Raw genomic sequence first — 60,948 nt, 5'->3', positions numbered from 1 at the left:
TAATGCAAATGAAAACGGCAAACAGTATTATTAGGAAACTGGCTTTCCCTTGCACACACTGAATGGCTCCCAGGGACCTCCAGGGGCCCCCAGAACAAACATCGGGAAACACTGCTCTGGAAGGATCACCCCAACCCTTCTTTATGACTCATACTTGCGGATTTTTCCTTCATTTTTATTAGGAAGGTGTAAATGTTTGCCCCTCCGATGGGTCTTGCACCCAGGAAAAACCAGGGAACGCCTCAGGCTCAACACCCCTCTTGCCTGACTCCCATTCTGGGGGCTCTTCTAAATACCTTCCCCTTGCACCTCCCTCTGGACCCTCCCTGCAACAGGCCCTACACTCAGCCAGTCCACTCCCCCAGTCTACTCCCCGTCCCAAAGCTTCTTCCTCCCTCAGGAGAGGGCTTTCTCTGCAGGGCAGAGGCTAATCTTGCTCTACTTTCTCCTTTTCTCCCTCCCCCTCGCGCGGCCACCCTCTCTCAGGGGCTGGGGTAGGACATCGCCTTTCTGGGCAGGCTCCTTTAGAGGACACGCTTCCCCTCCCCCGCACCCCGACACCCTGGAATAGATGGAGTCCGGGTTCGAAAGTGTCCCCTGGAGCCGGGTAGCAGTGGCCGGCGGCAGGGCCCCGCGGCCCATGGGGTGGGGGTGCGAGTCAGGACTCTGGTGCCACACCCCTTCGCCCGGGGTGCCCTACCCCTGCAATCCCCAACCTGATTCTTCATTCCCAACCCCAGTTCCCTAGCTAGCTGCAGCCGCAGGCCTCCACCACCATGTCCGGCAGGTCTGTCTTGACCACGTTGCCGTCGCGGTCGAGGTAGAGGAGAGACAGAGGCCTCCGGGCGGTGGGGACGCAGCAGGAGGCGCCCAGGGGCCAAGGCGTGTTGGCCTTGAGGAGGCTGAAGACGGCGGCGTGGAGCGAGGCGGCGATGCCGGGGCTGCCCGCCAGGTGCGGGGGGCACTGCCCGCTGCAGTAGTTCAGCCGGTACCCCTCGGGCTGCAGGATCCAGTCCCGCCAGCCCAGCTCCTGGAAGTCCACGTAATGGTCCCGCCGGCAGCAGAGGGGAGTCTCGGGGTCACAGGTGGGGGTCCTCCTCCTGGCCCGGCCCGCCCCAGGCTCGGGGGGCCGGACCTTCAGCTCCAGGAAGGGGCGCCGGTCGCGGGCGTCCAGGGGGCGCGGGGGCGGCGCGCGGCGGTGGCGGGCCGGGGGGCCGCAGTCCAGCCGCAGCCTCAGGACGCCGGCCGCGTCGCCCGCCAGGCCGCGGGAGGGCAGCGGCAGGGCGTGCCAGCCGGCGGCGGTCACTCGGAGCTCCGCCAGGAGGCCTCGCGCTCCCGGGCGCCCCCCGGCCCCCCCCCTCCGGGAGACCCGCAGGCGCCGGGCGCCGGGCACGTGCAGCCAGAGGCGGGCGCGGCGCAGGCGGCGGGCGCGGGGCGCGGGCAGGCGGAAGGCGAGGTCGGCGCCGCAGGCCGGCGCGGGGGGCTCTGCGGGAGAGACCGGGAAGGGGCGGTGAGCGACCTCCCGCCCGCGAGCCCCGTCCGCCCGCCCCCGCCCCGGGAGCAGCCGGTCACCCCGAGTCCTCCGCCCGCCCCGCCGGTCTCCTCCTCCCGCGGCCTCCGGGCTCCGCCGGCCCTGCCCCGCCCTCGCCCACCTGAGACGGCGAAGCTGACGACCTCCTCCCCGCGGGCCGCAGCCTCGCCCCCCAGCTGCAGGCGCCCCAGGGCTCTGGTCAGCGCTGCCCGGGGTGGGGGGTGCGTGACTCTGGGACGACTGGTCAGGCGCAGCCCCTCCAGGATTTGCTGCTTGGCGAGCTCCAGGACCAGAGCTCGTTCTGCTTGGGGTGCCAGGGCGGGGCCCCCGCAGGAGGGACACGCAGAGCCCATCCCCTGTGTCCACGCCAAGGCCCAGAGCAGCACCAGCTGCAGCTGTGCGGCAGGGCGGGCCCCGCTCCGGGGGGACACTTGCATGGCAGCTGCTCTTTCTGTTGCGTGATCCCTGGGCACTGCCAGGGCGGCGGCAGGCCCCAGTGGCACACCTGCCCTGCCCGGCGCAGCCACCTGTGTTCTCTCGCCTGGGCTCAGGAGGGCAGGACAAGGACCACCCAGGGTCCCGTGCGTAGCAGCCCTACTAGCTTGGCCCTCACAGCTCACGTCTGCCTCTGACCCGGGGCCTCTTTAGAGCTGGCAGCCTGGGGTCCCTCACCTAGTGGTCAGCCAGCAGGCCCACCCTCTGAGTCTGGGATTGGCCAGCTGTGTTGCCCATCAGGACTCTGCAGGGGGTGGAGGTTCCCCCTTGGGGCTCAGGTTTCACCCTCTGGCCCTGGTCACTCACTGGGCTTGAGGTAGGGGTATGGGGGGGCAACGAGGACATGCATGATGCAAGAAAGAGGATGATTTCACATGCTAGGTCTCCAAGGTCTGGGCTCTGGGGAGGGACTCCACATGCACAAGGTGGGGCCAGGTGGCTTCCCTGCACAGCTCCGGGCTCCTGGCTTGCCCTGCACCACTGCCTCGGCTCTTCCGGCGGGGTGGCTGGTACCTGCAGCGATTATTTCCCTGGGAGTCTCTGGGCCAGAAGAACTCTGGTCTCTTTATTTGCAGCGATGGGGTTGGGACAGGGGTGAGGGGTTGGGATGGGCGGGAGGAACGGAGTCCTCCTGTCCAGGCCAAGGTGGCAGTGCCACAGAGCGCAGGAGTCACCCCCTGACCCTGCCTGTGCTGGCGGCCCAGAGTCCAGTTGGACTAGAGCACAACGTGGAGGAGGCTGGAACATGGGGCGGGGGGGGATGTAACTGTGATGTCTGGGGAGACCCAGAAAGGTGAGGGGCAGTGGTGATGCAATCTCACAGCGGGACAGAGTCCATCCAGCTGGCAGAGGGCATGGCAGCTGCCAGGGGACTGTGAGAGTTGCCCAGACTCGGGGCATCCTGGAAGCAGAGCCAGGCCTCTCCATGACAGTGGGAAACGGAAGGTTTATGGACTTTTAAGAGCAAAGCAATGAGAATGCAGTAACCTTAGTTCTAGTTCCAGCCCTAACTTGCCACACTTTCTCAGTAACTTTTCTTTTAAAGATTGACTTTCATTTATTTGTGCATACAAGAACTGGGGTGCAGGCCAGAGGTACAGGGGGGTGAGAGGATTCACTAGAGACAGAGCAGGGAGCAGAACAGGTGGATCCACTGAAATCCACTGCCGAGGGGAGCAGGGGGAGACAGGAGTGGTCCGCAGCGCCATGTGGGTAGCCCCTGCCGGGGATTGTACTCGCGCTGCAGCTGCGCACGGCCTCATAGTGCTGAGACTTACCCCCTGCAGCACCTGGGAGGCCCCTCAGTAACTTAAAATGGGATGGAGGGGATCCCCCTTGAACTCATGAGGGTAGGCCCATACCAGCTGCTTCTTATGCCCCATTTTCTTCAGGATGCTGGAGGAGGTGAGTGGGCTTCGGAACCGGCGCCTGTTGAGCTCCCGCGTCACCCGCGGGCGGCCCCCCCCCCCCCCCCGGCGCGGCGGGCGGGCTGCAGTACCGCCGGTGTCCACCGCGGGGCAGTGCCGCGTCGCTGCTCGGCCGCCGGCTCCGCGCCACCCGCTTCCCGGGCAGGGGCTGCCGAGGGGCGCGCGGGCCTGCGAGCGCCCCCCGAGTCCCCCCTCTGGGGACCCTGCCCTCCCGCGGGGCCGAGAAGCTGGTCTCTGCGCGCTCCCCGGGCGCCGCCAGAGCGGGGGCTGTCCTCGGGGCCCGCAGCTCCGCTGCCACGTGGCAAGGGCTGGGGAGGGGTGCCGGCTCCTCCCAGAGACTCGGGCGCCGGCAGAAGGAGGCTGAGACTTTGGGACTCACCTGTGCACCTTGCACTTCTCCCCATACCCCAGCCCCGCTGGCCCGCGCTCTGCCCGGCTCCCGGCTCCCTCTCCGCGGGCCGGGGCTGGCGAGCGACAGCGACGACGGCTCCCTGGCCCTGCTGTCTGGGCCCTCGACCTGAGACGGGCCCCCAGGGAAGCATCAGAGGGTTTACCTGGACGCCCCAGGCGGCAGAGTCAGGGGAAGCAGCAAGAGACGGCTGCAGGAGGCACTGACCCTTTCCCTGTCTCCCCTGTCAGGTGCCCCCAATTTTCAGCTCTTCCTACCCTCTTGCTGCTGTGCCTGGCCCGGCCCTACCTCCCCACTGACACTTACGTCAGAACCCAGCTATAAATATGCTCTTAGCATCTTAGTCACTTTTCCCAAGAAGTGCTCGGGGGTTATAAATACCCCAGCCATCTGCCTCACAGGCCCGCCCTACCACCAACCTGGCTGGGGGCTGGGGGCAGCTCCCGCGGGGGGTGGGTAAGGAAGAGGAGGAGGTCTGAGTGATTCTCTTGCCCAGAGGAGAAAGCCCCAGAGTACAGAGGCAGGGACCTGGGGGCTCTGGGAGAACAGATGTGGACGGGGATAGAACTACTTTCTCCCCCTTCCTTTTTTCTTAAATCAAAGCGCCAAAAAGAAAGGGAATAACACTGAGCCTGTCTTTATTTTCAAGTTTGCGGCTTTATTCATCATAGATTTGGGGGCATTTGTTTTGATGTTTTAAAATATCACGTGAAGACAGCGTTTATTTTGATGGATCACTGCTCTGGGCATCCCTTAGCATGTTGCCCCCAAGGCGGCTTCCTCACCTCACCTTAGCTTGCTCAGGGCCCTGAGGCTGCAGTTAGGAAGGAGGTCAGGTTGAGGTTGAGCGAGGTGAGGTGGGATGAGCTGACACGCTGCCAAGGGGGGAGAAAGAGACTCCCCTGGGTCCCCTCTTCGCAGAGCTCCAGTCGGAGTAGGTGGGTGAGCTACGGCAGGCCGCTCAGACTTGCGTCCCTCCAGGAGGGTCGTCTTCAGACCTTTCCTCCGGGCTTCCTCCCCTGGGGTTCCCAGACTCTGTTGGGGGCGGTTATAAGCTGAGCAAACACAGACATCACGTTACCCAGAGGAGCGGACACGTGGGCTCTGTGCAAACTCGGCCTTGGGCTGCAGACAGTATCGACCCCACGGTTCAGGGCTGTCCACCAGAGGGAGGAGTGGGTGAGTGAAGGGGGTAAAGGTCTGAGAGGCCCATTGCAGAGCAAACGCCTCCCTTTCCTCATCCCAGGCCTTGTCTTTGTCTCACTCGAGTGCCCCCAGGGCCATTCTAGTTTCCCGGCAAGGCTCCTGGGTGCAGCCTTGGGCTGGTGAAGGGAGGCAGCCAGCTCTGAGCCACTCTCTGCTGCTGCACCAGTGTGCCCACAGGCTGCTGGCCTGCTTGCTGATAGAGCAGGGCCTGTCTCTTGTCTTGGGTAAAATACAGAAGAGGAGCAGCAGAATTCAGGTCTTTTTTTTAGCCACGAAGCTGGCAGAGATGTTTCTGGGAAGGTGGAGGGAGTCTAAGGAAGAAGAGGAGGCTGTCTGGAGAGGCAAGAGGCCTGACGTGTGGGGTGGAGGCAGTAACTCTGCCCTGAGGAACCTGGGTGAGGAGAAGCAGGAGTGAGCAGGGCAGGCAGGCTTGTCGCCTGGTGAATGTCCGCCAGGGTCTTGACAGGAGAGGAAAGACCCACTCACTCAGCGGTCTTCTCCCAATAAGAAGACTTGACGAAGGGCTTATTCACAGAAGGGCGGGCAGGGCGAGGGGATGCTAAGGCCTCCGGGGACGCTCAGAAAGTCACTGCCAGCTCCCAGCGTGGAAGCGGTGATCGGACGCAGGGAGACAGGAACCATGGGATGAGGGTCAGACAGGATGCGCAGGGATGTGGCCCGGGAAAGTCACACAAATGAGGCACCAGGACGAGAAACGCCCTGACCTCTGTGTCCTCTCCTTTGCTCTCTGGCTTGTGGCGCCCCTTAGTCAGGCTCAGCAGGAAGCCAGGGGCCAAAGGGGTTCAAGTAGTGCCAGCCAGGGCCAGGACCTGGGGGCACAGGGCAGGACAGGGCAGGACAGAGAATGGATGCAGGTGCCCCTCGCAGACCCTGACAGCCCCCCCCCCCCCGGGGCAACTTGGAGGTAAAGGGGCTTGAGAGACAGGAGTTTGCCTCACTTTGGGGAGCAGTGATCTGATCATTGGGGAGTTCAGTAAGGGGCTCTCTGAGGCCACAGCACATCAGGGGAAGGAGCCGGTCAGCTCAGCCCAAAGCAGGTGCCGTCAGTGGAGAGGATGGGCCGGCACGGTGGATCAGGGGTGGCCAGGGCGGGCTGTAGGCGTCTGCCTGGAAGCTGGATGACACTGCTCACAGTTGGAGGTGGGTCAGGCGCCCTTGGGTGGTAGCCGAGCATGTGGAGCTTGATGGGTGCACTCTGCCTGGGGAAATTTCCATAAGTGGCCCAGGGAGAAGGTCCATCTTCTGGACAGAGGCAGTCACAGGATCGTGCCATTCTCTCGAGGAAGGGCCTCTGGCGAGGGCTTGCTGCCCACCCCACCTTGGGCTGCCCTCGCCACACATGGATTAGCTGCACCCGCAGGCCTCCACCACCATGTCAGGTATGTCGGTCTTGACGATGTTGCTGTCCCTGTCGTAGTAGAGCAGCGACAGCGGGCGCCGGGCTGTGGGCACACAGCACGAACCCCCTCCGGTCGTGCCCGCGGCCGTGTTGGCCTTGAGAAGGTTGAGCACTGCGGTGTGAAAGGAGGCGGCAATGCCAGGTATGCCCGCCACGTGCAGCGGGCACTGCCCTGTGCAGAAGTTCATTGCGTAGCCCTCGGGCTGGATGATCCAGTCGTGCCAGCCAATCTCACGAAAATCCACAAAGAACTCTTGTCGACAGCACATCCTGGAGCCTCCCTGGCAGTCGATGCCTCGTCGGCGCACCCGGTGCTTGCCCCCCTGTCTTACCTGAGCCGCCACGAAAGGCCGATGGGCAGCCCCACCCAGAAGGACTGCACGCTGGGCCACGTGGCCTTCAGGAACCAGCTCTAGGGTCAGGTGCCCCTGGCTGCAGGCAGCTTGCGCTTCAGGCCCCAGAAGAAGCTGGTGCCAGCCGCTAGCATTCACCTGGAGCAGCTGCTGAGTAGCTGAGGTGAGGTTGGCGTCCTGTGAGCCCACCACAAGGACCCTCACCTTCAAAGTCCAGACGGCCCTGGAAGGAAGCTGCACGAAGAACATAAGGCTGGCCTGCTGGACTTCCACGCCGCCGGGGGTTCGGTCAGAGGAGAAGTAGAAATCAAGACGGGTCTGGTTGATGTCGGAGAGGCCTGTGGACACAAGGAGCCCGGGTCATTCTGGCCTGAGCAGCCGTCTCCATCTGCTTCTGCACTCCCAGATACATGAGCTCTCTGTAGCACTGGGCACACCGTTCTGTGCCCAGTGAAAATCTCTCTCTTTGCTTCATTATCACAACTCTCTTAAGAGTCTTCCTTAATTTTTTTTTACTGACTTTTCTGTCTCTTACCACCCCTTGAATGCAAGCATTCTCCAGGTTTTGTCCTTTTTTTTTTTATTAAGATTTATTTATTTATACAAGAGTCGGGGTACAGGCCAGATGCGCGGGAAGGTGAGAGGATTTGTCAGAGACAGAGTGGGGAACAGAACAGGCAGACTGACTGAAATACACTGCTGAGGGGAGCAGCGGGCGTGACAGGAGAGGCCTGCTGTGCCATGTGGGACCCTCGCCGGCCAGCTGGGATCGAACCTGCGCTGCAGAGGCTGCGGACAGCTTCACAGCGCTATGATCAACCGCCTGCGCCACCAGGGGAGGCCCCCCCTTTTTTTTTTAAAGATTTATTTGTTGGGCCTCCCTGGTGGCGCAGGCGGTTGAGCGCAGTGCTATGAAGCTGTCCACGACCTCTGCAGTGCTGGTTAGATCCCCGCCAGCCTCAGAGTAACCCACATGGTGAGCAGACCTCTCCTGTCTTGCCCATTTCATCAGTCTGCCTGTTCTGTTGCCCGCTCTGTATCTGGGGAATCCTCTCACCCTCCCGTGCATCTGGCCTGTACCCCAACTCTTGTATAAATAAAAAAAAAATAAATCTTTAAAAAAAGATTTATTTATTTATGCATACAAGAGCTGGGGTACAGGCCAGAGGAGTGGGGAGGGGGTGAGAGGATTCCCCAGAGACAGAGTGGGGAGCAGAACAGGCAGATCCACTGAAATCCACTGCTGAGGGGAGCAGTGGGGAGGCAGAAGAGGTCTGCTGTGCCATGAGGGGAGCTCCCTGGCCGGGGATTGAGCTGCAGTGGCTGAGGAAAGCTTCACAGTGCTGACACTTAGCCCCTTGCGCCACCAGGGAGGCCCCCCTTCCAGGTTCGGTCTTTGACCTTCATTTCCTCCACGCTAAGGGTAGCTCTTATGGTCAGCCAAGGCTATTTTTATGCAGGTGATTTCCAAATCTGTATGCTCAGTCCAGGCGATTTTGAACCTCGGTACTGGACAAATAAATAGATTTGGGTATGACCAAGGGTTGGGCCTAAACTAACTTCTCAAGTTTGTTACTTGAATGTCTTGCCAGCACATTAAAATCAATTTTTCCCAGGCAAAAATTATTTTCCTTCCCATATATGCTCTTTCTGTCCTTAGAAATGACGACACCACTACCCTCTTATCACCTTTAGCAAACCTATGGTCACTTCCCCATCCCCAGATTTAGTGCCCACAGCAGTAGTTCTAATGTCTATGTGTCTCGTCCTGCCCCATTACTAGTGCCCAGTATCCCCGCTTCATCCCTCACCTTGTGAACTGAAACATATTCATTGGGTGTCTCTTCCCTCCACTCCACTAAAATTGCTGGTCAGGACCACCAGCACCTCCTACATGCTGAATCCAGCCATTCATCTCCTTATGTCTGTCTTTCTGGGCCTTGCAGCTGTTTTGGCAGTTACCCGTTCCCTCCTCCTCGCTCCATCTCCCATCGGGGGAGGCTGCCCCATCTTGCTCTCTTGCTGACAGTGTCCCTTCCGCTGTCTGACCTCTAAATGTTGGCGGTCTGGTCTTGAGCTCACTTCTCTTCTCGGTTTCTCTCCCAAAACATTCTTATTAAATCCCAAAGGCTTTCAGTTCTATGTATATGCAAATAACTCCCTGATCCACACCCACCTCTCTCCGTCTCTCTTTCCTGGGTCCTGACTCAGTCTCCCTGACTTGCATATCCAGCTGCTGATATGATATTCCGAGTGGATAACCAATGATGTCCCACACTTTTCACATTCAAAGAACTGTAATTCATCCCCCGGTCCAAACAATGTTCCTTCTTTACTCAATCTTCTCTTTTCCTGTAAAAGCATTGTTCAAGCGCAAACCTTAAGAGCCCTCATCTCCTTCTTTGAAATTCTCTGCAAGATCGGTCAATTCTATCTCCAATTCATAATATAATTTCATTTCTTCCCACCTCTATTATACATTAGTCCAATCCGCAACCATCTTTTCCTTGCACTCTGGCACTAACTTCACAAGTGGGCCACTCTCAGGAAAAACAAAAAAGGGAAACAAACGAAAAAATCAAGGGGTCCACTCTGTCCCAAAACTATTCTCCAGAGTAATCAGCCAGGATGACCTTTTTATTACATAAATTTGATCAGCTTAATCTCCAAAGTCTTTCCATCATTATTGGAATAAAATCTAACCCCTTAACACAGAAAACTTGTGTGGACATTAAATGGATATTCTTCCACTCAATGACCCTAACTACCTATCCTGGCTTTTTTTCTGCTCCTTGAACTCAACAAACATGGGCTCGCCTCGTGGTCTTTGCACTTGCTGTTCCTCCTGCCTGGAATGTCTTTCCAAGATCTTTGAATGACCAGTTCCTTTTTATTTTCTTTAAAGTGGTTGTGGACAGCCTCATAGTGCTGAGACTTAACCCCTTGCTCCACCAGAGAGGCCCCCAGCTCCTTTTTGCCATTCAGTTCAGATGTCTCCTCCTCGGAGAGGCTTCCCTGACTAACCTCTCTGCAGCAGCCTGCAACTTTTCCTCCATCTCTCGGATGCATCATCCTGCTTAACTGTCATCATCCTGCTTAACTGTCTCTGTGATCATCTTGGGTTTTTTTGTTCATTTCTTTATGAGACACTTCTCTTTCCTGCTTCTCCCCAGCCCCAGCTGGAACATAAATTTCATGAAGTTGAGATTGTGCCTGCACCGTTCACCGCGGTATCCCTGGCACCTATCTCATAGTAGGAACTCATAAACCTCCAGTGAATGACCATGTTCTACTTCTTTAATTCTTAATTTACACTGACACCAGAACTATTTTCCCAAACTTGGTGAGGTCATAAAATTCGTCGTCTCAAAAACTTAGTGGTGAATGAAGTGCAAATCCTTTTAGGAAACAACTAAATCTCCACAATGAATTGGCTTTAGCTACCTTTACTTTCTTCCCCACCCCCTTATCTTTTTGTTCTAAGTGAGGGTGCGTTATTGTGGGAATGCCACCAGTTCTCTCATGGGCATAAAATGGCAGCAAATAAATGTCAACTAGGCTTCTTGAGAACTGGAAGTCAGGAAGAAGACTACTCTTAATAGTTCTCAGAGCCAAAGTACTCTCTCTCTCTCATCTCCACCTCTCTGTCTAAGACTATTTCAGGTATTTTTCTCAGTGGATCTACATTTCCGATAGCCTTGCCAGCTTTGTGATGTCCCAAAATGGCAGCTACAGCTCCTGATTCTACTGAACCTTTTAATTAGCTCCTCCTAGTTGGTCTTCCAATGTCCCAATACCAAAATACTAGAAGAAGAATGATTGATGTCATGATTCTTTTCTTGTTGTGTTCCTAAGCACCCTACTGATAGAACCTCTTTCTTTAAAAAAAAAAAAAATTATTTATTTATTTATTTATTTATATAAGCACTGGGTACAGTCAAAAGCAAGGGAGGGTGAGAGGATTCACCAGAGCCAGAGCGGGGAGCAGAACAGGCAGACTGACGAAGTACACTGCTGAGGGGAGCAGCCGGCGCAGCAGGAGAGGTCTGTGTGTCATGTGGGACCCTCGCCAGCGGCTGGGGATCGAACTGGTGTTGCAGAGGCTGCGGGCAGCTTCGCAACCCAGCGCTCAACCACTGCGCCACCAGGGAGGCCCTAGAACCTCTTTCTTAAGCACCAGAGTGACCACCAGGGGTTATGGTAGAATATTCCTTTGTTGGCCCCCAATGGACACTTCCCCATAGTCATGCCTTTGTTCAATCCCTTCCATATTAACTCTGAGCTTGGTCATGTGACTGGATTTCATCCATGAAGCATAGGCAAGTACGGAGCAAACAAAAGCTTGATAAGTACTTAACACAGGGAGCTTCATCCCCTTGGAAGCCAGTCATCTTGCTTCAGAGAGACCGGGACTAGACTGCTGGATGGGGAGCCATGTCAAGGCTTTGGAGGACCAGAGGCTGACTGGAGGCTGTAGCCCCTGTGAGCTCCTGGCTGAATGCAGTTGTGTGACCGACCTCAGCTCTACCACAGAGAGCAGAGAACTGTCTAGACAAGTGCAGTCAAAACAAAATCATGGGAAATAATGAGGTGCTATTTATTTGTTTGTCTTAAGCCTGGGCTGATTTTTGAAATTAATGGCTGAAATAGTTATTAGTATCGGAAGGAGGAGTACTGCCATAACAAAGACCTAAGGGGCCTCCCTGGTGGCGCAGGTGGTTGAGTGCAGCGCTGTGAAGCTGTCCGCAGCCTCCATGGCACGGGTTCGATCCCGGCCGGCCAGGGAGATTCCCACATGGTGCCGCAGACCTCTCCTGTCTTGCCTGCTGCTCCCCTGACTGATTTCAGTCAGTCTGCCTGTTCTGTTCCCTGCTGTCTCTGGTGAATCCTCTCACCCCTCACACCTCTGGCCTGTACCCCGGTTCTTATATGCATGAATAAATAATTCTTAAAAAAAAAAAAAAAGACCTAAGGTAGGCAGCACTGGCCTTGGGCTGGGTGGCAGGCAGAGGATGGGAGGTTGGCGAGGAGACTATTAGTGAAGGCAGGAAGAGCAGTGAGGAAAGTGTTATTGGAAGCTGGGGACAGGGAACCTGCGCCCTGTATTGACTATCTTCTGTGGTAACTTGGAAGTTAGAAACGGTATCTAACAAAATTGTGAATTTAGCTAAAGATATTTCGAGGTGGAATGCTGAAAGTGGCAATTGGCTTATTTTAGCTGCCTATGATAAGGCATTTCAGAAGTGAGAAGAACTAAAAAAGGAACTGTTCAATTTTCAAGCAGAATTTAGAGAAAATATTTCCAACTGGACTTGCTCGATTGGACAATAAAATCTTTTTTCATTCCTTGCCTCTGTCTGACAAAAATTCTCAAAGTAAGAAATCAAACCAGAGCACTGCCAGTTAAACAGGACCCCAGAGTGAAGAGCAAAACAAATAAAGCACCAGTTGTAAGACCCTTTGTTAAGGTCTAAAATTTAGCATGATGTTCTATGAATCCTCTCAACTAGACAAAAGGGCTTGTAAGAATCTTCAGAGTATTGTCCCAAACACCCTTGACTTGTAACCCAAAGAGGGGCTTGTCTTGATAGGCAAAAGGGTGCTTTTTGTCGAACTGAGCCGACTACTATTTGTGACTTAGAAGGCCAGTAGAGTTCTAGAGAATTTTGATCGTGAAATTTGCAGCAGTTCAGAGTAAAAGGGACAGAGACTCCTCAAAATGCAAGCACATATCTGAGCCCCCCCAACTTCTATGGGCAGGAAATAGGTTGAGAAAACTGCTTGGCTGCAAAAATATAGGCCAATTCCTATTTGGCAGGAAAGACATTTCAGAGGCTGGAGCCAAGGCTGAGCGGGTCCTTCTGAGAGCCGGGAAGCAGTGGTGGGCTCTCAAAAGGACAGGCACATCCACTCAGAGTGTAGAACGAGCCTCTGAGCAAGAAAATTCTAGAGTTGGGGTGGACTAAAATACATGCCCAGCTGGACATCAGAACTTTTATGGATCAGTGGTGGCTGTTTCCCACTGCCTTATCCCCCATTTGAACAGGAGTGCCTCGTGGGGTTATCCTGCCTTGGTCCCACCTCTGTGATGTGTGGGAGGCAGAGAACTTGCATTTTCAGACCAAGCACTGATGTGCTGAGACATGTTTAACGAAAAAAAAAATTCCTCATTTCTAGTGTTTGTCCATTTCTGTGTTAAAAATTCTCCCACCACGGCTGATTTCAAATTGTCAATGTGGTGTTACTGGATGTGGAGTTGGGAGACATTCACAGTCGGCTCTCAGGAGACTACAAAAAGCCCTGCCTTAGTTTCCCCCATTCCCTGAGCTCGCTCACTTCATATCTCCAGCAGGAATCATCCTCGGATCTGTCTTTCACACTGTGGTGTAGATGATAGCTTAAATTGGAATGAAAACTTCAAGCTAAAATATTCAAATATAAAAGGTGGAATCCAGTCGTAGTCATTTTCACTTCCAAACCTTGTCTCAGATCGGGCCCCCTCTGACCTGAATGTCAGACTCATTCACGCATTAGCAAGTAAGTGGAATGTATACGTTGAAGTCAGAGAGAACACTGTTTGAATATTACCCCTTGCAAGCTGTATGACCTTGGCTGTATAAATTATCATGACTTTGAGGCTCTGTTTCTGCATTTGTAAGATGAGAATAATAAAGTTGCTTTATGAGGAAGTTGTGAGGCTGACATGAGGCAGGTCCACGAGATACCTGTCACCATCATTATTGTTGCAATATACCAACAACTGGGCGAAGGGTCAGGAATACAAAGGTGAAAAAAGAGCCAAAGAGGATTTTGGGGTTCAAGGCCTGCAGGGTTCATGCCCAACTGTCCACCTTATGCTTGTCTACTCCAAATTGCTTTTCAACTCCAAATGCAATCTATCCCTTCAGACTTCCAGTCATGTGTTTTCTGCCTTCTAGGCTATTATTTAGTCTTTTCTACCCATTGAAATCAAATTTACTCTGCAAGGCCAGTCCATTGGCTGTCTTCTCCTGAAAGACTTCCCCCATCTCACCAGGTCCTAAGAAATTACTCCTGACCCAGTAAGCTCTTGTGCCTAAAACTCATGTCCTGAGCTACTCAAATCTGGTAGCTCAGATTTAACCAATGGTCTCCTGAAAAATGGATAGGCACACCCCTCAAGCTCTTGTGCCTAAAACTCATTCTGAGCAGCCACTCACCCCTCTTGAGCAGGAGCTGAGTCTTGTATTGGTTGCTTGCTCCCACCTTAGCCTTCTAAACACAATTCCTGTACTAGCGCGTTAATTCTCTCAACTGTCCTCCCATTGTCCCCCATTTTACAAATGGGAAAAGTGACTATTAACAACCCAGGTCACACATGCAGTAAGAAGTGGATTAGCAAAGATTTGAGCCCTGAGTATCTAGGTCTCGATGTTGTGTCCTTAATAGTAAGTAGAAACCCTCTTTTGGGCTAGAATAGGGCCTCATCCATCATGGCAGACGCTAGTCTGTGGTGGAGCTAACCTATAGCAAAGACCGGTTGTTAACTCAACTGATGTTTTAGAGCATCCACCTGTTCATGAACGGCAGAGTGGTGTCAAGATCATGGGTTCTGGGGCCTCCCTTGGTGGCGTAGCAGTTGAGCGCTGCGCTGTGAAGCTGCCTGCAGCCTCTGCAGCACCAGTTCGATACCCGGCCACTGGCGAGGGTCCCACATGGTACGACAGACCTCTCCTGCCTCGCCCGCTGCTCCCCTCAGCAGTGTATTTCATCAGTCTGCCTGTTCTGTTCCCTGTTCTGGCTCTGGTGAATTCTCTCACCCTCCCGCACTTCTGACTGTACCCAGTGCTTGTATAAATAAATAAATAAATAAATCTTAAAAAAAAAATATATCATGGGTTCCTGAGCCAGACTCTCTGGCTTCAGTCTTACAAGCCATGCGACTTCAAGAAAGTTACTCAACTTCTTTGTGCCTCAGTTTCCTCACCTCTAGAATGGGGAGAGCAGCAGAACCTGCTCACGGGGTTGCTCTGAGCATCTCGAGGAGGTATATATGCAAACAGCCCAGCACACAGCGAGCATTGTATAAGCCTTCCCCTAGACACAGGTCTCTGCTACAATATGAGGGATAAATGAGAATTTCGGATCTTAAGGAGTTGACATTCTATTGAGAGACTTCATAGAAAACCTAGAAATAGGTAACTCCACAGAAAATTGAGGTTTGGAAATGAGGGTGTGGGGCCACCAGAGAGGGAATACCTCCTCCTCAGGACACGGTGGGGTTTTTCCCCTCCAGCACTCCAGGATGGGAAGGCTTGCTGGGGTTCGAAGGGTGAGGGGAGCGGGCACTAATAAGGGGTAAAGGGTCAGGAGTGGAAAGAGTCTTACAGATCCAAGAAAGAGCGTGCAAGAAGCGCAGAGGCTAGAAAGATCACTTTGTGTTCTGTGTCTAGGGTCCTGTCTCTGAGTGCTTGGTCCTCTTTCCAGCTGCCTGCTAAGTTCTTCAGTTCCTCTGCCCGCCTCTCTCCTTTATCCACCTTTCTGAGTCCTGACCTGAGTCTGACATGTTGTGATATGGGGACCCGGGGTTCAAGGCGAGGGGGCAGAGGTCGGGTGATGGACTGCAGTCCTGGTGTTTTGCTTTCCCCCCTTTTCCCAAATGGGGCGTCCGGGAGAATGGGGGAACAGGAACTGGACACCTGGGGCCAGAGAAAGGATGGACGCTTCAGCTATCAGTCCCTGGGATGGGGTGCAGGAAGTGGGGGGCTCACACACAGAATGAAGAAGTTTGTGGGGCCTGCAGTGAGGGGTGTGGCGGTAGATAGATGTAAGAGTGGTGAAGCCTATCCATTTTTCAGGAGACCGTTGGTTAAATCTGAGCTACCAGAGAGTGCCTGGGGCTTGGGAATCTGGGATTAGGAGATTATAGGTCCTGTGGGAGGCTGGAGTTTGGGATTGTTCAGTGGAAGGAATCAGGAATTGGGTTGCAGAGGAAACTTTTCCTTCCCCTTATTGGCTGTGAGGTTTCGAGGAAGAGCTACAGACCAGGAACCCACCTGTCTCAGCAAAGCTGATGATCTCATATTCCTGTCCCCTGTCAGTCTCCCAAAAGGCCCCCTGAGGGGTCCCCCGGAGGCGCTGCAGCACAGTCCTTAGAGCCGCTCTGGACACTCGCCGGCTCAGGTGTGGGCGCTGGCTGAGGTGCAGCTTGTCCAAGATGCTTCTCTTGGCCAGGTCAAGAAGCAGCTCCCGCTGACTCTCCAGGTCCAAGGCGGGCCCCCCACATGCCGGACACTGACTGTCAGCCTTGGGAGTGGCCATGGTGGCCAGAGCCAGCAATAGGAAGGCCAGGTGCAGTGAGGGGCGCATGCTGGGGAGGCTGTCCTAGAGCAGACCAGGGGCTCAGGGGCTCACAGCTGTGGTCTCTGCTGGTCCTGGCCACCAGGGGCCCTGGAGGGAAGGCTTGCGTCCAGCTGGCATGGCTCTTTCTCACAGGGGATAGAGCAGCCAAACATCTGATTTAGGAGATGAAGCCAGTTCCAGGTAGAACTTGGCAAAAGCCTCCAGCGCCAGCGCAGGGTCAGTGAAAGCAGAGCGGGGGATGTGCAGGGAGGTTCGTTTGTTTGGTGAGAGGAATGTTCTGTGGCCAATGTTGGGAGCCGGTTGTTACCCCCGTGAGTTGTCCAGGCATGGGGACAAAGGTTAGCCATGAAATTCCTCCTCAGATCAATGGCACTGCTGGGAAGCGTGGGGTGACAGGGAGATCAGAGAGTTTAAGACAGAGTGTTACAGGGTGACTCTCCAGCAAGGGGGGGTCGTTGCCCCGGCACTTTGGCACTTTCGTGATTGCTTTTTCTCCACCTGGGACTTCTCAAAGCCCCACCCCCTCCCAGGGCACAGAGCCACACTTCTCCTCAGCCCTGAGCCCCAGGGTGGGGCTTTGCCCTGCGGGGGCTCCCAACCTTCAGTCTCAAGTTGAGGAGGGGAGGGCAAGTGTTCTAGCCCCGTTTCCTGTGTCCTCAGGGAAACCTGAAGGTGGGAAGGGGAAGGGGCTTTTGCTCTCTCCTTAGGGTTTCTGCAGCTTAGGGAAAACATTTTGAGATTTGTCATAATTCCTGGCCCTTTCTTCCCAAAGAGCCTGAGTAGATCCCCTGGGAAAGGTCTCGCAGATCCACAGCAAGGGATTTACCTGACAGGAATGGTGCATGGAATTTGGAACCAAAGTTTGTTAAGTTACATCACCTAGGTTAAAATTCTGTCTCTTCGTTTTATTGGCTGTGTGATTCTGAGCAAGTCACCCAAATTTGAATGATTATTTATGATTTCCAAATCTCAAAACCCTGTATTCTGAACTTTTTTTGGTAACATATGATCAGGCCTCCCTGGTGGCGCAAGGGGTTAAGCACAGCACTATAAAGCTGTCCGCAGCCTCTGCAGCACGAGTTCGATCCCCGATCAGGGAGCTACCCACATGGCACAGCAGACCTCTCCTGGCTCCCGCTGCTCCCCTCCGCAGTGGATTTCAGTAGATCTGCCTGTTCTGCTCCCCACTCTGTCTCTGGTGAAACGTCTCACCCTCCCCACACCTCTGTCCTGCACCCCAGTTCTTGTATGCATAAATAAATAAATCTTGAAATAAAACCAGGATTAAAAAAAATGTGATGATCAGACCTAACCTGAAGAGAAGTGAGGTTATTTCTGGTCTGTTTTTAAATCACACTAAGATTATACATTTTTATTCCAGAAATCTTATTTATTTGATTATGAGATGCTGTCCCTGGGGCTGTTTTATAATATACAGTATAAATATCATTTTACTTTTCTACAAGTTGAACTTTTCTGAATTCTGAAACATGTCTGACCCAATGGAATTTGACTATGGGATTATGACCTATAAAGATTATTTTTTAAAAAAAGTTTATTTCAAAGTCTTGAGAATTAAATAATTTTTAAAAAGATTTATTTATTTATGCATACAAGAGCTGGGGTACAGGCCAGAGGTTTGGGGGGTGAGAGAATTCACCAGAGACAGAACGGGGAACAGAACAGGCAGATTGACCGAAGTACACTGCTAAGGGGAGCAGAGGGGGAGTCAAGAGAGGTCTGCTGCGCCATGTGGGGAGCTCCCTTCCCGGGTATCGAACTCGTGCTGCAGTGGCTGCGGATAGCTTCATAGGTTGCGTCTTAACCCCTTGTGCTACCAGGGAGGCCCTGAGAATTAAATAATTTTATGAAGCACTTACAGTGGTTAGCACAGAGCAAGTGCTTAATAAAAAGTGTGTCGTTCCTGTCACATAGGTTTGTTTGTGGGTCAGAGCACCCTCATCTTCAGATGTGCTCAGAAATTCTGCCGATTTGCTTTTCTGGACTATTCTTGCCTCGAAGACATGCCCTCAATCACTGTGTGTAGAGCAGTCATTTAGTGAGTCATCTCTGCTACTATATTCCCAGCATAACACACAGAACTGATCTATATTGTAATAGACATGCTTAAGATATATCAATTAAAGGAATAAATGTCACGATCCAGGCTGCTTCTCAGAGGTTATAAGCCAAGTCACCTTGATTGGGTTTTTGTGTGTCAAATTTCAAATTTCTTAGCTCTCTTCCACTGATTCCTTTTCTTCTGTTTTTTTTTTTTTCAAAGACTGTGATAGAGGTAGATTTATCACTATTTTCTAGTATAAATGTATTTCAAAATATCAACTTTGAAACATAATTCACATAAAAGTCACCCTCTTAGAGTGTACAATTGAGTGGCTTTTAGGACAGTCACAAAGTTGTGCCACAATCACCACTTAGAACAGAAAGAAATCCTGTGCCTATGAGCTATCATTCTCCACTCTCTTCCAAGTCCACAAGGACTGATCTTTACCATTTTAATATTCTTAAGTTCATTCTTGGATGTGTGAAAATAAATATACCGAGAACTTGTTTTAATGAGGTCAGGAGGCTAGAAGACAGTTCCTATGCATTCCAATGCAATATGCAAACTACAGGATGCAACATGCCTTGCATCTCTAACACAGGAATTGATGCTGCTTTCCAGCCCCAGCTGAAGGAAGAAGGAGGCATCATTACTTAGCAACCCTTCCAAAGGCTATATAAACAGAAGTGCTGGCCTTGAATCAAGGGAAGGTAAAATTGGTAGCTCCATGAGTCTGCACTTACCAAACTGCTTTTTTGTTGTTGTTTCTGAATAAACCCATTTTGTTGGTGAAATAATTGATTTTTGCTTGAGGTCAATACATAACGTGTTTTGTTTGTTTTTTTTAGTTTGGGAGAGGTAGTTACATTGATATTTGTTTTAATTTTTGACTACAGTATGTAGTTCCCAGACACCCTCAAATCTTCACATGACCAGCTGCTACCTGGCAATTAGTTGGGGAAAGAAAGGTAAGCAAAAAGGGGAGAAGCAGAGGAAGCCTCCTGTTCGGGGTGGACACTTCAATGCTTCAATTTTAGCTGTTCTTCAGTTAACTGCATTTGGTTCAAAAAGACCCAGTTGTTGCACACTGCATGACACCATACAAGTCTTTTCTAATCTGCCCTGTCCAGTTACTTTGCCAATAGTGTAGTGATTAAGAGACCACTCCGAAGAGGAACTAAGTGCAACATCCGGGACTTTGGTACCTCATGCTTCCTCACCCATAAAATGGGTATATTAATAATACCTATTGTGTTGAATAGAAATAGTAGATGTAGAAAGCCACATATTCCATATTAAACATCTGTTATACAAATATTAGCTATTATTTCCTCCTGGTCATCATTCTCCATCAAGTTACCTGCAACTTGAAAACCTGGAAAGAGCTGATCCTTGAAGGAAAGAATTTCACACCTCTAGGACTTTGCTGAAGTCTTCATTCTTACTTCTTGAGTAAACTCTTACCTATATTCTTCAAGATTAATTGAAATTTCACCTGTAGGTCCTCTGTAGTTTATTCATTAAACACCTATGATAGCACTTATTTTTTGATAGCACTTGACTTTTTTTTTTTGCCTGCTACACACTTGATAGAGTAAATATTTAATGCCTGAATTCTATCCGTGTAAGACTACAATGCTTCTTTGAGGGAGTTGGTCAGAAAATGATCCAAATGCACACAGTCAATAACTAAATTGATTCTGCCAAGAATGGACAAAATGGGAGGTTGAAAATTTAAGATGATTCTTAAGAATTATGGGTTCTCCATCACCTATGGGTGGAGGTGAATGAGGTAGATGAGGGTGAAATGGAGAGGCCTGTGTGTTGGGAGCTTGGAATCTGCAAGCTCTCTCAACATTTGTGTGGGGGAGGATGCAGACAGACCACTGAGGTAGCCAAGTTGCTGGAACAGCTCACAAGACTCCGGTGTTCTCTAAAGCTCCATACAGCATGAGATCCTCTAGTATTAGGAGAAATGGAAAGATTGCAATCCATTCCACAGCTCATGGAACCATCTCAAGTGAGATCCTGGAGAAAGGTATGAAGGTGGGAGAAACAGAAAAAAAAATAAACGAAAAAAATATATAACTTCTCAGATATTGGAAACCCTGGTTTTGGGATGCAGGAGCACATCCACCTGTGGATCAATTATGACCCAAGCTTTGGTACCTATTGCCTGGACTTCTATGCAGCATTTCTTAGGCCAGCCCTCGGCATCTCAGACAAGCAGCACAGGACAGATTGCCATGGGACCAAACGCAAAATCCCAAGACAGGAGACCATGTGCTGGTTCCAGCAGAATTATGATGAGGTCACGTTCCTGGCAAATAATTCCCCCTGCTACCCAAAGACCAATGAGGTGTTCACTGAAACGTACTACATACACAGACATGCGTGTGTCTGCGTACTGTGTGTCTGACAGGGATGTTGGTAAGAAGTGACTTTGAACCGAGTCTGAACTAAGTGCCTTCCAGGTTTTTACATCTGGAGAAAAATTGGACCTACCATGTGATCTTTACCCAATTTATACTACAACTGTTTACTGCACGTAGGCTCGCTTCTGGGCTCAGGAATCACTGTCCAGGTGAGAGGTTATCTTGAAAGTTCTCTGTTGACTTGTTACTTTATAGTAACTTAAATTCGGTTACTGGGTGTTGTTTAAATTGGGGTGACTCTGAGGAGCCTGGTGGTTTTGAGGGGGCTGTGGGTGGGCGTCTTGAGACCAGAGTAACGTGAAGGAAAGAGCGCGTGTGTGTGCGCGCGTGTGCGCGCGCGTGTGTGTGTGCGCGTGTGCGCGCGCGCGTGTGTGTGTGTGCGTGTGTGTGTGTGTGCGTGTGTGTGTGTGTGTGTGTGGCGGCGGGTGGGAGCAGGCCAGGGGCTGCGGACGCGGACGGCGGGCGGGCAGAGGCACACAGGAAGCGGGGACGCGCGGGGCGCAGGACGCGGTGACGACTACGCCGGACGTGGTGACGTAGCGCGCAGGCCGCAGCGGGGGGCGGACTCGGGGCCTTTTTTTCCCCCTTCTGCTTTTCCCCCTCCCCCCTGCTCTCCCTTTCCGGGTCTGGTTCCCCCCTTTTTTCCCCTTCTTCCCCCTCCTTCCCAAGCCCCTTCCCCCTCCCCCGCCCCGTCCCCCGGGCCCCGGCGGCGGGCCCTGGGGAGCCCCGCGAAGAGCCCGCCCCCAGGAGCGCGCCGCCACCCGCCCGTCGGGGCCGAGCCGCAGCCGGCGGCCGTGGGCCGGGACGGCGGGCGGAGACGCCGGCGCCCTCCCCGCCGCGGCCCGCGTGAGGTGAGGCCACCTCCGGGCCGAGGGGCCGGGCGCGCGGCGGCCCGTGGGGAGGGGGCGTGGCGGCCGCGGGCGGGGGCCGGGGGAGGCCGGGCTGGGGCCCCGGGCGCGGGCGCTGCGGGCGGGGGTCGCGGTGGTGCCCGCGGGGAGGACGACCCCGAGGCCGGGGCGCGCGGGGGCGCGGGCGGGGAGCGGGGGAGGGGCGCGCGGGGCGGGGGGCCGGCGCCACCTGTGGCCTGCGAGGGGGACCCGAGAACTGTTGCGCCTCCGGGGTGGTTGCCCGGCTCTGTGTGTTTCGGGGGTCTCCGCTTTCCCGCCCGCACTGCAGAAACGGGAAGGAAGGGTTTGGGGTGTTTCAGGTCGTGCCGGTATCCCAGTTTATCATGGGGCCGGGCTGGAGTTGGCGTCTCCGGGGAGATGTTTCTGGGGCTTAAAAGTTTGGCCTCCACTAAGCTCCCCTCACTCTTGAGCCTCTTGAAAACTCGTCCAGATCTCGATTTCCTGTAGAGTCAACGATTTTCAGCTTTTCATCATTAACATCGTAACCACAGAATATTTATGCACTCGAACTGATCCTGGGTGTTGATCAGAAGTGGTCGAATAGGGCCTCCCTGGTGGCGCAAGGGGTTAAATGTCAGCACTATGAAGCAGTCTGCAGCCACCGCAGCAGGAGTTCGATCCCTGGCCAGGGAGCTGACCCACATGGCGCTGCAGACCTCTCCTGTCTCCCTGCTGCTCCCCTCAGCAGTGGATTTTAGCCAGTCCGCCTGTTCTGTTCCCCACTCCGTCTCTGGCCTGTACCCCAGTTCTTGTATGCATAAATCAAATTAAAAAATCTTGGGGGAAAAAAGGGGATTGAATGACAGCCCCAGAGGTTCATTAACTAAAGTAAGCTGTGGGAAATTTTTATTTATTTTTAAAGATTTGCTTATTTATGCATACAAGAGCTGGGGTACAGGCCAGAGATGCAGTGGGGAACAGAACAGGCAGACTGACTGAAATACACTGCTGAGGGGAGCAGCAGGGAGACAGGAGAGGTCTGCTGTGCCATATGGGTTGCTCCCTGGCTGGCCCGGTATGGAACTCATGATGCAGAGGCTGTGGATTGCTTCATAGTGCTGTGCTTAACCCCTTGCACCATCAGGGAGGTCCTGCTGTGGGAAATTTTAAATTCAGGTTCCAGTTGGATGAATATCCTTGAATATTTATTTTTTTTCAAATAGGCTTACTTGAAATTGAGAAGCCTGAGCCCTTTCTGGTGGTGGTAGGTGACATGGACTGGGGAGGAGGGTGAGTGACAGGTTCCACTTCAGGAATGTCACGGATTCCTAATATTGTAGTTTCAGATAGTCAGATTTGCACTGATTCAGGTTTATGGCATCAAGACAAAAGCAGTTTCAGTAGTGGTGGGAGGTGAAAAGTGGTAGATTAAGTTCATTCATTTCACATTTTATTTTTTTTAAAAAGATTTATTTATTTTTATGCAAGAGCTGGGGTACAGGCCAGGGGCATGGGAGGGTGAGAGGATTCACCAGAGACAGAGCGGGGAACAGAACAGGCAGATTGACTGAGATCTACTGCTGAGGGGAGCAGCAGGCAAGACAGGAGAGGTCTGCCGTGCCATGTGGGATTCTCCCTGGCTGGCCTGGAATCAAACCTGCGCTGCAGAGGCTGCGGACAGCTTCACAGCGCTGTGCTCAACCTGCTGCGCCACCAGGGAGGCCCACATTTCACATTTTAGACTTACTTTTCTTCCTGTTACTGTTCTCCACAGGGTTGAAGGAACAAAGAACTTTTCTTGAAAGTCTGATGATCTGTCAGCAAGTTAAATTTCATTCAGAGCTGCGGTTCTAGCTGTCTTTGTCCCCTACCTAATCTATATTGCAGATCTGCACAATTTAACAGAGCGTTTTCAAAGCTGCCTATATAAAAATGGGGTGACTGATCATTTTTCCTGGGAAGGATTCAGAAGAAATGTCTTCCTTTCTCTTTCAGAATAAAAACTAGAGACTTTCAAAGGTCTGTAGAGCCCTGGATCTATAGCATCCCTTTCCCTCCAAGATACTCACCGGCCCCTTGGCTGTTCTTGAGGACACCAAACAAGCTGCCTCAGTGACTCTATGTGCACCTGTTCCCCAGGTCTTCCCGAACCCCTTTCCCTAATAAACCTTCACAGCCTTACTCAAATGTCTTTCTAGTGACATTTCCTTGGCTATCTAAATTGCAAAGTCCCTCCCCCACATACGTTTACATAACCCCTGTCCCACTTCTCTGCTTTGTTTTCTCCTTACCCCTTATCCACCTGTAACACACTATATATTTGGTCTCTCCTAGGAGAAAGTAAGCTTCTTTAAGGGAGATATTCTTGTTTTGCATAGCACTTGGCATACAATTGGTGGTCAAGAAATTTATGACTGAATACTAAAGGGGAGTTTTAGTCTTCATCGCTCATCTTCATCTCTCATTGTTTTGAATTTTTGTTCATGATTGGTTGTCTTTGGAGATGTGGAATAGATTTTTCACTAGGATTTTGTGGAGATACTCAGAAAGATGTATTTTTGGTCAATTCTTGCCACATTTCTCCTTTTACAAAGTCTTCTACTTTCAGGTCAAAATGAAAGCATTTTGAACTCAGAGTAGGATGGAGCGTGGAGATCTTTGGTGTTGGCAGTTTTAGAGGAAGATAATCTCAGCTCTCCTGTGGCTAGAATTTTATATGCTGCTTTCCGTCCTTCCCTGGAGGTTTATTCATATCCCTGATGAAACAGATCTCACCATCCTTACCTCTTCGGTTCCAGACAGCTGAGCAGGCTGATGTTCGCAGCCCTGGCTGTATGAGTTAGGTTCGTCTCCCTGGTTCATGGCTTTTCCAAGCCTCTTTGTAAGAATGAATAAGGAGCCTTGAGTGTCCCTCTGTGGAATATGCTGCCCCTCCATTTAAGTGGAGACAGCTGAGCTAAAAAAAAAAAAAAAAAACTAGCAAGAATGCTTTCTCTAACAATAGTGAAGTAAGTGCTTTTCCCTACAAATTTATATGGGGGCATTTAAAAAAATATTTATTTATTTATTTATACAAGCACTGGGTACAGTCAGAAGCGCGGGAGGGTGAGAGAATTCACCAGAGCCAGAGCGGAGAGCAGAACAGGCAGACTGGCGAAATACACTGCTGAGGGGAGCAGTGGGCAGCAGGAGAGGTCTGAGCGCCATGTGGGACCACTGGGGATCGAACCCATGCTGCAGAGGCTGCAGGCAGCTTTGCAGCCCAGCGCTCAACCACTGCGCCACCAGGGGAAGCCCTATATGGGGGCATTTTTAATGACTAAATTCCATTTGTATAAAGTTTGAGGATAAAAGGAGCAGGCCCTGCGAGTTTTGTGGATTAACCCTCATTTGTGTTTTCCTTTCCTGTTTCTTGATTGGTGCATTCATTCACCTTTTACCTGCAGCGGCCTGGATGGGACTTCTCTTTGGGGCTTTCCTGGACATTATACTCCATTTTGGGAAGGCAGAGGGCGTGATCAGTGCTTTAAGCCTTTTGTGGGAGTGCTGGTGGCAAAAGTAAAGGTTTTTGCTTAAACCTTTGTCAGTACCTTGAAAGCTGTCAGGCCTATGAGAAAATGGTTTGGGGGTGTGGTAGAATTGGGGATCTTGTATCAGTGGAGCTGGATCTGATTCTGATGTTGCTAAGTGAGAGTATGTTGGTAGTTTTTGTTCTGTGGATATTTTCTGACATCATTTAGGCAGATTGATTAAAAAAAAACCTGCCTGGTCTCCCTGGTGACACAGGGGTTAAGTCACAGCACTATGAAGCTATCTGCAACCACTGCAGCACGAGTTCGATCTCCGGTCAGGGAGCTACCCACATGGCGCAGCAGACCTCTCCTGTCTCTCCCTGCTCCCCTCAGCAGTGTATCTCAGTTGGTCCACCTGTTCTGCTCCCCACTCTGTCTCTGGTGAATCCTCTCACCCTCCACCCCCCACCTCTGGCCTGTACCTCAGCTCTTGTATGCACAAATAAATAAATCTTTAAAACAAAAACAAGAACTTCTGGCAAACTTCTATTGTTCCCTTTTAAATTCTTCACAAAGTCTCTAGGAAGTCTTTCTCAGACCCTGAGAAGGTTCAACATCTCTATGCCATGTTCTCACGTCTCATAAACATGGAGTGCTGAAGGTTTCAGTGTAGGTAGTGGTGTCTGAAAGATGCAATGCTTATTCCTTTGTCAGGTTTCATAAAGCAAGGAAAGCTTACAGCAAAAATCAGATTTTAAGGAAGGGATAAAAAATGTTGCATTCTGGTTACATGGTTCCAGGTAGTGCAGAGGAAATCATTTGTGAAACAGTTTTATGATTTTTCTATGCCTCCTTGTAGGAATTTCTTTTGTGGAGTATCTTACCAACTTATACATAAGAAATATGACAGGATTTATGGCTTGAATGTATGTGCAGGGATACAGTGGGTTGAAATTTAGAGACCTTCATACATGGTGGCCTCAGTTTTTTCCCCCATCTGTACCCTTCTCACCCATTCCACTTAAGAGTCTTTTGGTGTTTAACTTTCGTTATTACCATGGTTGCCAGTTTAGCAGTGTTGCATCTGAGCTATCTCTCCAATGAAATTACGCTGACTTTACTTTTTGAGTTTCAGTTTATTTATTTTTAAAGATAAATTTATTTATTGTGTATAAGAAGTGGGGTATAGGCCACGGGTTAGGAGGATGCAGGGGCAGTCTCACCAGAGACAGAGAGGGGAGTAGCGGGCAAGACAGAAGAGGTCTGCTGCGTCATGTGGGTAGCTCCCTGGCTGGGGATCGAACTCGTGCTGTAGTGACTGGTGATTGCTTCATAGTGCTGAGACTTGAACCGCTGTGCCAACAGGGAGGCCCTATTTTTGAAAAACAGATGTGCATGGGAAGGAGTTCTTAAACTTGATCTGTTTGACCCCTCTTTGAGTTCTTAGATTTCCTTAGCATATATTTGTTTTCTACAGCATTAAAAAGAATGTTGAAAGCTCTTAATTATAGTAATCTGCAGTGAGGCCATCATTTTTTACTTGGAACTTATGAAAGGAAAGATTCTGGGATAATTCCTATATCTAGGTGTTATTTTTGCTTTTGTGTAGCATCTCTTCTGACTTGTTCAGTCCAGTTGTTTGAATCTATACTGAGAAAGTTATTTCAGCTTTCTAGTTTTGACATGGTTTCCCAGAGTGGTTTCTTGTGCTTAAAAAAAAAAAAGAACTGATCAAAATGGTGACCCCAGCCTAGAGATGAGAGAGAATAAGGAGAAAAGGTGCCAAAGCCTGAGGCATTCATGTCTCCCAGTAGTCAAAACATTTGTATTTTTTTCAATAAAGATGTATTTATTTATGCATACAGGTACAGACTAGAGGTGTGAGGGGTGAGAGGACTCACCGGAGACAGAGTGGGGGGCAGAACAGGCAGACTGACCAAAATACACTGCTGAGGGGAGCAGCGGGTGAGACAGGAGAGGTCTGCTGCACCATGTGGGTAGCTCCCTGGCCGGGCATTGAACTCGAGATGCAGAGTCTGCGGAGAGCTTTATAGTGCTGTGCTTAACCCCTTGCACCACCAGGGAGGCCCCAAAACATTTGTATTTTTAAAGGACTCAATTTTATTCTCTTTCTCCTTAGTTTGCTAATGATGAAAAGTGTCAAAAATCTTTTCTTTTTCTTTTGTTGCTTGCTTACTTGTCACATTGTGACTTTTCTAAATTGTCAGATTTTGATTGTTCCTGGAAACCAATTTTCAGGCCTTTCTGGGTATTTTCTTGGGAGATGATGGAATAACTGGCTGTGAAATATTCCGTTAGGTTACTGACCTAAATTAGAACAATGTTCTGGTCCTTCCATTGCTCCAAACCTGTAATATATGTTTTATAGTTTTTTTAATTGAAAACCTCAGAAATCCCTTGCAAGTAAGTAGAGACTGTAGTTATACATTCAGGTCCTGAGGTCCTGAAAGATCTCAGTGCAAGTCCTTATCCTATAAAACGAGCAGTTATAAAGATAGGCAAGGTAATCAGTAAGGTTTGAAAGAACTCAGTTTATTTCCGATTGATATTTGTTGATGGTGAGTCTGGGGAAAAGAGAAAAAGCTGATTTGCAGACTTGTCAAGTTCAATCTTTGTTTTTTGGAGCTACTTTTTTCCCCACTGTTAATTTTCTGTATAGTTCTTGTCTAATGTACAGCTTATACATAGACTTTTCGTTTAATTAACAAGTTTCCTTTTATGCTGGTCTGTTATCTTCCTACGTGGATACTTTTGATATATTTCTTGTTGATAACATTTGCACTATGGTGTTTATTAATAATGATCAAAACTATATTTCATATGACAAAGTGCTATTTTGTCTTTCCTAAAAGCTCATTGGACCTTAAAATGGCCGGCCGTGATACAAAGTATTACAGCAGTTATACAAACTAAGTATAATACTTAGTTATCCTAAGTATTCAGCTCATATCTTTGTGGGGGCAGTGTTTGGTTGCGTATGTCAGTTGTAAGAATCTATGCATGCTTTATAAGCACCGTTATGGGCATCAGGTAATTCTTTGTCCCGTAGAGAAGGATGGTTCAGACATACGAACACTTCTACACGTTTCATTACGGAGAACTAGGATAGTAATCAAGGCAGCTCATGTGATTCCTTCTTAGACCCTTCTTGATCACATTCTTGTGTTTTATTAGCTCCAACAGTGCTCATCACTATCTGAAGGTATCTTGTTCTCTTGTCTGTAGCCTGGCTTACACCTAAAACTTAAACCCTGTGAGAACAGAGCCTTGTTTAATTGATAACTGCTGTGTTTCTAGTGCCTAGAATAGCTCCTTAGTGTACATTTATTGAACGAATGCATGAAATATGGGTTCTTGGGTCTTACCCCCAGAGAATTGGGAAGGACCCAGAAATCTCTGCTTTAACCAACATCCCTGGTGCCTCCGGTCAGCTGTCTTGGCCAACATTTAGGAAACATTGCTGTGCTCGGTTCGTCAGTCTCATCCACCCTGAGGACTGCACTTAGCATCTGTTCCTAGATGCAAACAATTTGTTAGTCTCTATCTCCACTTCTCGTTTCTTGCCTGAGCACTAGGTCCATTTATGCAGTGGTATCTTGAACATCTTCATTTTACCCTCCTGCAGCACCACAAATTCAACATTACCAAAACAAGAATATTTTTTCTGTGGAAATCTGTTCCTCTTTTCTGCATTCTTTTTTTTTTCTGTGAATGATACCACCTAGTTGCATGAGAAACCTAGGTGTCATACTTGAGTTCTTCTTATTCTTCAATATTTAGTTATCACAATGTTATGTAGACTCTTATCTCCTCTGTCTTTCTTGAATTTTTCCACGTCTCGTCGTTAGCATTGCCACTGCATCCAGGAGATGATCACCTCTCATCTGGGTAATTCTGATGATGGGTAACTGGCCTCTCTGCCCTAGTCTTGCTCCTCCAGGCTTTCATTTAGTTCTGTACCCTTCAGCTAAAGAAAGCCAAATTTATTTTCTCCTGCTTAAAACCTTCTTATATCTTCTTACTCGCAGTACAAAGACTAGGGTTTTGTCAGTTTGTTTGAACCTAGCTGCTTTACCTCATCTACCTTATATTTTTGCTGTTGTTTCCTTTGCTTTTAGGGTTAGACTTGCTTGTTCTCTCACCTGTGGATACACCATTGGTTCTCCTGAGAGCCTCTCCAGCACATAACAACAGCAGCAGCAACAAAAACCCTTAGTGGTTTAGCAATCATGTTCTGGAACACTTTCAGGGCATGCCAAGCCTCTCATTTTGTGTGCCTCTCTTGAGCCAGTTTCCACAAAGCTGGCTTCCTCTTTGTCTTTACCATATTTCCCCCTGTCATTCTGTTCTGAGTTTCTGCTCACACTAAAGTTAAATTTGTTAGGATCATGATCTTGTCCGTGCCAGAAGAACTCTCCAGCGATGTGATGTTTGTCCTACTCCTCTGCTGCATATAAGGCAAAGAAAGAAACTAGTTGATTTGAGGCGTATGTCCTAAAGGTCTATGTTTAGATTATGGGTTTTACCTGCTGCTTTGCCTCTCCCAGGCAAAAGAGATCATTATTCAAGTCTTAAGTGAGCGAGAACTCTATCGTAAGGCCAGTAACTGAAGCCCTGAACTGAGTTTTCCCCTTGCTGCCTGTATCACCTCGCCTACGTCTCCCGTTCATCGTCTTCAGTCTTGCATGTCTCCCTTTCCAGGTTCTTTTTTTCACTTCAGAAGTGTTTGGTTTAAGATTTATTCTTTGTGTTTTACTCTCCATCCTAGCACTATTTTGACTACAAAGAAATGGGAAGACCAAGGATTTGCACTGGGAGTATTTTCCCTGTATCCTAGTGCAGAAATGCTTGTTCTTTTTTTCTTTTTTAACCAAACAAGTATGATGGCTGGAAAATTAAGTCTATTTGATCAGTAAGGTAGGAGGTCTATTGAAAGAATACAAACCTGTTTGATTTTGTACAGGCTTTCGAGGGAGTAAAGTCAGAACAGTGCTTAAAACTTATAGTTTTTAACCCTGTTTGAAGTTCTCTGTGGCTTTGCCCAGTTTACCCTCATTACCTTTGTTGAATCAGTGTTTTTTATATGTAAGGTGGAGGTGATGGTCTGTTTCCTTTTAGGGTAGAGGAAAATTGACTTTTGGAGGTATCTGTTAAGTACAGTTACAATTATTTATACATCTGTTGGTTTCAAATGTAAACACTTGAGATTGAAGCTGCACTTAGAGGCGTCTTAGGCTAGCGTCAGTGTTTCACGCTCTCTGTAGTTACAGCTCATGTAAAAGAGGCACAGAGAGTTGCCTACAGATGTTAGTAAGCACACTTTCCATGTAGCTTGGATGTGTTTATACCTGTTTGGTAGCCAGTCAACGAGCACTACCCTATTTCACAGAAAGACAGTATGTATTAAAGATGATTGAATTACTCATCTCTACATAATGTTCTCCAGCGCTGTTAAATGACAGAACATCACTTAAGTTAATGTTGGCCAAGGAAAGTGGTGCTTTCCTCTTACTCCTTTTTCTCTTTAGAAGTAACACTGCTTTTATAACTGGTAGGGTGGTTTGTTTTTTTTTAAGTTTCTTGTAAGGGTGTAGGGGGCAGGAGGACACGGAGCAGGATTTCTGTGATTCTGTGCAGACGGGGTAAGGGAGGAGTCCTGGAGCCCTCGTGGTTTTTCAGGCTTTTATTGGGATTTACCAGGTACACAGCAGGCAGGGGTGCTGGGGGGCCGGGAGGCTGGCAGGCCTCCTAGCCCCCAGCAAGTCTTCACTCTGGGCTCTCCGGCCTTCTCTCGCATTCTCTCTGCTTCTCTGGTGGTTCTCCTCTTCCGTTTGTTCTTCTGCTGGCGTCCCCGTGATGCCACCCTTATAAGCCCCGTCTTAGCTCAGTCTTACCCACTTACGCATGCCCACACCCTACTCCAGGTGCCGCCATCAGGCATGCATTCAGGACCGCAGGGATCCATCATCCATCCTAATGGCGGGAGGGCAGAAAAGCCTGACACTTTTTCACTTACCCTGCAAAGGGAAATGACAATTGTCTTTTCAATTATGTAGATTGGCTGGATCCATCCACTGGATGTATATAGAGCTGTAATATGTTCTAGGCCATGGGAGTTTCCTCTGTTTTCTGTTTTCTCTTATCCTTTATTGTTATCTTGGAACACCAGCTTAGCCTTTCCCACGTGTATGTCTATGGTCTGCCACATGAGGCCCCTTGAAGGGCCATAATTTTCAATTAAAAATTGCATTTGAGATACCTGTGGAACCATGTGGAAATGCTGATAGGAAATTAAATATACCTGTCTGGATTTGGGGAGATAAAATGGGGCTTTAGAAACTTCTGGGAATCAACAGTACATACATTGTGACTGAAGTGATAGGTGTGGGTCATCTGAGGATCTTGTTGGGTCTTGAAGAACTACGACTGAGGAGAGAACCTTGGGGGACACTAACAGTTAAAAGTGTGAGTGGCAGGCAGTGGAGCCTAGGAAGGAATCTGAGTACTCCAGGAGGGAAATCGTAAGGCCAATAAAGTGTGTGCGTGATAGAATCTAAGAGGAGAGAGTTGGAAAGAAGAGGATGACAGCAGTATCAGTGAGGTGTGATGGAAAGGGCAGGTATGGTGAAGACAGAAGGAGCTTGTTGGATTAGGCACTCAGCTGAGAGCAGGGCTATTGGAGTGAAATTGCATTGGGTCGAGGAATAGATGAGAGCTACAAAAGAAAAGGCAGAAAGGCCCTGTTTTTCAAGATGATTGTAAAGAGATGGGAAGAGGGTAGTAGTGAGGGAATGTGGGGCTCAGGGAAAAGTTCTTTTTTTTTAAAAAAAAGATTTATTTATATGAGAACCGAGGTACAGGCCAGATGTGAGGGAGGGTGAGAGGATCCACCAGAGACAGAGCAGGAAACAGGACAGGCGGACGGATGAAATCCACTGCTGCGGGGAGCAGCGGGCGAGGCAGGAGAGGTCTGCTCGCCATGTGGGTATCTTCACAGCTGGCAGGGATCGAACAGGCACTACAGAGGCTGCGGACAGCTCCACAGCGCTGCTCTCAACCACCTGCGCCACCAGGGAGGCCCGAAAAGTTCTTTTTTTAAGATGAGAAACTGGAACATACTTATTCAGGAATGAGCGAGATGATAGAGCAGTGCAGTGAAGTCCTTGAGTATGCAGAGAAGGTAAAATCCAGAGCAGGTGGATGATTGTCCTCTCTTTCCTTAAGATACAAAGGAAAAGGACCTCCCTGGTGATGTAAGGGTTGAGTCTCGGTACTCAGGCTATCACCACCGCAGCCTGAGTTCCATCCCCGGCCAAGAAGCTACCCACGTGGCACAGCCGACCTCTCCTGTCTCCCCGCTGCTCCCCTTAGCCGGGGATTTCAGTAAATCTGCTTGTTCTGCTCCCCGCTCTGTCTCTGGTGAATGCTCTTACCCCCCACTCCCGCACCTCTGATCTACACCCCAGTTCTTCTATGCATAAATAAATAAATCAATATTTGAAAAAAGATACAAAGGAAAAGATCATGAGAGGGCTGGAGAAAGGTGTTTGGTATTTGAACAAAGGAATTTGAGGAAGGGCCTGCCTTAGGCAATATTCCTTGTGATGTGGGGGTTTGTCCTTTAGTGAGGGAGCTGGTGCACTGGGGTGATGGGGCCAGGGGGTTGGTAAACAGGGGCCTTGAGACGAGAACCAACTTTGAAGAGCTGCGGAGAGACTGGAAGGGCTAGCTGACCCTCGGGTCTTATATGACTGGACAAGCAAAGGAATGTAGGGTGGTGTGAGGTGGAAGTGTATTTCAAGCACATGGAGCAGCCTGTACAGAGCTCTAAGAGCATTAAAGAACATGGTATGTATGGAGAGAGAGCAAGTATTTCTTTTTTTTTTTTTTAAGATTTATTTATTTATACATACAAGAGCCGGGGTACAGGCCAAAGATGCGGGGGATGAGAGGATTCACCAGAGAAAGAGTGGGGAACAGAGCAGGCAGACTGACTGAAGTACTCTGCTGAGGGGAGCAGCGGGCTAGTCAGGAGAGGTCTGCTCCATGTGGGTTGCTCATTGGTGGGCCAGGGATCGAACTCATGCTGCAGAAGCTGCGAATTGCTTCATAGTATGGTGCTTAGCCCCTTGCACCACCAGGGAGGCCTGAGAGCAAGTATTTCCAAAGGCTAGAGAAGATGAACAAGTCTTAGGCCTTAGGAGCTATATAAAGGAATTTGGAATATTTTGAGGCTAAGAGGAGTCTCTGAAGATTTTAATCAGAGAAATAGAATGATTTGTTTTACAAAGTCAACTTGGAAAAATATTTATAGGGATTTAGAGTAGAGGGAGAGACACTGATTAGGAGGCTGTTGCAGTTGTTAATGCAAAAGGTGTTGAAATCAGGATAGACTATGGTATTCTGGATAAGAAATGAACCCCAGACATCCCAGTATCTCCCCCAGTATCTTGAAACAACAGTTTATTTCTCACCCTCATCAGACATCAAGAATAAGTGAGAGACTTTCAGTTATTCAGGGATAAAAGTGGACAGAACGACCACTATTAGTTACAAGGCCCAGGGCTCTGCTGGAGGCAAAAAAGAGCTCTGGAGGCCTTGCGCCATCTAAATTCTCTGCCCAGAAATAATGGTAGTGGAGAAGAGGGGAGAGGAGCTGAGAAGAATAGATGAATCCAGGAGATGGTGCCAGGATTTTGAGATTGACTAGAAGTGGAGGAGAGGGAAGGAATTGTGAACCGATGAATCTGTGGTGACTGGGTATTGTTGCTTCCTGAGGTAAGAAAGCATCAGATTTTAGCAGCACCTAAATATACAAGGCAAAAATTAATGAATCTAAAGAGAGAAATAGACAGAAATACAATAATAGGAAGAGACTTTAATGTTCCACTTTCATCAATGTCTAGATAAGAAAATCAGTAAGCAAACATTGACCTTAAATGACACATTAGACCAGATTGTCTTATGGGTATATACAAAAAACATTCCATTCAAAAGCAATAGAATTGTATTCATGTCTAGTACACAGGGAATATTCTCCAGGATAGAGCATATATTAGGAACAAAACAAGTCTTACTAAATCTAAGATTGAAATCATATCAAGTATGTTTTCTTTTTTTTAAAGATTTGTTTATTGCATATAAGAACTAGGGTGTAGGCCAGAGGTGTGGGAGGTGAAAGGATTCACCAGAGACAGAGTGGGGAGCAGAACAGGTGGATCCACTGAAACACACTGCTGAGGGGAGCAGCGGGTGAGCCAGGAGAGTTCTGCTGTGCCATGTGGGTTAGCTCCCTGGCAGGGGATTGACCTCATCCACAATGGCTGGTGATAGCATGAGAGGGCTGAGACTTTAACCCCTGTGCTATCAAGGAAGCTCCTCAAGCATGTTTTCTGACCACAGTGGTATGAAAGTAGAAATCAGTTACAAGAAGAAATTTGGAAAATTCACAAGTATGTAGAGATTAAACAACATCCTGTGGAACAACTAATGGGCCAGCAGCTAAAGGGCCAAAGGGAAATAAAAGGGGAAATAAAAAATAACTTAAAACAAATGAAAATGAAAATACAACACACCGAAATCTATGAATGCTACAAAAGCAGTTTAAGAGGAAAATTTATAATAATGAACACTTATTTTAAGAAACCAGAAAGATTTCAAATAAACAAAATAGCAGTACACTCATGGAACTAGAGAGGGAATAACTAAGCCCAAAGTTAGTAGAAGGAAGGAGATAACAAAGATCAGAGTGGAAATAAATGAAATGGAAATTTAAACAGTAATAGACCTTTGAAGCTAAGCGGTTTTTTAAAAAGATATACTTACATTTATAGTTAGACTCACTAAGAAAAGGCACTCAAACAAAATCAGAAAGGAAAGAAGAGATGTTATACCAGATACCACAGAAAAATAGGATGGTAAGTGACTATTGTGAACAGTTATACACACAAAAAATTGTATGGTCTAGAAAACGCGGCTAAATTTCTAGAAATATACAACCTACCAACAGTGATAAAGAACAGAAAATCTAATAGAGTTCACTTTTGGAAGTACATGGCAGCCAATGCTAAATAAATCGGGAGCTCTAGAGATACATGGGAATTAGGTTTTGGAGTACTCTGCACATCATAGGGATTCAGTCTATGGCAGGGCATGAGATCACACAGAGCAAACTTCTGGAGTGTTAAGAAAGCCCCAGGAAATATGAGAATTTAAGAGACACTTTTGGCCTGATGACATTGGATTTTAATGTAAATATTGACAATTTGGGGGCCAAGGTTACCTGTCCCTATTCCTAATAAGTAACCAATTACTATTTTAAAGAAGGAGCAAATATAATCTTTGCAAAACTGCTCCTTTTACCAATTTACAGGTACTTTACAGTAAGTTAACTATTTTTGTGTTAATAGAGGAATTTTTTTTGGTCCTTAGATGGAATGCTTCTACTTAATTTAGATGTATTTCATGAAATTTTGATAAAGTTATTATAGCCTATAAGCTAGTTCCCAAGACATGGGCTAAAAATTGATTTAGTTTCCTATACTTATAAGATAGTTAATTGAATAAGGAATGTGAACGTGGAAGTATAATAAAAATGGCACTTATTAGATAACTCTCAGAATAATAACCTTATAGAGTAGTACTATATTACCCCTACTTTACAGTTGAGACTTAATGAGTATCTTAGTCTCTTCAGGCTGCTATAACAAAACACCACAGGTTGAGTGGGTCATTACCAATAGAAATTTCTTCTGGAGCTGAGAAGGCCAAGATCAAGGTGATAATGCTTAACTTTCTGGTGAGGGCCTCTTTCAGCCCATAACCAGCATTTCACTGTGTCCTCACTTGGTGGAAGGGGCCAGGGACCTTTCTGGAACCTGTTTTAAGAGCACTGATTCCATTCATGAGGGTTCATCCTCATGACCTAATCACTTACCAAAGACTCCACCTCCTGATACTCTCATCTTTGGGGTTAGCATTCAATTATGAATTTCAGGTCATAACAGAGAGGTTAGGTTAGTTGTCCATCATGCTGGTGGCAATAACCCAGGCAGACAACGTTCATATAACTCATATTACAGCATATTGTTATAATCGTTCTCTTTTATTATTATTGTTAATCTGTTATACTTGTAAATTAAATATTGTATGTATATATGTATGTTTGTATATGAAAAAAATAGTATATCTGCAGTTTCAGGCATCCACTGGGGGGGCTTGGAATCTATGCCCTACAGTAAGGGGCGACTACTGTAATAATTATGTATAGTCCATACAGATATCTCAATAGTTGAGTTCCTGCTTTATAGTTTTCCTTGGTTCTAGGATGTAGTCAGGGATCATCTATTGTACTTAATTGTCATGTCTTTTAATTCAAAGTAGTTCCCCTTCTTTTTTGTTTTTCCTATATTGATATTTTTGAAGAGTACAGGTCAGTTGTGTTGAATGGTTTAGAATTTGTATTTATCATGATGATTAGATTCATGGTAAACATTTTTGCCAAGAATATTATGTAGATGACGTTGTGTGCTACTCTGTGCACATAATGTTGCTTTTTCCCATTCTTGGTGATATTAAGTCTGATCACTTAAATTTATGTCAGCTACATTTCTTTGTAAAGGCAACTTTTTCACTTTGTAATTAAGAAACAATTTGTGGGTTGATACTTTAAGATTGTGAGACTTTACTATTCCTTTATATTTTCCCTCGGGCAACTAGAGCCCATAACACCTGTGCTAACCCTTATCCTAATCAGTTACTGCAGTGCTGGTTGCTCGGTGTTGCAGCTCCCATTCCTCTTAGATTTACTGCTTGGCATTGTTCTGTGAAGAACTTTACTTTTCCCCCACCCCCTCTTTTTTTTTCTATTTTTGAGAATCACTTTATATTTGGTATTTTTTTTTTAAATCCATGTTACTGTCTATTGAGGTTAGTATTAAAAATGCTAACAATATTCCTTATTAAAAATAGTGCCACGACACAAGGTATTTCACATTAACTTTGTTCTTTACTTAGCCTGGAGTCAGTCATTTTTGTAAGGAACCCTAATTCTTTTAATGGGGAGTGGTTCCTTGAAAGGGGAACCACTTCTCATTCTTATTTGTCCTTTGTTATCCCTATGAATCAGTTATTTTCAGTAAAAGAAAATAGAGTGGATTCCAGATCAAAGGCCCTTCTGTGTCTTCCCAGAGGTACTTGATAATAAAGTGTCTAAACCGAATTATTTCTCATAACTAAATTTCTCATAACTAAATGAGTTATAGACAGCTGTGATGACTTGCAATGGGAGATGGGTATTACACTGAAAATTGGCATCATATTTTTTTTCCCCTAGTTTGATGACATGTGAAGGTGAAAATAAGTTTTCATACCCTTTTTTACTCTCATTTAATCCAGGCTTTTTCTTCCTGAGGTGTCTTTTTCCTCTTTCTGTCCTCTGTGGTCCGAATTAAAATCTCCTTATATAAGGAAACTTCTAAACCAGTCCTTTCATACTTTGCACTTTGAAACCTGCATTTTACATTCATCTGCATATGTATTTTACATAATGGCCTGTGAGGACAATCTAGGAAACTGATGTGAAGATAGGGATTCTGTGGTAGAATGGTTTTATGGCTCCTTATGTTTTAGAAAATTCAAAATATAAATAGCTCCAGAATTGGAATCTGCTGTACCCCAATAATTAATTGTCTAATAACTTAGGAATGGCCTGCTCAAGGAGTATACATGAAATGAGACATTTCTCTTCCTTCCATAAAAGCATTTTTATACTGAAGGTAAAAACATTAGGGCTATCTCTTTGTTCCTTTGATATGGAAACATAAATAAGCTGTAAGGAAAGTGGTGATGTGCTATGTAACATGTTCTGTTGGAATATTTAAAATCCTCCCTGTAGAAGAAATGTCAACTTTATTTTTGAAGGGGGAAGTTGGTTATTTCCAGAAGTCATAGATAATATTTTAATTAACAGTGTTACTAACCTATCAGTTGATGACATGGCTTATATATTTATTCTTAAATGTGGATGACTGCTCGGAGATTACTTAAGAAATTAACTGCCTGGCAACATAGAAGTGCAGATATTAAAATGAATTGCATTCCTTCCAACTATTTCTATTACTTGGCTAAATTTAGAACCATGTAGAGCTCCTACAGAATTGAAATCTCTTAGGATTTTAATAGTCAAGACAGACAATATTCAGCTTTTAGAGTAAGGAAAAGGAAAGATAGCATCAAATTAATTTTTGTACCAGTGAAAAGTCAGAACCATTTTGAGACTCTTACTGCTGGAAACTTGTTACTGTTTAGACTCTGGGTGATGAGGGATAACTTTTTCCCTCCTAGGTGTCTTACTGGATGGAGAAGGATGAGGCAGTACCGCTGAGCTAGAGAGCAGGTGAGCATTACACCTAGATACTTGGATGAATTTTATGACACTGTCTTTGTTTTGCTTGTGTGTGAGTTCGGACTAGTTTAGGATGTTTTGAGTAGAAACTTAGTAATTCCATGTTCACTTAACTGTACATGAAATGTGAAAATCTGTTGATGGAGTTGGGTAGGACTTCACTGTAAGAAATACCAGATAAAAGGAATGGTTAAATGTATTTTAACTATTTAAATGTATGTTAATAGAGTAATAAAGTAATATTTGACATGTAAAGTGAGTATGATATGTTTACTATCAGATTTGACAATGTAGGACTTTGCTACTACTATAATAAGAAATTTTAAGGACACCAGACAAACACCCCACACCCCAAAATCTGACCCTGTATTTATACACATGGTGAAATGCAAAAAATGGAAAAACAAATCTGTGTATTACTCTCACTGAATGAAGTCCATGTGCTTCCCTGCCCCCTCCCTGTTTTTCTTTTCTCCTGTGGCTTTCATAGATGAATTCTAGAAGGAAGATGTGTTCCTTGAAAAAATGAGCTGTCTTCAGTGGACTTACTGTTCACTGAGATACAGTGTTATAAAGGGGTGGCTGGGTGGTTTTTATTTTCTTTTTGCTTATCTCTATTTACATGTCAATAGTCCACCACTCTTGATTGTTCTCTAGTTAAATGGTAAAGTTCTTTATTTCCTGGGCTTTGGAACTATTTTTTTGCGTAAGCTCTCATTTTTATATTGCAGCTAAAGTTTTATTAAATAGTGTCAGCTTATTAGTAATGTAGCTAATTAAATTTTAATTTAAACCTACTAATATATAATTCTGTTTCTGTGAAAGTGTATAAATCGGCCATTTGAAGGCTGGAAGGAAAACCTTTTGTTTATTAACTTGTATTAACTTGCTGGAAACTTAGTATTTTGATGTAAAATTTGAAAAAGGCAGTATTATTTCTTTGCTTTTACTAGAGTAAAAACTGAACTTAGCACAAAGTAGCCCAAGGAAGAATATTGCGTTTTTCTGTAGGTCTCAGGGGTTTTTACTTGAGTATTAGATAAGGTACTTGAAGATTTAGCATCATTGTGGAATCAAATTTTTTTTGTGTGTGTTAAAGGACCTTACTGGCTTACCTATAGAGAGAAAACATGAACAATGAATGAGCAAAACAACCATAGATATAATAGAGTCTGTAATATACATACACTGCAATAGAATTTAGTTAATTTTGTGTAGAATAAACTAATGTGAAGGAAGGGAAAAATCGATATAGCAATATAGGGAAGAAGTAGGAATTGGACTTTAAAAGATTGGCATATCTTTTCATTTCAGTGGTCATGTTTCAAATATGTATTTTTTTGTGTGATTTGTTTTATTAAAAAACTTTTATTATGGAAAATATCAAACATCTGAAGCAGGAGTAGTAAAAATGAACCTCCATATAGTTATTAGCTTGTGGCTATCTTGTTTTATCTATGTTCTTACCGTCCCTGGCAATCTATTCTGGCAGTCTTTTTTTAAAAAAGATTTACTTCATTTATGCATACAAGAGTTGGGGTATTGACCATTGGTGCCGTGTGTGTGTGTGTGTGTGGGGGGGGGGGGGGGATTCACCAGAGACAGTGGGGAGCAGAACAGGTGGATCCACTGAAATACACTGCTGAGGGGAGCAGTGGGCAAGGCCGGAGAGGTCTGCTGTGCCATGTGTGTAGCTCCCTGGCTGGACATCGAACTCAGGCCACTTTGCTGGGAGGGTCTTTGTGATGGTAGCACTGAGACTTAACCCCTAGGCCACCAGGGAAGCCCCTAGATTTACTTTTTAAGTTGATACTTACATGGCTGAAAATGCTAAGGCTATTAAAAGAAGGATGAAACTTTCTTTTTGCTCTTCTAACCCAAACCAGTCAGTTCCTTTTTTCCAGAGGCAGCTAATAACATCTTTTGTGCATCCTATGCATTTATAAACATAGACATATATACATGTAAATATATATATATTCTTTTTTAAATTTATTTTTTAAAGATTTATTTATTTATTTATACATATAAGCACTGGGTACAGTCAGAAGCGCGGGAGGGTGAGAGAATTCACCAGAGCCATAGCAGGGAGCAGAGCAGGCAGAAGGGTCGAAGTACACTGCTGAGGGGAGCAGCGGGCGGCAGGAGAGGCCTGCATGCCATGTGGGACCCTCCTCCAGTGTCTGGGGAGCAGCCGGGGATCGAACCAGCGCTGCAGAGGCTGCAGGCAGCTTCACAACCCAGCACTCAACCACTGCGCCACCGGGGAGGCCCTATATATATATTCTTTTACCCTTTTTACAAAAAAAAAAATTTTAAGATTTATTTATGCATACAAGAGCTGGGGTATAGGCCAGAGGCGTGGGGGGTGAGAGGATTCACCAGAGACAGAGCGGGGAACAGAACAGGCAGATTGACCAAAGTACACTGCTGAGGGGAGCAGCGGGCGAGACAGGAGAGGTCTCCTACACCGTATGGGTATCTCCTTGGCTGGCTGGGAATCGAACTCGTGCTGCAGTGGCTATGGATTGCTTCATAGGTTGTTTCTTAACCCTTGTGCCACCAGGGAGGCCCTACAAAAAATTTTTTTTGTCTTCTTTCACTTAGCAATATAACAGATTTTTCAAGAATTCCTTATTCTTGTTTATGTCTGCTAAGTATTATGAGATATGTATGTACTGTTTATCACTTTGCTAATTAAAGGACATTTGATTCCCCCTCCTCCGGTCTTTTGTATTTACCAACAGTGCTTCATGAATAACTTTGCACTTTTTGCATAGTCGTGATAGTAGCAAGATAACTTATGTACTATTGTAATTTTTGTATTAAAGGATTGCCTTTCAAAAAATATGCAGTTTACATTTCCAGCAATTGAGTCAGGATTTGAGAGAGAATTTTTTAATGGCGAATATACACAAAATTAGTTAAATTTGAATTTATTTTTGATTTGAATTTTTTTGACCATATGTCTTTGCAGTGGACCACTCAGCATTTTAGCCTTGCTCCTTCAGCGTACTGGTAGTTGAATGCCTATAAACATTGTTGTCTTTGTTCTCCACTTCAACCAAATAAAGTTGGAACCTTGAAGTTTGGAACCTTGAAGGAGTAGTGAGGCAGGGAAATTCTACATTTTGATCCCTGGCCTTTAACTCTCAAAATTTATTATAGACTCTAAAAAATCTTTTATATACATGGGTTATATTTACCAATGTTAGAAATTGAAACTAAGAAAATACTTAAATCTTTATGCATTCATTAAAAATAATAAGCTCTTTACACAAGACATTTTTTTTCAAAGCACTTTGCATTTTTGTTTTTGTTTTTGTTTTTTTTTTATAACTTTTATTGTTATATTCCCCATACAATTGCAGCCCCCCCATTCTGACCCCAATCCGTCCCCTCCCGCCCCCGCCCCCCTAAAAGTGTCTCTGGTTCATAGTTTTTTGTTGATTTTGATTTTCACTTTCTTATATTCATTTTCCTGGTCCCTTATTTAAGTTTTCTAGATTCCTGCTATGAGTGAGACCATCCGGTATTTTTCTTTTTCTTTTTGGCTTATTTCGCTGAGCATGATCCCTTCCAGCGCCATCCATGTTGCTGCAAATTGCATGTGCTTATCTTTTTTGAATGCTGAGTAATATTCCATGGTGTACATGGACCACATCTTCTTGATCCAGTCATCTATTTTTGGGCATTTGGGCTGTTTCCAAAGCTTAGCTATTGTCAACAGTGCTGCTATAAACATAGGGGTGCAGGTGTTCTTTGGAATTGATGTTTCTGTGTCCTTTGGGTAAATACCTAGGAGTGGAATTGCTGGATCATATGGAAGCTCTATGTTTAGTAGGTCCAGAAATCTCCACACAGCTTTCCACAGTGGTTGGACCAGTTTGCACTCCCACCAACAGTGCAGAAGAGTTCCTTTTTCTCCACACCCTCGCCAACATTTGTTGTTGCTAGTTTTTTTAATATGTGCCATTCTCACTGGTGTAAGATGGTATCTCATGGTAGTTTTGATTTGCATTTCCCTGATGACAAGTGATGTTGAACATTTTTTCATATGCCTGTTGGCCATTTGCATTTGCTCTTCAGAGAAGTTTCTTTTTAGCTCTTCTGCCCATTTTTTGACTGGGTTATTTTCTTTGTTGTTGTTGAGTCTCATCAGCTCTTTGCAGATTTTTGTGATCAGTCCTTTATCATTAGTGTTGGGTGCAAAAATGTTCTCCCAGTTGGTGGGGTTTCTCTTTGTTTTTGTTATTGTCTCTTTTGCTGTGCAAAAGCTCTTTAATTTGATGTAGTCCCAGCTGTCTATCTTTGCCTTCACTATCACTGCTTTGGGTGATGTGTCTGTAAAGATGTCTTTGATGTGCAAATCACGTAGTGTTTTGCCTATATTTCCTTCTATATATTTTATGGTTTCAGGTCTTATGTCTAGTTCTTTAATCCATTTGAGTTGATTTTTGTGTATGGTGTGAGGTAGTGGTCAAGCTTCATTCTTTTGCATGTAGCGACCCAGTTTTCCCAGCACCATTTATTGAACAAACTTTCTTTGCTCCAATGCATAGTCTTTGCTCCTTTGTCAAAGATTAGTTGACCATAAATCTGTGGGTTTATTTCTGGATTTTCTATTCGATTCCATTGGTCTGTATGTCTGTTCTTGTTCCAATACCATGCAGTTTTGATGATTATGGCTTTGTAGTATAGTTTGAAGTCTGGGAGTGTGATGCCTCCATTCCCTTCTTTTTTTTTCAGGAGAGCTTTGGCTATTCGGGATTTTTTGTGATTCCATATGAATTTCATCAATAATTGTTCTATTTCTTTGAAGAATGACATTGAAATTTTGATTGGAATAGCATTGAATCTGTATATTGCTTTTGGAAGGATGGCCATTTTAATAATGTTTATTCTTCCAATCCATGAGCAGGGGATGTCTCTCCATTTCTTTGTGTCTTCTTCTATTTCTTTTAACAGCGTTTTATAGTTTTCTTTGTATAGGTCCTTTACCTCTTTTGTTAGATTTATTCCCAAATATTTGATTTTTTTTGTTTCAATAACAAAAGGGATGGTTTTTTTGATTTCTTCTTCTTCAGATTTATTGTTTGTGTATAGGAAGGCTACTGACTTTTGCGTGTTGATTTTGTATCCTGCCACTTTACTGAACTGATTGATGAGTTGAATTAGCTTTTCTGTGGAGTTTTTGGGGTTCTCTATGTATAATATCATATCGTCTGCAAATAGTGATAGTTTGACTTCTTCTTTTCCTATTTGGATTCCTTGGATGTCTTTCTCTTGTCTTATTGCCCTGGCTAGGACTTCCAGTATTATATTGAAAAGCAGTGGTGAGAGTGGACATCCTTGTCTTGTTCCAGATCTTAATGGAATTGCTTTCAGCTTTTCACCATTGAGAATGATACTGGCTGTTGGCTTGTCATAAATGGCCTTTATGATGTTGAGGTATGTTCCTTGTATCCCAAGAATTTCAAGGGCTTTTATCATGAATGGGTGTTGCACTTTGTCGAAAGCTTTCTCAGCATCTATTGATATTATCATATGGTTTTTATATTTCTTTTTGTTGATGTGTTGGATAACGTTGATTGATTTTCGGATGTTAAACCATCCTTTACACAAGACATTTTTAATGAGAAAGCTTTTTAAAATGGAAAAGATTTAGTGAGAGGAAGGAGGGTTATTGTCTTACACTTTTGAAGCTCTCTTTAATGTCTGGTTTAATAGAAGACAACTGGATTCTCTGTCATTTCTTTTTCCCTGAAAAGATTTTCTTCACACACAGAGGAGTGGAGGGGCTCAGTCTTTCTTGGCAGCTGCCTTCCTCATGGCAGCCAAGACATTGCTCAGCAACTCTCTCCCCTTGGTGTGGCTTGTTTCCATCCTTTTCTTAAATGTGAGCAGCTTTGTAGCATGCGCCTCATGCAGGCACAGGCACCAAACTCCCCTGCTGGTCTCACGTGAACTTACATGCTCAGTGAGGTGCCAGTGGCTCACCCACCTTGGAGGCCCTCCGTGGCCCACGATCTTGGGGTGTGACGGGAACCATAACTGCTGCTTTACTTTGACTGCTGTGATGGAAAGCGACAGCTGACTTGTCACAGCTGCATCTGCATTCAGTCTCTTACCAAACGTCATTTTGATTGAAGTGCAAGAAGAAATTCTAGCCTCAGAGATACGGAGTTGGAAAAGAGGAATATTTTTTAATATCTTACAAACATTATGGATACTCTTTTATACTGTCGCCAAACCCGTAAGTGGTCATTTCTTACACGTTAGTTGCAATGTGGAATCTAAAGCCATGTGAATGACCTTTTGTACCAATCTACACCAAAACCCGTTAATTTATCTTGTACTTGAATGGATCTTTCACCCATGTATGATTTTGAAACATGGATTGGTGAGTTGGAAAATACTGTGTTACACAGATGTTTCAAACGTTTAACGTGGCTTTTTATACAATTAAAAAAATTCACACTTAATAATATTACCACCATTTCATCTGGAAAACTTTAAAGTATTGAGAAACTGTCAAGCTCACAGCAGACACATTTTCAAAATTCTGATTTTAGTTTAAATGCTTGAATTGTATCACTGACAACAAGTACTGTCATTTGTTTTCTTTGAAGTAACAGTCTCACTTTGTTCATTTTTGTGAAAAATGTTGTTTGAAGGGCCTCCCCTGGTGGTGCAGCGGTTGAGCGCTGGGCTGTGAGGCTGCCCGCAGCCTCCGCAGCGCCGGTTCGGTCCCTGCCCGCCAGTGAGGGGCCCACCAAAAAAAAAAAAAGGGAAAAAAAATATTGTTTGAATAACCATGGTTTGCCTGTCAGTTGTTTATTCAAGAAATAGTAATATTCCATGGAAAAAGCAGCTACTTCAATGTGTGGCTCAGATGCTTTTCTTCAAGACAATTATTGTACTTTGATGTGCAGCAGAAATGCTTTATGCACAGCAAAAGAGACAATAACAAAAACAAAGAGAAACCCCACCAACTGGGAGAACATTTTTGCACCCAACACTAATGATAAAGAACTGATCACAAAAATCTACAAAGAGCTGATGAGACTCAACAACAACAAAGAAAATAATCCAGTCAAAAAATGGGCAGAAGAGCTAAAAAGAAACTTCTCTGAAGAGCAAATGCAAATGGCCAATAGGCATATGAAAAAATGTTCAACGTCACTTGTCATCAGGGAAATGCAAATCAAAACTACCATGAGATACCATCTTACACCAGTGAGAATGGCACATATTAAAAAAACTGGCAACAACAAATGTTGGCGAGGTTGTGGAGAAAAGGGAACTCTCCTGCACTGTTGGTGGGAGTGCACACTGGTCCAACCACTATGGAGAGCTGTGTGGAGATTTCTGGACCTACTAAACATAGAGCTTCCCTAGGATCCAGCAATTCCACGCCTAGGTATTTACCCAAAGGGCACAGAAACATCCATTCCAAAGAGCACCTGCACCCCTATGTTTATAGCAGCACTGTTTACAATAGCTAAGCTTTGGAAACAGCCCAAATGCCCAAAAATAGATGACTGGATCAAGAAGATGTGGTACATATACACAATAGAATATTACTCAACATTCAAAAAAAGATAAACACATGCAATTTGCAGCAACATGGATGGTGCTGGAAGGGATCATGCTCAGCGAAATAAGCCAGAAAGAAAAAGAAAAATACTGGGTGGTCTCACTCATAGCAGGAATCTAGAAAACTTAAATAAAAGACCAGGAAAAAGAATAACTATAAGAAAGTGAAAATCAAAATCAACAAACAACTATGAACCAGAGACACTCTATGGGAGGTAGGAGGCGGGGAGGGGAGGGATTGGGGTCAAAATAAGGGGGTTGCAATTGTATGGGGGATATAAAAATAAAATTTATAAAAAAAAAAATGCTTTATGCTTCCTGTTTTGTCACTTAGAATATTAAAAGACATATACTCAAGGGTGGAACTTTGATAAAAATGTTAACTTTTATTACTTTATCAAAGACATTTGTAAGTACGATTTTTCTTTTTTAAATGGCAATTCTGGGATGATGAAGAATTTATTACTAGCACAGTTTGATTCCTCTACCTTGATTTATGCTGCACTTAGCAGTTATACCTTCATAGCTTTTGTCACCATGGTGAAGAAAGGCAAATAACATCTAAGTGTTATTATGAAAAGTAACATCTTATTATATAGTGAAAATAGTTTGATCTCTTGAACTTCCTGAGATCTCACTTTTGAGAACTGCTGTTCTAGATAGCCAATGTATTCCATATCCAGAAATACGGAGGTCAGAAAAAGGACCGCTTTCTAGGTTAACTACTGCATGTCCTCGAATAACATCATTTTGCTCAATGTCATGTCATTAGAACATTGATAAGATAAAGGAAATCCTGACTGATATTGAACAAAGCCATCACCTTGTGGATTCATCATATCTATGTTACTCAGGGTCTTGCTTTCATGATTCATGGTTTCACTTAATGTTGCAGTTTTTAAGAACCTACTGCCTTTGTTAAGTGAGGACTTACTGTACAACCAATTTGTTATGTAATATGAGAACTCATGATAATATGAATAGAGAGAAAATAGTCAATGGCTAGATTATAAAGGGACTTACTATATTAGGGAGTGCAGAATTTATCAGTAGTGGGGAGTCTTTGAAGACAGGGTATGCATGTATGGTAGGGGCTTGGGTGGGTGATGGCATTACATTTGTATTTTTCAAAGAACACTTTTATCATGGTGTGTGTTGTGGTCAGGAGACCAGTGGAAAATGAAGAAATCCTTAAGTACGGCACTGACTTGGTTATACAGCCACAGAAGGCCAGGTGGAGGTTAGATCATGTCTTTCCTAAAGTAGAACTCAGACTAGCAGGGTCTGTTGACTGACTGGGTAGACAGTAGCATAATCAGCTGCCTCCATCATCATGATAGTTAAAAGATGTCCCTTTGTACAGTCTTGTGTAGGCAATTTTCTCTGGAAATAAGCCTTATTAGGTACCAGGAATACTCTATGATGTCTTGCCAAAATGATTTTCAAAGGTAGTTACTATTCTGACCCTTTTACCATAGTTAAGTTTTATATGTCTTTGAATTTCACATTAATTGAATCATATAGTATGTACTCTTGTCTTTTTTTTTTTTTTGGCACAGAATTGTCTTTGAGGTTCATGAATGTGGTTACATATAGTAATGATTGTTTATCGTTGCTATGTAATAGTCCATTGTCTAGCTATAGTTTTCTACTTAGTGGTTTCCAGTTTTGGACTATTATAACTAATGCTGCTATGAATGTTTTTGTATGTCTTTTTGTAGATGTAAGCACTCACTTCTATTGAGTGGAATTGCTAGTTCATGGGCTAGTTGTATGTTTAAGTACTACCAGTTTTCCAAAAAGGTTGTGTTAATTTGTTGTCTTTTTTTTTTAGATTTATTTATTTATTTTATACAAGAACTGGGGTACAGGGCCTCCCCTGATAGCGCAGTGGTTGAGTGCTGGGCTGCAAAGCTGCCTGCAGCCTCTGCAGTGCCGGTTCAATCCCCAGCTACCGGGCGAGGGTCCCACATGGCGCGCAGACCTCTCCTGCCGCCCACTGCTCCCCTCAGCAGTGTAGTTTGTCACTCTGCCTGTTCTGTTCTGTGCTCTGGCTCTGATGAATTCTCTCACCCTCCCCCATTTCTGACTGTACCCAGTGCTTGTATAAATAAATAAATAAATCTTTAAAAAAGAAAAGAAAAAAAAGCTTAGAAAAAAAAAGAACTGGTGTACAGGCCAGATGCGCAGGAGGGTGAGAGGATTCACCAGAGACAGAGCAGGGAACAGAACAGGCAGACTGACGAAATACACTGCCGAGGGAAGCAGCAGGCGCAGAGTTCTGCCGCTCCATGTGGGACCGTGGCCGGCTGGCCGGAATCAAACCAGTGCTGCAAAGGCTGTGGACAGCTTCACAGCGCTGTGCTCAACCTCCTGCACCACAAGTGGAATTTGTTTTCTTGTCAGCAATGATGAGAATTGGTTGTGCTGTATCTTTGACTATGCTTAGCATTGTCAGTCCTTTTAATTTTAGCTAATCTGTTGGGACTGTAATGATGTCTTTTTGTGGTTTTACTTTCCATTTCCCTGATGCCACTGATAGGGGATTTATTTTCATAGACGTGTTGTCTGTGAAAGTATTTTCTTTCGGGAAGTGCCTATTCCATCTCTTACCCATTTTAAAAATTGGGTTGTTTGTCTTTTTCTTAATGATTTATAGAAATTCTTTGCATGTTTTATATATGAGCCCTTTGTGTAATACATATATTTCACATATATTCTCCAGGTATTTACATGTGGGATAGATGGAGAAACAGATTGATAAATCTGAATGTTTTGCTGGGATAATCTGGCACTGTTATGTGTCACTTAATGATGTTATGGTCAATGATGCATATACAGCAGTAGTCCTGATAGGCTGTGCCATATTAGCCTAGGTGTGCAGCAGAATGACAAAATCACCTAATGACACATTTCTCAGAAAGTGTCCCTGTTATTAAGCAATACATTATGGTATATGTTTTACCAATGAAAGGTGAGCCTGTTTTGTTTTTTTGAAGATTTATTTATTTATGCATACAAGAGCTGGGGTATAGGCCAGAGGTGTGGGGAGGTGAGAGGATTCACCAGAGACAGAGTGAGGAACAGAACAGGTAGATTGACTGAAATACACTGCTGAGGGGAGCAGCGGGGAGACAGGAGAGGTCTGCTGTGCCATGTAGGTAGCTCCCTAACCGGAATCGATCTTGTGCTGCAGTGGCTGTGGATAGCTTCATAGGTTGCGTCTTAACCCCTTGCGCCACCAGGGAGGCACTGTGTATTATTCTTTAGAGATTCCAGTTTCTTTACACTGTGGGAATGCACATAGTGATTTTGAGTGGGTCATTGTTGATGTTTTAACTTACTCTCAGCCAATTGTGGATGTTTCTGTTTTCTATTGCTGTGGACCAAACCACCCCAAATCTTACTTTAAAATAAGTGACTTAAAATAACCAGTTATTTACTTATGATTCAATGGGGGGAGTTAGGCAGGGCTCATCTGCAACTGCTTGATTTGTTCTGCTGGTGTCTGCTGGGCTCACTCTTGTGATCATTTGGCAGATTGACTAGGACCTAGTTGGACCTGTATAGCCTTACTCACTTGTCCAGCATTGGACTGCAGCTGTCATCCGGACGTTATGGCCTCCCTGTAGGCTGTCTTGGCTTCTCTGTACAGTGGCTAGGTTTCATAAAGTGAGTAGAAGTTGAAAAGCCTCTTAAGGCCTGGGCTCAGAAATTGCACACTTTCATTCATTGCATTCGTTTGGACAAAGTGAGTAAATAGTCCAGCTCAGATTCAAGGAGTGGGGAAGTGAACTCCACTTCTTGAGTGGAATTGCTGCAAATATTTTGTGGCCATGCTTAATCTAGAACAGTAGCCATAGCTCTTGCTTGTTTCCCCCTTTCTCTTTATTTCTCCCTCCCCCCCTTTCTTTTAATTAAAGCACATAGTTTGTGGGGTGGTTCTCTTTTTCTTTTTTAAAATTGTCTTGTCTTTCCTGAAGTCTGTGTAAGAACATTTACTTGGTAAAGACTGTCCTTTATGATTACTCGGTATGGCCAAGTACCAGACATTTCCAGGTCCTGACTTTGTGACTGTTTTTGAAATTACTGTAATAATGCCAAACGTTTGTCAATATTGAAGATAGTTGTATCTTTCCCAGGTGATTTTGATCTTTGTTTAGTTATCCTTTTAAAAAAAATTGTTAATTGCTGAGGGGTCCTTTTATGGGCTCTGTTCCCAGCACTCTTTGCCTTGTTATTCAGACTTAGTAATATGGGCCTGAAACAACAACTTTGTTCCCCAAAGAGCTTAATGAAGTCGGGAAGGGAAAGGCTCATAGCAGAAGTTGTCTGGATTGCAGTTGTCTTGACAGTGTTTGTCATATGTGAAATAAACAAGAATCTTGGGCAAGACACAGATATCAGTGACCTGTCAGCCCTTCAGAATGAATCAGCTGAAGTCCTAGACAAGTGACAGTGTCAGTGCAATGAACACTTGCCCTGACTTGATTGGGTTTCTCATTAAGGAAGCTGTCATAATCCTATTTTAGAGAAAAATTGGTCTCATTGTTCAAGATTCAGCTGATTTAGACATTATTTTGGAGGGGGATGGTCACTTTCAGTGTAGGTGCACCACTGGAAGTGATGTGGCTACTTTTCAGATTACAACCATTTTGGTATGCCCAAGTGTTACAGTTGTTAGGATCTTTCAAACTTGTCTCCAGGTGACTAGAGGCTATTCTGCTTCTTCAAGATAAGTTTAATTAATTGTCTTGGGTCCTAGACAAGTAGATTTGTTAACTGTAGATTCTAATTTATCTATTGTCCAAACCAGCGATTCTTTGATAGGAATAGAAACTCAGAGGTGGCATTTTATTGTAAAAGATGAATGTTGTCTACTAAATGCGACTGATTAGAAGGCCAGGACAATGTATCTGTCTTTCTGGTGACAGGGCCATTATTAAGGCTTTACAGAATGCTCCACTAGTCAGATGGCTGAACTGAATCTTCCCACTCCTGTGAGTATATCTTTAAGACATTGAGAGTGTTTTACAAAACATTTTATCAACTGTGATTCTGTCACAGGCATTTGCAACTTGGGTCAGTTTAGTCTAGTTCTGGACTGCAAGGCACTCCTCCATTCAATGCTGATAGCCAGATCTTTGTCAGTGCTTGAAAACTTTGGATTCAGGCCTCACAGAACAGTCTTGCCAGATAGAACCGCCATCTTATTTTCTGAGTGCAGATTTTACCATGAGAGAAAGGAAAGAAGCTTCTGAGAATACAAAGCAAATTTTTAGAATCAGAAGAAAACATAGGGTTTTCATAGCTTGACCATCTGAGTGACTGTATAAACTTTCAAAAATCTAAGTTTATTTCAGGCATAGCACTTAATTTTGTAAGTTAATCAGGTAGGAAACTGTTTTATTGCTTTTATGTGTCAAACACTGTTTGGCATTGGAGGTATAGATATGAACAAGACAAGACTTTTGCCCTCAAAGAGTTTATATCCTTATTTAAGAAGATAGACAACTTTCAAATAAGTAGATAATTTTCACATAAATAATTACAGCTTATGATAAGGACTATGAAAAAAGTGGGTGTGGTGGTGTGATTGAGAAGGGAGAAAAGAGGGATGGTATTTCAGACTGGGTGATCAGGGAAGACCTGCTATTAGTGACACATGAACTGTTACTTGCAGGAAGGCAGAACTAACATTTCCTTGATGAGAGAGAGAGGTTTGGGTAGGAGGAACAACAAATGCAAAGACCTTGTGAGGAGTATGTGGTTTCATCAAGAATAAGCAGGGGCCAGATTTTGCAGGGCTCTAGAGACCTTGTTCGGAATGATGGGGAGTTATTAGTGGAGGACACTATTGAGCAAGAAAGTTGAATGATATGATTTACATTAAAAAAAAAAATTCTGCTTCTCTGGGGAGAACAGATAGAAGAATCCCCAGACTAGAAATAGATTAGTTAAGGTGCTGTTAGAGCTTATTTTAAAACTGCAAGGTACTGTGAAAAAAAGGTACCACACAGGCAGCGTTTCAGGATCAAGGTGTGTATTGGGGTCCCTGCATTACAGGTCGGTGGTGAGAGGCGAAGAGCAGTGTCCTCTGGCCATACTTTTTCAACCCTAATCAAACCATGACACACCCCTAATGCCCAGATCCTGATGTACAGGGATTATAAAGAAACTGAAAGAACTTTTTAATAGAAATCCTTCTGAGATAATTGGGAAGACAAACTTTAGTGGTGTAAAACAAAATGATGAGCTGGAGATACCCCGCACTTGGGCATCCTGGTCCGGGGCTTAGGTACTTTGAGGGCTTCCAAGAGCTCAGACTGGCTTAGGCATGTTAAGAATTCCAGTGGTGGCGCTCGGCATTCAGGGTTTCCTAAATTGGGTGGAACAGTAGGCGCCCTTCAGAGCCCTGCGATCACTGTAATAATACGTATTGCAAATGGGGTGTGGCAATATTAAATCATGTATTTGCAGTATTCATTCCTACTCTGAAGAAAATTCTGTATCAGACCTCTTTTACTTCTTTCTTACTGTGATACTGTGATTCACAGGTGTGAGGGTGTGTGTGTGTGTGTGTGTGTGTGTGTGTGTGTGTATGGGCATCTTGAACAGTCATTATCACATGACCAGATATCATATACATATTGTAGGTCTTCACTCTCAGTGGAATTAAGTGTTGAGTGTTGAAGGTGTCTCTTGTTACATGAATGAAGGTAACTTTTGGAAAATACCTAGGGGTGTTAGTTGCCAGGGAAACCATGATTAGAGGGTGGAACTTTCATTCCCATTCCCTGATTTTCTTGGAGGGGAGAGGGATAGAGATGCAGTTCAGTTGCCCATGGCCAGTGATTCATTCACTCAATCAGCGTTTGATAAAATCACAAAAGGAAGGGGCTTCAAAGAACTTGGGGGTTAGTAAACCTGTGAAGATTTGGGGAGAATGGCAGGCCTCCAGAAGGCATACTTTTCCCATACTTTGCCCTGTCATCTGGCTTTTGGTTCCTCTCCTTTAACACCCTTTGTGATAAATCAATGATCTAGTGAGTAAACTGCTTTGCTGAGTTCTGTGTGCCTTTCCAGAGAATTAATCAAACTTGAGGTGGGTGTCCTGGGGAAGCTCTGATTTATAGCCATTCCTGCAGAAGTACAAATAATCTGGGGTATGCAGTCCGAGGAAGGGATCAGGGGACCTTGATCATTAACCACTTGGTCAGAAACATGGGCTTGTGGAGAACAGTCTTGGGAGGCTGACCCTTTAAACAGTGCAACCTGACGTATCAGGTAACACCTGAATTGAGTAGAATGTCAGACGCCCTGACATTGCTGGAGTTGCTTGTGGGTGTGGGAAATCTCAGCACTCACACATCTCTTGGAAATTGGGCTGCAGGACACTACCAAGAGCGCACTTATGAACAGAGACTCCAGACCTCCTAGCCAAGTTTGTGGACTTGTGTAAGGATAATGGGTAAAAAACAGCCGAGGAATTTTAAGGAGTAAAACCTGAAGATTACTTGATATAAAAAAGTGAACTGAAAACTGCTCATAAGAAGAGAGGGGTTGAGAGAGGGAAGAGCCAAACGGGCAGAGTGTCTTGTGAACTGAGAGAAGGGGCGGGTGTGGAAGGTTGAGGGCAGGTGGGGGTTGTGAAAAATATCGTGAGCAAAATAAATTGGGAAAGATGATAGTAAGCTACTGCGGATTTGGAAATGGATCTCTATTTTCTTTGAGAGTCTTAATAAATTGATTTAAATGGCTTTTAACTTGCCCCCCTTTTTTTTTCTTTTGAGGTTAGACTCAGTTCTTATATGATGCCATTCCAGCGCTGGGCTCATGGAGGCTGAACCTTTATTCAGGTAACACTAATAGGTAATATTTATGGAGCACTTTGAATGTGCCAAGTAACAAATGAAGTGCTATGCCTGTATTGTCATTTAATCTTCACATAACCTCAGGCTGTTGAAAGTGTCCTCATAACCATTTAATAGATGAAGAAAATGAGATTCGCCACATACTAAGTTCCGCTGAATTAAAAAAATAAAGGCTACTGCCATAGTGGAAGGAAGAGATGATGGTAGCTTGAGTTGCCTCATCTGGTATAAAGATGAATATAAATAGTTTTGATTGTCTGAACTTCATTCCCATTTTCATAATTTTCCCCACTATTTCTGTTTAAGACATTGGGAAAGAAAGATCCAATTTGGAATTTTTAGCCTTAAAGCTTTTCTAGCTTTGTAGTAAATAGGTAAGTTTTGGAATAATTTTTATTTATTTGAGTAAGTTATCTACAGAAGTGAATATCTAAAATCTGGGCATTCTTAAGAGGTGATTAATATAAATGATACTAGCCTTTTTTGTTTTTGTTTTTCACATTTGAGATACTGTCCAGCTTTAAGAAACCTTGTTAGAGATTCTTATAGGCGCTCTCTTGGTGTGTGTAATTGTTTATTTACAGATCACAGTAATTGTTCAGGACTGGGAGGGTTTGTAGCACTATTAATTGAAGACCAGTCAAAAATGAAGATTGAGCGTCAAAAATGGAAGATTACATTAATGGAAATATTTTTAAGTTTATAAAGATTCAAATTTATATGCTGCTTTGGTTTTATATGTTTAATTTTGTCAAGTGTTGTGTCTACACTCAACCAAGTAAAGCTGCCTTTAATATTACTCTGTCAGTTATGGAGTGGCAAGCACAAGTACGTTGCCCTGTTTTCCCTTCCCCCATCTTTTTCAAAAAAAGAACTTAATTAAGGTATAATTGACATACAGAAAACTGCATATATTCAAAGTGTACAATTAAGTTTTGACATACGTGTTCAAGATAATGAACATATACGTCACCCTCTGCACAACTGTCCTAACCCTCCTTTGTAATTCTTCCCCACTCTGTAGTCTGCAGGCACACACTGGGCAACTTTTTGTCATTGTAGAATAGTTTGCATTATCTAAAATTTTGTATAAGTGGGATTATAAAGTATATTTTTATTTTGACTTTTTTTTACTAAGCGTAATTACTTTGAGATCTGTCCATGCTGTTGCATGTTTCCTTCCAAGTTAATTTCTTTTTTTATCAATATGAAATTCATATAACATACAACTAACAATTTTGATATATACAATTCAGTGATACTTAGTTTATTTGCAATGTTGTGCAACCACCAGCTGTCTAGTGTCCGAACTTCATCATTCCATAAACCATTCCATACCCATTAAGTAATCTTTCCCTGTCCCCTCTACCCCCTGGAAACCTCTCATCTGCTTTGTGTCAACGGATTTGCCTCATCTGGATATAACATACAAAAGGAGTCATATATGTGAGCATTTGAATCTGACTTGTTTCACTTAGTGTACCATTTTCAGGGTTTATCTAAGTTTATCCAAGTAGTGTATATCAATACCTAGTTCCTTTTTATGTATGAATACTATTCCATAGTGGACATATCACATTTTGTTTATCCATTTATTAGTTGGTGGGCATTTGGGTTTCCATTTTTTGGATACAATAAAATCTTTATATATAACTTTATGTGGATATGTGTTTTCACTTCTCTAGACTATGTAGGTAGAAAGTATAATTGCTGAATCAGGTGGTAATGCTTTAATTTTTTGAGGAACCTGTTAAACTACTTCCAAAATGGCTGCACTATTTTATATTCCTACCAGCAGTGTATGGGGGTTGGGGTGGGGGGAAATCCCAGTTTGTATACAAAACCTCTTACTGCTTTTTCGTTCTAGCCCTTCCAGTGGGTGTGAAGTAGTATCTCTTAGTTTTGATATGCATTTCCTCGATGACTAATAATGTTGAGGATCTTTTTATGTATTTGGCTATTTGTATATCTTTCTTGGAAAAATGTATATTTAAATCCTTTATCTTTAAAAAATTTGGATAACTTGTCTTTTTTTTTTTTTTTTGAGTTGTAAGAGTTCTTTATTCTGTGTACAAGTCTTTCATCAGATATATGATTAGCAAATATTTTTTCCCATTCTATGGGTTGTTTTTTTTACTTCCTTGGTATTGTCATAGAAATTTTAAATTTGATGAAGTCCACCTGGTCTATTTTTTATTTTATTGCTTATACTTTTAGTGTTGTGTTTCAGTAGGTTTTGTCTAACTCAAGGTCACAGACATTTTTTTTCCCAGTGTTTTCTCCTAAGAATTTTGCAGTTTCACTTTTTACATTAAGTGCTGTGATCCATTTTGAGTTAAATTTTGTGTATGGTGTGAGGTATGGTGCCATCTTTATTCTTTTACATGTAGATGTACAGTTTTCCAGCACTATTTGTTGAAAAGATCATCCTTGAGCTATTTGATTATCTTGAGAAAAATCAATTGTCTGTAAATATAAGGGTTTATTTTGTGATTTTCAATTCTGTTTACAATACTGTTTTTAATTACTGTTTTGTGTAGTAAATTGAAATTGGGAAATGTGAGTCCTCCAGTGTTTTTCTTTTTTGAGTTTGTATTGTTTATTCTAGTTCCCTTGTATCTCCAGGTGAATTTTAGGATCAGTTTGTCAGTTTCTACAAAAATGTCAGTTAGGATTTGGTAAGGATTGCATTGAATCTGTACATCAGTTTTTTTTTAATTAATTAATTTATTTATACAAGCACTGGGTACAGTCAGAAGCGTGGGAGGGCGAGAGAATTCACCAGAGCCAGAGCGGGGAGCAGAGCAGGAAGAAGGACCGAAGTACACTGCTGAGGGGAGCAGCGGGTGGCAGGAGAGGTCTGCACACCATGTAGGACCCTCCTCCGGTGGCCAGGGAGCAGCTGGGGATCGAACCGGCGCTGCAGAGGCTGAGGGCAGCTTCGCAACCCAGCGTTCAACCGCTGTGCCACTGGGGAGGCCCTGTACATCAGTTTTGAGAATGTTAGCATCTTAGCAATTTTAAGTCTTTCAGTCTGAGCACTTGGGGTATCTTTCTCCTTATTTAGATCTTCTTTCATGTCTATCAGTAATAGCTGTAATTTTGAATATACAAGTCTTATACTTGTAAAAATCCTATCCTATTACACTTTGATAAATTAATACCTAGGTATTTTTTGATTTTTATTATTGTAAATGGATTTTTTGTATTAATTTTGAATTTATCCTATAGTTCACTGATGCTTTGTTCATTTTCTTTGAATGTTTTTTCTTTCACCAGTTTCTATTGCTGTGTCCCAGTCTCCCTTCCCCTACTTGTTCTGTTTCAGTTTCTAGTGCGTTGTTAATCTTATGTAGTGTGTTTTAATCTCCAACATTTCAGAATGTTTTTACCTCTACCTAATGTGCTCAGTTTTTCCTTTAGATTTTTGCATATATGGAATATAGTTGTAATAATGTTTTACATGTCTTCCTTTACTAATTCTTTGTATAATTTCTTAGTCATTTCTTTTAACTGCATTGTGAAATAAGTATAATCTACAGGAAACTGCAAAAAAAAAAAAAAGTACAGCTATGTTCCATGTGCTTTTTACCCAATTTCTTCCAGTGGTAACAGCTTATATACCTATCGCACCATAATCAACTTTACGTGCAATCTTTTGTATGTGTATTTACACACAATTTGTGTATTCTTGTGTGAATGGTATTAGATGTGTGTGTGGTTCTTTGGAATTTTATAACATGAATTTGTCTATCGAGTATAGAATAGCTCCATTCCTACAAGAATCCTTCCTACCTCTACCTCATTCATAAACTTGTAACCCTGGTAACTGCTAGTCTGTTCTGTAGTCATCTCTATAATAGTCATTTCAAAAATGGTATTTAAATAGAATCACACAGTATGGTACCTTTTGAGGCTGACTTTTAGCCCCCATCCAGCCTAGTTCCCTTGAGATCCAAACAAGGTGTTGCATATATCAATACCCTTTCATTGCTGTGCAGTATTTCATGGTATGGCTATGCTATGTTTGTTTATACCTGTTGCATATAGTGGTTGAAGGACTTAAATGTTGGCTCTAATTTTTGGCTATAATAAAACTAATTGAGCATTTATGTACAGGTTTTTGTATAAACATAAATTTTTATTTGTTTCAGATAAATGCCCAAGAATACTGGGTGATATGATAATTGCCTATTTTATTTTATAGGGAACTGCCAAACTGTCATTCAGAGTGACTGTACTATTTCACATTCCTACCAGCTTATTATGTATGTGGTCCAGTTTTTCTGCATCCTTACCAACAATGTGGTATTTTCAGTTTTTTTGTTATTTTCATTGCTATAATAGGTGTGCAGTGCTAGCTCACTGTCGTTTTACTTGTATTTCCCTGATGGCTAGTGACTTTGAACATGTCTTTTCATGTCTTTTGCCCATTTTCTAATTGAATTGTTTCTTTACTGTTGAGTTTTGACATTTCCTTGTATATTCTGGATACAAGTCTTTTGTTCTATATGTTATTTGCAGATATTTTCTCCAACCTGTAGTTTACTGTACATTCTAGACTCCTCTGTTTTCTTAGATTTTTCACTCCTGTCTTCTCCAATGAGGGCACATGTCAGACTCTATCTGGGATCTCCCTAGAGCCCCCTTCCTTTTGACATTACTTGAAAATATTTTAGGCAACTTGGACAATCACAGGGCTTACCTTATTTGTTTCCCATCTCTCAGCAGCTTCCTGTAAATTACTGATGCACGGTGTCTTAAAAATCATTCTTTTATACATTTTGTCTGTTTTTTTTTTTTTTTTTAGTTGTTTTTGCCAGGAAGGTAAATGTGATGATCCCTGTTACTCCAAGTTAGTAAAAAATGAAACCTTCCTCTCACCCTGGGGTTTTAATAATATCAGGAATGCTTAATGCAATTGTCCTATAATTCCTTTCTTCAGTTCTTAATAAAAAGGGGGACAGGATGGAGGCTAAATATAATTCAGACAAAAAGATACTTCTGATGTTTAGTGTCTGTTAACTATTATAATAAAGCCCAGCTATTTCCAGAAATTTGCAAATCAGTTAGGTACAGGCTTATCACTAGAAATAGGTCAGCTACCAAAGCACAAGATGATGGTATAGAAAGATTTTAGTGAAAGCTTGTGTGTGATCATATATCTTTTCTTGTTCAGGGTTCTCTTGAATATAGTGCTAGATTCTGGGTGTTTTCATATACTTTTTATTATTACCCATATGGTTCTTTTCTTAAAATAAGGAATATATTTGTAAAAATCACATTTTCCTATATTTATAGGGGAGAGTTCACCAATAGGCAGGCTTCTTAGCCTGAGTACATTCAGCCAGGTAATTATCCTTTGACTTTTATTAGTAATTTTGGAACTTAGAGTTTATGATGATTTAATACAAATACTTATATTTCTTAAAGATTTGTATCTGCATTTCAAAGCTGTACTTATCTAAAAACTCAGATTCTAACATTGCCAAAGGACCAATTAGTTATTAGACATTTTAAGAAAATATTTCTTTGGAATTATTTTGTGTAATTAGGACACATTTCAATACTTAGGTGACTTTGAGGTCTGGGAATCTGTTAGAACCACCTTTGGACTAGAATGGCCTCTGTTTCTGCCAGTCTCATCAAAGTTTTCTTTCTATTTCTAGTCTGTCACATCTGTGATGAACCAAAGACATATCTTGGTGTATTAACTGTCTTTTGACAGTGCTTCTCATGATACAGTGTGTTACTCAGTAAGTATTTGTCGGATGAATCAATTTCTCTTCATTAAGTCATTGCTTCAGTCAACTCCCTTTTTATATTTCACCCAGGATCTTTCCTTTTCTTTTCATCTTTATTCTTTTAGTCATTTTTTCACTTATGGACAAAGAAGGCAAAGAATATGAGCCCAGAGTCATTCTTTTGTTCAAGAGTAACTGATTAGGAAAAAAAGTATGTAAGAAGAGATGAAAATGCTTGGCTAGAGTTAGATTTTGGAGTTAATGCTAGATTTCATTTACCTATTCCCCTTTTCCCTGCCATTACTAATGGAGGATTGTTTTTTTTGCTTTTCTTCAAAGCCATGACCAACTTTTTCTCTATTTAATTTATAGTTAATGATATGCTCTTTTCATTTTCATTTCTATTTTTTTTAATAACTTTTCTTTCCCTCTCTATGGAATCAATCTCCCTCTTCTTTACTTCTTAAATATTGATGTATCCTGAGGCCTCTGCTTACTTCTCTGGCCTTTGCTGCTGCTAATCTGCCACTGTTCTCACCATGCCCATTCCATTTAAAATCCAAGGTTTTATTTATTTATTTTTAAAGATTTATTTGTTTATGCATACAGGAAGTGGGGTACAGGCCAGAAGTGCCAGGGGTAAGAGGATTCACCCAGAGACAGAGTGGGGAGCAGAACAGGTGGATTGACTGAAATACTCTGCTGAGGGGAGCAGTGGGGAGACAGGAGAGGTCTGCTGTGCCATGTGGGTCATCTCCCTAGCTGGGGATAGAACTCGTGCTGTAGTAAATGTGGGTAGCTTCATAGTGTTGACGCTTAACCCCTTGCGCCACCAGGAAGACGCCTAAAATGCAAGGTTTTAAACCCAATCAAAAAATAGGCAGAAGAACTAAGACACTTCTCCAAAGAGGACATGCAAATGTCCAAAATGTATATGAAAAAATGCTCAACATCACTTATAATCTGGGAAATGCAAATGAAAACCACAATGAAATACCACCTCACAACGGTGAGAATAGCCCATATGAAAACAACTGGCAACAACAAATGCTGGCGAGAATGTGGAAAAAAAAGAAATCCTCTTACACTGCTGGTGGGAATGCAAACTGGTCCAACCACTGTGGAAAGCTGTGTTGAGGTTCTTCAGAGCCATTAAAAATGGATCTACCATATGACCCACAATTCCACTCCTAGGAGTCTACCCAAAGGACACAAAACATTAATTCAGTTAGTTGTGATGTTACATGTCATGTATCTTCTGG

General features: G+C 44.4%; 2 protein-coding genes across 2 annotated transcripts; both read right to left on the bottom strand.

Annotated features, from left to right (window-relative positions):
• Positions 1-748: 748 nt before the first annotated feature.
• On the bottom strand, positions 749-1,968 carry INHBE (inhibin subunit beta E; the record flags this gene model as incomplete). The annotated part of the gene is made up of 2 exons (XM_084256188.1): positions 749-1,485; positions 1,653-1,968. The coding sequence occupies 2 exons, from the start codon at positions 1,966-1,968 to the stop codon at positions 749-751; spliced, it is 1,053 nt and encodes a 350-aa protein (XP_084112314.1).
• Positions 1,969-6,433: 4,465 nt separating this feature from the next.
• INHBC (inhibin subunit beta C) lies at positions 6,434-16,189 on the bottom strand (the record flags this gene model as incomplete). Its single annotated transcript, XM_084256498.1, has 2 exons — positions 6,434-7,179; positions 15,877-16,189. 2 exons carry the CDS (start codon positions 16,187-16,189, stop codon positions 6,434-6,436), a joined length of 1,059 nt encoding a protein of 352 aa, XP_084112624.1.
• Between the last annotated feature and the right edge of the window lie 44,759 nt (positions 16,190-60,948).

Source organism: Talpa europaea, assembly GCF_964194135.1.
Source record: "Talpa europaea genome assembly, chromosome: 15".
In the NCBI taxonomy this organism is placed as follows: domain Eukaryota; kingdom Metazoa; phylum Chordata; class Mammalia; order Eulipotyphla; family Talpidae; genus Talpa; species Talpa europaea.
Note: the sequence above shows the minus strand (reverse complement) of the source record. Positions and strands in the feature narration are given on the sequence as shown.